The 70,360-nt window shown below is 48.7% G+C and overlaps 12 protein-coding genes across 12 annotated transcripts; 8 read left to right on the plus strand and 4 right to left on the minus strand.

Moving 5' to 3' along the window:
- Nucleotides 1-5,917: 5,917 nt before the first annotated feature.
- On the plus strand, nt 5,918-6,419 carry UCRPA7_7115 (putative aaa family atpase protein; the record flags this gene model as incomplete). The annotated part of the gene is made up of 2 exons (XM_007919661.1): nt 5,918-5,936; nt 6,019-6,419. The coding sequence occupies 2 exons, from the start codon at nt 5,918-5,920 to the stop codon at nt 6,417-6,419; spliced, it is 420 nt and encodes a 139-aa protein (XP_007917852.1).
- A 6,064-nt stretch (nt 6,420-12,483) lies between these two features.
- On the minus strand, nt 12,484-14,268 carry UCRPA7_7116 (putative allantoate permease protein; the record flags this gene model as incomplete). Its single annotated transcript, XM_007919664.1, has 4 exons — nt 12,484-12,830; nt 12,889-13,303; nt 13,893-13,979; nt 14,035-14,268. 4 exons carry the CDS (start codon nt 14,266-14,268, stop codon nt 12,484-12,486), a joined length of 1,083 nt encoding a protein of 360 aa, XP_007917855.1.
- A 779-nt stretch (nt 14,269-15,047) lies between these two features.
- Nucleotides 15,048-19,479, plus strand: UCRPA7_7117 (putative 5-oxoprolinase protein; the record flags this gene model as incomplete). Its single annotated transcript, XM_007919657.1, has 10 exons — nt 15,048-15,102; nt 15,166-15,387; nt 15,447-16,103; nt 16,157-16,392; nt 16,449-16,522; nt 16,576-17,168; nt 17,235-17,356; nt 17,406-17,808; nt 17,966-18,080; nt 18,132-19,479. The coding sequence occupies 10 exons, from the start codon at nt 15,048-15,050 to the stop codon at nt 19,477-19,479; spliced, it is 3,825 nt and encodes a 1,274-aa protein (XP_007917848.1).
- Nucleotides 19,480-20,413: 934 nt separating this feature from the next.
- On the plus strand, nt 20,414-20,995 carry UCRPA7_7118 (putative cupin domain protein; the record flags this gene model as incomplete). Its single annotated transcript, XM_007919655.1, has 1 exon — nt 20,414-20,995. The coding sequence occupies one exon, from the start codon at nt 20,414-20,416 to the stop codon at nt 20,993-20,995; it is 582 nt and encodes a 193-aa protein (XP_007917846.1).
- A 176-nt stretch (nt 20,996-21,171) lies between these two features.
- Nucleotides 21,172-22,512, minus strand: UCRPA7_7119 (putative peptidase m14 protein; the record flags this gene model as incomplete). The annotated part of the gene is made up of 1 exon (XM_007919654.1): nt 21,172-22,512. One exon carries the CDS (start codon nt 22,510-22,512, stop codon nt 21,172-21,174), a length of 1,341 nt encoding a protein of 446 aa, XP_007917845.1.
- A 4,434-nt stretch (nt 22,513-26,946) lies between these two features.
- On the plus strand, nt 26,947-28,913 carry UCRPA7_7120 (putative amino acid permease protein; the record flags this gene model as incomplete). The annotated part of the gene is made up of 6 exons (XM_007919659.1): nt 26,947-27,095; nt 27,149-28,260; nt 28,312-28,458; nt 28,510-28,563; nt 28,618-28,770; nt 28,837-28,913. The coding sequence occupies 6 exons, from the start codon at nt 26,947-26,949 to the stop codon at nt 28,911-28,913; spliced, it is 1,692 nt and encodes a 563-aa protein (XP_007917850.1).
- Nucleotides 28,914-43,360: 14,447 nt separating this feature from the next.
- On the plus strand, nt 43,361-44,374 carry UCRPA7_7121 (putative ncs1 allantoate transporter protein; the record flags this gene model as incomplete). Its single annotated transcript, XM_007919660.1, has 2 exons — nt 43,361-43,464; nt 43,537-44,374. The coding sequence occupies 2 exons, from the start codon at nt 43,361-43,363 to the stop codon at nt 44,372-44,374; spliced, it is 942 nt and encodes a 313-aa protein (XP_007917851.1).
- A 3,597-nt stretch (nt 44,375-47,971) lies between these two features.
- On the minus strand, nt 47,972-48,957 carry UCRPA7_7122 (putative c2h2 finger domain protein; the record flags this gene model as incomplete). The annotated part of the gene is made up of 2 exons (XM_007919663.1): nt 47,972-48,875; nt 48,929-48,957. 2 exons carry the CDS (start codon nt 48,955-48,957, stop codon nt 47,972-47,974), a joined length of 933 nt encoding a protein of 310 aa, XP_007917854.1.
- Nucleotides 48,958-53,553: 4,596 nt separating this feature from the next.
- Nucleotides 53,554-55,587, plus strand: UCRPA7_7123 (putative siderophore iron transporter mirb protein; the record flags this gene model as incomplete). The annotated part of the gene is made up of 5 exons (XM_007919651.1): nt 53,554-53,777; nt 53,855-54,396; nt 54,531-54,783; nt 54,841-54,963; nt 55,017-55,587. The coding sequence occupies 5 exons, from the start codon at nt 53,554-53,556 to the stop codon at nt 55,585-55,587; spliced, it is 1,713 nt and encodes a 570-aa protein (XP_007917842.1).
- A 2,710-nt stretch (nt 55,588-58,297) lies between these two features.
- Nucleotides 58,298-59,269, plus strand: UCRPA7_7124 (putative short-chain dehydrogenase protein; the record flags this gene model as incomplete). Its single annotated transcript, XM_007919652.1, has 1 exon — nt 58,298-59,269. The coding sequence occupies one exon, from the start codon at nt 58,298-58,300 to the stop codon at nt 59,267-59,269; it is 972 nt and encodes a 323-aa protein (XP_007917843.1).
- A 285-nt stretch (nt 59,270-59,554) lies between these two features.
- On the minus strand, nt 59,555-60,061 carry UCRPA7_7125 (putative major facilitator superfamily transporter protein; the record flags this gene model as incomplete). Its single annotated transcript, XM_007919658.1, has 1 exon — nt 59,555-60,061. The coding sequence occupies one exon, from the start codon at nt 60,059-60,061 to the stop codon at nt 59,555-59,557; it is 507 nt and encodes a 168-aa protein (XP_007917849.1).
- Nucleotides 60,062-64,095: 4,034 nt separating this feature from the next.
- On the plus strand, nt 64,096-66,719 carry UCRPA7_7126 (putative fumarylacetoacetase protein; the record flags this gene model as incomplete). Its single annotated transcript, XM_007919662.1, has 5 exons — nt 64,096-64,549; nt 64,605-64,760; nt 65,298-66,299; nt 66,351-66,571; nt 66,663-66,719. The coding sequence occupies 5 exons, from the start codon at nt 64,096-64,098 to the stop codon at nt 66,717-66,719; spliced, it is 1,890 nt and encodes a 629-aa protein (XP_007917853.1).
- Nucleotides 66,720-70,360: the final 3,641 nt, after the last annotated feature.

Below are 70,360 nucleotides of genomic sequence, written 5' to 3' on the forward strand. Positions count from 1 at the left end.
GTGTGTCTTTCTGTGTTAGGTGAGTTTTGTGTATCTTTGTGCTTTATAGTTGCCGATCAAAAGCAAGAGTTCATTAAAGTTTGAATTGTTAGTTTTCAAGAACTTGCTTTCTTTAAAAGGAACAATATGGCTGTTGCCTGTTGTCTGCCTGGCTATGGTGCCTTGTGGTGGGCGAGGCTCTACAAAGGCATGAAGTTGTTGGGGGCCAGACAAGGGCCAACATGAAATCTGGACCAATGCTTGTGCTGGTATATATTTAGGCCTTCCGGTGGACATGGGCACAAGCTGTGGAAGGGGTGTTTTATATGAAACAGGCTGTGCTCAGTATTTCTCTTCATGGCATCATACGAAGACAACAGTGAATTATTTGCCGCACGTTGCACAAGGAAGGAAGACCTGTTTCGCGCCAAAACAGCATCTCTTTGTGAAAATGTTCTGCATCACGCTGCGTGTTTACCTGATTGTTAACCCAGTGGTTAATGAATGTTGCAGTGCTAGTGGGGCTGATGTAGCATTTACAACGATACTGTATTCTAGGCGGTACTTGGTCATTTGGCCACCATTTGCCCAGAGTCGATCATCGCCAACACCAAAAATGCCATGTCGATTATCGAATGCCCCGAAATCAACAAAGCTTGCCCCTGAGTTTTCAGGCATATGGAAATAGCTACTGATGCTGCCTCACTCAGTGACCAAGGAAAATCAAACTAATATAACACGTGGATTCATAAAGCGCTTTATACACTTTCGAGTAACTCTTTGGAAGCCAAAACCTTTGTCATTGTTCTAAGATTGACGACGTTCAGCATTTTGTATAGTGATTTAAACCCGAAGACTGTTGTGGATTGCCACAGAGGCCGTTCGAGAACTGCGTAAGAACCAATGGTGTTTCCTGGAATGCTTTGTCAAGTACTACGTCCTGCTCACCTACACCTTACCTCTCGATTTTAATCAGGCTGAATAAATAAGTCTATATTTGCTTTAGATAGTCTATATTTGGGCATTCATCCTTTCCCAACATTAACAAACTGCAATACATATGGCTTGAACTCTTCGGGACCAGCAATTTGAAGCGATCGGTAGGTCTTTCTTCGTTGACTTAGGAATCGCGAATTGCCTCGGCCAGGCCTTGCCAAAGCGCCTGGTCCTCGAGCGAGTCTTGATGAACCCACCTTACTTGTTGTAGGAAGCAATGGGAATGATCCGAGTAGTTCGGGAGAAGCATCATATGTGAGAACTAGGATCTTAACAATAGTTTTTATGTTGTCACGGCTTGCGATATCCCAAAACTGGCTGATCATGCCAAGAATTTCGGTGACATCCTGATGGGCATCAACGACTATAGCAATCCTTTCTATCTGACTTAAGACGGATATGAAGACGCGTAGCCAGTCTCGATCGGATTTGCAATCTTGAAAGCGAGTTTCGTTGATGTCCCAGGTCTGGAGAACCTCCGTGTGCTGGTCAATGGTTTGTTGTATCAGTGACCGTAAGACGTCAGCTACTGGAACGCGCTTTGCAGGACCGCTTTCCACAGAGCAAGCGGTGCCTACATACCAGATGGCAGGAAGCTCAACGGATCTAAGCAATTGCACCAGGTCAAGGGCAATATCTCTTGTTTCTTCAGCGCGGAGCAATGATCCTCGCAGTTGTAAAAGTGCTGAGTCGGGTTTCGAGATCCATTCGCGCAGTTCGGCTGAAGTCCAGACTCCAGGGTGTCCAAATCCTCCGCGTGCTCGACGCCTATCCCTCATGGCAGCGCCTACCTCGAGAGTTTGATTTGGATCAGGGGTGCTGCATCTAAGATAAAGCGAAACTCTTTCTTGGATTAAAGGTAACATCTTTAGTATTGATGGATTGAGCCGTATGGTGGTCGCTTCTGATCCTGTGAGGCTGATTAGCATTCTGTCTGTATACGTTAGCGGAGTTTGACTTACCAAAAGCTTGCTGGATAGAGGACTTTTTGCTAAGCATTATACGGATATCACTAATTTTTCTATGGATATCCCGAGTTTCAGCTTGGTGAGCTACAGCTGATTGCTCTCGAAGCCGCCTAAAGTACCTATCAATGTTCAATCGAATGTCCTGGAATTCCAGTGGCCATGTCTTTGTAATTGCCGTCAAGACCTTTTTGATAGGATTGCTTTGAACTCGGTTGTACCATGCGGTCGCTCTAGTGCAAAATTCGAGAAGTTGCGCGTAAACGTGTGCCAATGTGACTTGAATGCTCTCGGTCGGGTACAGCTTCTGCGCAATGAAGTCTACCTCAGGTAGAACGCTACCAATCTCTGCGAAAGATTGTGCAATTTTGCTAGACAGCTCTTCGTGGTTGAGAGTCACCTGGCGCACTTAGAAACTGGCTTCCGGCGCACTCGGGCAGACGACACTTACTGTGAAGAGAAATCTCATTGCACCCCAGACAAGAGCTGAATACTCGGGATGTGATGAAACAAGCGTGTCAACAACTTTTTCGTACTGCATCATTTTCGATGAGACTGCCTTCCACCACGATGCCATAATAACTGATGATTTTCGCCGAGATAGTTTCTTCGCTGTATACTTATTCTGCGCTTCGGCAAGGACATTTAGCACCTCACAAATGGACGATCTAGGTGTGAGCCAGGTGTTTGTTTGATTTCGCCCAAATTGTTCTCCGTGGAATTTAAGAGCCTTGTTATATGCTGACTCTGTAATGTCGATTGATGATTCCCTTGTAAAAGTTCAGTTCTGGGACCGTCGTGAGAACTGGAAGATCAATATTACCGGTCATCGTGGTTACTAGGCATGTACCACTGCCACAGGCTGGCTTGTCCTGTCAATACATGCTTTGCAGCCAACAGTTGCGTCTGTCCAAAGGTGTTGGGATCTTGGCCGGTACTCTCTATGCCGATATGAGCCGGAATGAGGCCACCAGAATCAGGTGCCAGCATTTGCGACATCTCTCACAATGGGAGTTGATGCACGACACTCGGCGCTGGGAGGAAACGGATGAAGGAGGACGCGATGTCGTTTTGTATATCTTCCCCGCGCAGGCTCACTGTGCAGCAGCTGGACCGTTGGTGGCCTTGGCGCTGAAGCTGCCTTTCTCAACTTCCTTGGTGGCTGATTTATGACCCTGATTGGATTGCTAGCAGGCGAGCATTGCATGGTGGCGGTGCTATGCCCGGTAACAAAGCGGCAGTGCAAGATCCTGGAATGAAAGCTTAACTTGATAGGAAGCTGGTGGGCTGTTTTTCGCCCCCATTTCTTCAGCCGCCCTTCCCAGCCGACCCATGGCGGTGCCCTACAAGGGGGTTGTGACGAGGGTGCTGTCCTGCTGTGCAACCTTCGTATTTGTGTGGTAGTTAATGCTATGCCTCTGCCTCTCCCCTCGATTCCAGCTCGGCCTTTCATCTGCTTTGCAAATTCTAGCCACCTTGTTGACTGGACAATGGACGAAGATGCTCAATTCCCAATAATTCCTAGCATTCTAGACGATGACAGCGAAGAATCAGCAGCGCTGCTCAAGGGTGTGAATGATACTATTTCACAAGATTATAGCGACAAAACAGAAGCATTGGCACGCATGGCTGCGCAATTGGGCATTATTTACCGTACCGTCACCGATCTCAATTGTGAAATCTTTCACTAACGAGATCACCACCTAGCCGACAATGATGATCCTCAAGACGATAGTAGCGAGAAGGGTAGCGACGATGACGATGAAAAAAAGGAAAAAGACGATAATACGGAAAAGCCAGAGCAGGGCAAGATTGATGAGACAGCCGAGGACACAACCACGACAGGTAACGGACGAAAACCGGAGTTGGGAATACTGCCAAGCTGACGTACCCATAGCGATCCTGAATAACACCATGGATACCACGACTATTGATATGGGGAAACAAATTGAACAGAAATTGTCTACGATACCAGGTTTAGAGCTTTCTGGCGAAGGTTTTAATACGCAGCTGATTGACTACCTCATCAAATCTGTTGCAAGGCTATCTACAGAGAACGCAATGCTCAAGAAAGTGATACAGACGGCGCAGAAAGGCGACAGACGCCAATTGTTGAGCGACAAACACGAAAGCCAACCACAGAGCCAAGTTGGTGACGAAGATGCAACCAAACTCCCGGAAACACCAATATTCGAAGAGTATCATCTAGTTTGGTGCGCTGGTACCAAGCGAAACTACTTCAGGGACGTCCCCCGGATGTTCAAAGGGGATATGAAGTCTGATCATCTGCGAGGACTCAGGGGAATGGAGAATATGTCAAAACATTTAGAGAAACACAAACATATGGCTTTTGCCGTAGTCCACCAGTACAACTGTTCTTGTGCAGGAGGGCCAGACTATCACCGAAGAGTTGGGTACAAGGATGGTAAGATCATTGACGATTCGCCTCCGGCAGAAAGTGAGAAGAAGCATATTGTTGCTGGACAGGCCATTGAACGGGCAATGAAAGACATCATGCATGCTCATCATGGATGTTTCAAGGGATACAAGGAAAAGCCACCAAAAGTGTTTTATGAGCCGTTTCTCTTCTTTTACGCTCATAATAAGACACTTCTCGAACTTGCTGACAACAGTAAGCTGGACGACTTTGACTCCCAGAGTATCAAGTTGCTCTGTAGCTGGTTTGAGAAACATTGCCGGAAAGATTGGGATGAGGCCGATGAACTTTTCTCTCGTGGAAAGGTCACCACGAAACATTTCCCAAAGCTGTTTCGTCCCGGAGAGCTTATGCTAAACCCGAGAAGATTTGAGCAAAGCTTAATATGGGTTTACAAAGTGAAGGACTATCCCTGGAGAGATATACAAGATGGAGAAGCTGATGTCTACTGGTGGCTTTACAACGGGCTGTTTCAGAAAATAGACGGGGTCATAGATACATCTTTGATGGTGACACAAGATGGTTTCCAGATGTATGAACGGGATGGAGAAGTCGACATAACCACGCTTAGAGTATATCCTCTCCGATTTGCGAAGACTGGAATGCATGAGAAGTTGATAGCAAGGGGAAACAAGTTTTGGGGTTGCAGAAAAAAGAAATTGGTGTCCTATACTGAGCCAGCTTCGGAGGGCGATGGAATTTCGAAGCCTGTAAGTCGCAAACGATATTCCTGTTTTGACGTGTCTTGCTAATGATGGCCCCCACGTTAGGTCGAGCTCCGCGTTATGGTCGATTACAACATGTTTCGTAGGATACATCCCAAAAAGGCAATATTTTTGAGCCAGGCGGACGACCTTGGTACAGAGGCGATGAACAGAGCGGAACCGCCTAGTGACGAATTCCTGGCCATGCTGCCCCCGCAATTACATGCATTTGACTTTTCAGCGAAAGGATTTAGTATGAACACGAAATATCGTGTCGCTGACATTGCATCCAAGACTGACTTGTTATTATTAGGGCTTATCAGAGTCGACCATATCACCGACGTAACGTGGAACAAAGATGCATTCAAGCGTCTCGTTGTACCTGGAGAGACCAAAGAGCTCATTCAGGCCGCCGTCACTGCCCATGGGCATCATTTGAGCGTAGCTCCCGACATCATCGCCGACAAAGGCCAAGGACTTCTCATTCTTCTCCATGGAGGACCTGGGACAGGGAAGACTCTTACTGCCGAGAGTATCGCCGAAGCGCAAGAACGCCCACTCTACCGCGTTACATGTGGTGATATTGGTGTGGAGCCTTCTGCTGTTGAAAGGGTATGTGATTTGCGACTCCTTGAAACTCTCATTTTCTGACAAAACTAGTACCTACAATCGGTTCTCANNGCTCTTCCGATCTGAATTTAACACATTGACCTGGGAATGTGGTAAGCTTCACAGGTCAATGTGTTAAATTCCAAGCATTGACAAAAGCATAGTCGTCCTTTTAGACGAGGCAGATGTCTTTCTAGAAGAAAGAAACGTCGCAGATCAAAGACAAAATGCTATTGTTTCAGGTGAGTATACCTGCAGTTCAGCAGCTTTGATATCAATGAGCGAGTTTCTAACATATCTCACTTGCTAGTCTTTCTACGAGTCTTAGAGTACTATGATGGCATTCTAATTTTAACAACAAACCGGGTTGGTACATTTGACGAGGCTTTCAAGTCGCGAATTCATCTAGCATTGCGATACTCGAATCTCGACGAGGACCAGCGTGTTGAAATCTGGCGTAATTTTATCCGGATGCTCGCTAAAACCAAGGAACGGGTCGATATTGACGATCTAGAACTTAATGTCCACAAACTAGCACAGGTCGAGCTAAATGGCCGTCAGATTCGGAATGTCATCACTCTAGCAAGGTATTTGGCGAAGTTTCGCAAGCAAATGCTAGTGTACAAGCACGTCCAGGATGCCTTTGCCTCGGTCGTGAAGTTTGACGAGTATCTCAACAAACTTCGAGGTTCTGATGATCGGTGGGCCACCGAGTCGAGACTACGATAGGATAGAAAGTGGTAACGGCGCCATGCAAAAGAGACCTAAATAGAACGACTGAGGTTACTGTGTCACCCGCGACCCGAGACTGAGTACTCTCCTATGCGAGGCTTGTTTATAAAACATTTTACATATATAGATATCAATACTGCACGAAATCTAAGCTTAGTCTCAAACCTATTGGATCCACTAGTGTCGGCTAGTGAGATGGAAATTGATGTCGGGCGACAGTTAGCCGACGGGCAAGATAAGGGCGAACCGATCGCCGTTCCAGAGAACCGACCGAGAAGTGGTGTCCCATCCTTCACATGAATGATAGAGCTCACAGGATTGTGTGCTCAACGATGACCGATGACAGAAACGCGTCTCGCAAAAGGCGGTCCAAGCTTGGTAGGTCAGACGCACAAATAATGAAATCCTTGCTAACACAAGTGACTTAGGCTGCCTTGTGTGTCGTAAGCGAAAGGTGCGATGTGATGAAACTCATCCAGCATGCGGGGCTTGTCTTCGCCTGAAGTTGACCTGTACTTGGGGAGCCGATGGCAGCAATACTTCAAAGAGGGTTAGACGCGACCGCCAAGAGAAGACGCAGATTAATACATCTACTGTGACGATTCAAGATGTATCCTCGTTGGCTCCTTCGTTTGCCGATACTGACCTGATCGAACCAAGTAGCAGCTTATCAAAGGAACTCTCTCCGCCATGGTGGCCTTCCCTTGAGATGGTCGAAGGGTTTTTCGATGTTGATTGGTCTGAGACTCTCGGACCCGGGGATTACAATTATCACCATCAGTCTGCAACCATTACAGGCCAAAAGCCTAATCTATATCCTTCATTTGCATTGGACGATCTTCAGGAGTCTGACTCTGCTGTAAATTTATCGCCAACAAATGTCGGGCCTAGGAGATGTCGAGATGTTACGCTTGTGGCAGCCGATCGACCGCCCATGCACCATTTCACCACGACGATGGTGAGATTCTGCATCTTGCGCAATTGCGTTCATGACAATCTCTACAGCTATATTTTGACAAACATGGGCTTGTTTCATAGAAGCTTGTTCGACGCTATGATGGCATGGTCTGCCCTACATCTAGCCCACGTCACTCACCAGAGTGATGATGATGCAACGAAGCGATACGACGCCGCCTACACGGAACTGATTGAAGACCTTGCCGATGACATATCGCCTGCATTACTTCTTACAACAATATGGTTTTTGATGCAATACCAACTTATCCTCGCTGAAAGAGTGGAAAGCTTTTGCGAACTTATCAATCTTGCCGCAAATGTCGTCAAATGCGAACTAGACGACAGCAACCCGGAGGGTGCCATGAGTCGCATTGGTCCCATCGGATCTCTCGTTCTAGTCTGGATGAGTGCTAGAGATAACCAGGCATCGTACTTGGGCTATGGCGGCAAGCTTCTAGGTTGCTTGAAGATGTATCCGCACATTTACGAGCTCGTGGACAAGTCCTCAGTATCAGATGACGCACCAGCCGTAGTGAATTGGATTCCGCGACCCGGGTCAAAAAGTGATTGTCCTACAGATATGCAGGCATGCATGCGCCTCAGTCTTAGAAATGTGACGGTTGCCGGTCAGATCAAGATTCTTGGACGGGGAACAGGGCACATCACACCAGTCAGCAGCTTGGCATGGGAGTCAGTTCATTCGAGTCTCACGATCCTGCAAAAGGAAGTCGAACAAGATGATTCCCCTGCAGCAAAGGCGGCATTGGCTGTCGCTGAAGGAAGTCTGAACGCTATGCCAACAGTAACCGCAATATGCTACAACAGATTGCTTCTTCTTGGGAGTTATTACACGAGTTTAATACATTATAACATCTACCGACCTCGTCCAGCTTCCGACGAGGCGTGGCTTCTTTCTCCGGAAGAATGTGCTGATCGTATTATCAGGATGTGTCAGCGCGTGTCGCGCGAAAGATCGGGGTCACCTCAGGGCATCTGGCCGACACATGTATTCATCGCGGGAATCACCACTAAAGACCCAATATATCAAGCATGGGCTGTTCGTACTCTAGAATTGGCAGAGAAATGGGGCCAGAATATTGTGAAAACCCGAAAACTCCTTGAGGCCGTGATCCAAAAACAAAACCTCGCTGGAACAAGAGTCGACTTTCTCCAAGTGATGAAAGAAACAACGGGCCTATTCATAGTGTAAAATAGGAATGCAGTATAGTCTGTTCTCAACTCAAAGCCTGCTCCGCACGCCCGTAGCTTTCAGATCTACCACCTGTCCAGTTCTCCAGCTAACATTACCGCCGGCGTCCGTTCCAGCTTTCCACTTCCAACGCGGTATACTTTGTTCCCCCTTCTCAATTACATCCTTGATCCAGCTGCCAACAATAGGTAACATCTTGAACGCATGCCCCGAATCGCCAGTTGCAACAAGCAGGTTCTTCGTTCCGGGAACAAGGTCAATCACGTAATCTGAGTCCACGGTATCTGCACACCAGCATATGTGTTTATTGATAAGTGGCCGTTCCGCAAGCTCCGGCAAGGTCTCGCGTAGAAGCTTTCGGGCCAATATCTCGTCAGCTGGTGGAATGAAGTCATTCTGATCCGGAGGAACAGATAGACCAGTCTCAGAAACGTAATTTGTGTAACCAGCACCACTGGGGCAGAGCTTTAGCAAACCGGTTCCAGGCTCAGGTTCGAAGAAGAAGCCAAGGTCTCGTGCGTAGGTGACCGGGATGCCCTTCAACCGAGCTGCTTCCTCTTCACTGAGTTGAACATGCACAACACTCCACGCTTTTGCAGTAACTTGTTGACCGATAGCAGGAAAAACTTTGCCTAGTGACGCTCCCAATGTCAATATAATGATATCGGCGGTATAATGCTTCCCCCCCGCCGTGACAACACCAGTGCACTGTTCGCCAGCGTAAATCAACCTCGTAACGGCTTCGCCTGTGTAGATCGTGACGCCTAGCTTAATGATCGCATTGTGAACAGATTTTAATGCATTTGCAGAGTGTGCATATCCAGCGAACTTGTTAAAGTATCCCTCCCAGCCGTCCATCGGTCCGTTCAGCGCTGGTGCGGCCCGACGTATGTCTTCTCTATTGCGAACTGGTGTAATCTTGCCTGCCCATGCAGGGTGGGCTTTTATGCTTTCCAGCGATTTGGCTAGCGATCGCTTGCTCTTCTCCGGGGCAGCGGCAGAGTTTCCTAATAGATAGCCCGTTTGATGGTAATGTGGCGCGAATACGGGGTTCTTAGCCCATTCGGACATGGCCTCGAGCGCCAGCTCAGAGTAGAAAGGGTCCTCATATTCACCACGGATGATTTTGTTGATGTCATTTCCAGCGGACAGGGACGATGGAATTGAATCACCTTTGTCTAACACCGTGACCGATTTGTAACCAGATAGGGCGAGATGGTAGGCCGCCGAGAGACCGAAGGTGCCTCCACCAACTATGAGGACAGACTTTTGTTGAGCTGACATCGCGATATTCAAGATTGCCCTTCTGATTCACGAGCAGAAGATGCACTCTTTCGATGACTTTCTACATTAAATAAATGAAGCAACGATAGTCAGAAACTTGTTCTCATACCATAGGCTCCTGAGAATGATTAGAGTATCAGGCCATCGCCAAGTCTGAACTAAAGAGGATCCCCGACGTCGGTTACGCGCTCAGGATAGAATATTCTTGTCCCGTTTAACGGTTTACCTGGTGATAGTCTTTCCATCTCATGGCAACCCGAAGCGACTAAACTACAGCCCCTGTGCGTCGGGGCGTGACCGATGTGGGGGCCTTCGGCGCATTCCTCTAGTCAGAGGTGCTATTACTTGCCCGGAGCATGCATGCGCGCTACTGGTATGCCATGACCCCCTCTCTTCCCCTCTTGCCACTAAGTTAGTGCGCCTCTGTTGGTTGGCTTATCAGTGGAGCATTCTCCTGTGCTGATCTAGCTCAAGTCTCGTCGATTCGAACTGCCAACTCTCTCGTCTCCTAATTGTGGCATGTTAAGAGTAATTGCAATCCGTCATCAGCGCAACACGCCATAGGATACCATCGTCGCAAAGTTATTTATGCGCGTGGTGGGGAGATCCACCGGTCACATTCTCTAGATCCTAGTATCCGATCCCATGTCGGCGGTACGGCGGAAACGTCGATCGGGAGAGCTCCGCGTCCGGAGCGGCTGCTGGAAATGTCGTGGTGAGTGGACATCAACCTGTTACATTGTGCCTCCTAGCTGTCCATGCTGACTTACTACAGAGCGAAGAGTCAAGTGCCCAGGTTCGTGGGCAAGAGGTCACAATCATATCAGTTTGTTGAGCTAATAAAACCATCCAGAACAGCGACCAGTATGCCATCACTGTGAACGTCTCGGTCACGTTTGTCAGTACGAAGTCCGACTCACATGGCAGAAGGTGTCCAAAAGCGATGCTCATGGGGGTCGTCGCGTGTCCAGTTGGCAACATCACCGGCCTCCGCTTGATTTCACAGTTGAAAGATGGATGTTCCTAAACACGACATTTGACGACTTCAATGCTTCATCCGGGGATGATGAGCCTTGGATCGACGATTCAGCCTCGGACGCCCAATCCACTCTCTCATCGTCAACTCCATCTACGTCGATAGAAATCTTCGATCCACCAACTGTGACCTCGCCCAGATCGCTAGACTTTTTCAGTCTCTCGAAGGAGCACTCGCGCCTATGGGATTACTTCACGGCTTTTGTAGCACCGCGATGCGCCCTCAATCACGAAACAAACCCATATCGGAATGTGATACTAAGAATAGCTGCAGTCTCACCGCAAGGGCCTCTTTTCCAATGCATAATGGCTGTATCGGCAAGTCAGATGCAGATGCTTAAGCATGGAAACCCTCAAATCTCCATCTGGGACCATCGAAACCGAGCGCTCGCTGCATTGCGGAATCAGGTCGTCAACTACAATTCACAATCAAGAATGATCACGGAGGCCGCAATTGGAATCGAGCAAATTATATCGTCAACTTTAATGATGTGCTTTTACGAGGTCAGGTTGCTCCTTCATTGTGTCACCCGTGTCTAACCCAAACTGTAGATTTTGCATGACTGTTCTCAGTCGTGGGAAGTTCACGCTGATTTCGCACGATCCTTTCTACTGTCTGGTTCAACATTTAAATCAGACAATAACCTAGAGCATCGGGAGCTTTATGAGTTTGCGGTTGCCTATTTTCTGTCACACGATATTCTTGCTGCCACTGTCTGGACACCAAGGCATGCTCACGAGATAAAAGACTTTTTACAACATTCTACCAATAGCCCAGCGATTCACACTCTGACTGGATGCTCAAAAGAGCTGATGAGCCTCATAGCAGAGACCACAGATCTTGCATCCATCATAACTTACCTGGAAATGTCTGAGGCTCCTACTTCGCCCAAATCAGGCCCCATTGATCATCCACCAGACATCAAGCATCGTCGAGATGACATCGAGAGGCGCATACATCAATTAGAAATACCCGCCCATGGAGTCCAAACGTCTTCTGATAGCGATAACGGCCACATCATTGCCGAGTCCAAGCGGCTTGCGGCACTCATGTATCTATATGCTCGCATTGATAACGCGAACCCTTTTCACCCACACATGGTCCGACTCACAACACAGATTCTCAGCTTTCTTCCGAAAATATCACTACGAACAAACACCATTTTATGGCCACTATTTATTGTTGCGACGCTGGGTGTCAGGCCAGAATCAGATGAGGACCGCAAGCTCGTACTCGAGAGACTGGATGCTCTACAGCAAACGAGACAGCTGGGAAACGTCAAAAAGGCTAGGCGAATAATTGAAGATGTTTGGAAAGCTCGTGATTTAAGAGCGTCTGGAGCCTTAATGGGATGGTCAATTTTAGCGGGAAGACATGGAACGATCAGTTTAGCGTGAATATCATAACTGTACTGGCTACTCATTTCCTCCTGATTTCAAAACGTGTATGTTGCGACTTACTTAACTGCCTAAGCGTGTTTTAGAAGAGGCAATACTAATATAAAATGTTTTCCGCCTCAACAACTCTCGTCTGAACACAATGATTACCCTACTAAAGTGGCTAATTCCTTGCGCCTAAGTAGTGTAGCGGAAATCATGCTGCTTCTTGTCCGTAATGTCGACAAAGCCCTCCACGGTGCCCTCATGGACAGCTTCGGGCTTGCCATACTTTCGATCTCTCCGCTTGTTCTCGGCTGCTGCAATGAACCAGTATGACAACATCAACAGCATGCAGACGCAATAACTAGTAAGCATAGCAATAACAGCCCCAGTGTACTTTGGAGCTTGCTTCGCAATAAAGGTCTGTGGACCTATCAGATTCCCGGCTGCGTAACCGATCTGGACCAAGCTATAGCAAATGGCTTTCTTTGTCTGGCCAGCAGTGTTTGCTTGAGGAAGTGATATGCCAATGACGTATGGTGCTATCCATATTCATTAGTTCGGAGTTGGATTGAAGAGTGAAGGAAACGGATGACATACGCCAGTAGAAGTACATGAAGTACAGGCCGACCATCTGTCCAGCGATATTTGTTCTTGGAAGGCCGTACACAAGGGCTGTCCCGAGAATTGGAAGTAAGAGTGCAAAACAAGCGACAAGAGTCCGTCGGTTGTGCCATCTGGCAGCAATATAGCTGAAGAGCCATGCACTTGATGTAGCAAGGATGCCAAAAGGCATAGTGAGCAAACTGGCTTCGAGTGAGGTGTAACCAAGATCCTTGATGATGATAGAGCCAAAGTTGACAAGACCGCCGTTGGGGATATTGATAACGATATTAAAGAAGAAGATGATCCATATTTTGATATCAAGCAGCGCCTCCCACACTTGATCCCACTTCCAAGTCTTGCTCGCGATACCCGTACGATTTTCAGCCAGGCGCTGGGTAGCATGGTACTTCTGTTCCGGGGTGAAAAAGCGAGCGTTCATGGGGCTGTCGGGAAGTACAAAGAAGATGAATATGGAGTAAAGAATGTTGATTGAACCAGTCAGGATATATAGGTATTGCCATTTGAGGAGAGGTGCGTCGTCCGGGATTTTGCCTACTACCCAAGCGAAGAAGCCATTGAATACAGACGAAAAGTACGCGAAGATGACTAAGCCATCATGTCAACAAGTACATCTAGAGTATGAAGATTTTGTTTACTTACTAGCATTCCTCGGTGGTTGCTCACTCTTTTTGTAAAAGTTGGCAACAAGCATGGTAAGGCAAGGAGGGATAGCTGCCTCAATGAAACCCATCCAGAATCTCAATGCCATGAAGCCTGACCAGCTTCTGCATGGTGCATATAAAACTGTCAAGATAGACCAAACAACGGATGCTGAGCATAGAAGTTTCGCAGGCGGTAATCGATGAACGAGGAAGGACGTAAACACGAGACCAACGAGTTGCTGTACTCAAGTTAACTTGTAGCCCAATCTAATGAATCATGTCATGACATACCCCGAGTGGCAAGATGCTCCCTAGCCAGCTATATTCCTGTCCTACCATGTGGTTGTCCGTTTGGAAGCCATACAGGGACGCGGTACCCATCTGAACCTTATCAACAGCTCCGAGGGTTGCAGTGAAGAGACACTAATTCAAGATATTAGCTATGTTAATGAGGGCGTTTTTAGCTGGGATGTCTCACCAGTGGAATCATCCAAGCATCGATCTTCTTCACAATCTTCTTTTCTTGCTCTGGTGTCATTGGACCATAGTCATTCGTAGTCGCGAGATATTTGGCTGCCTCGTCAAGGACACGATCGTCCAATGACTTGCTGACTTCGGCATCACTTTGCTCCTGCACATTGCCAGCTTCAATCTCATCAGCATCTTGTGCTGCAGGAGCCATATCGGGCTGTGGAGTCTTCTTCTCGGTCATGATGTACTTGTTTTGTTGGCCACTCACTGACGGTGAACTGGTAGAATACGACTTGGTTGTGTGGTGGTGCTGTGCTGCATGACCCATCCGAAGCAGTCACACGGCTTTATACATCACTGCTCGACGGCACGACCCTTGTCCATAGCTCTGACAATCACTGATAGATTGTTATCTCCAAGATGCACCATTCAAGCCATATTCTCCGCAATCAATGGTCCCGCTTTGTTGAGATAAAACCTGGGAGCAGGATTACGGGGACCGAGTCATGGCCGCTCAGGGGTCCTCAACGTTCCGCATATGAGCCGGCCGAATTTTGTGGACACGCTATTGGTCACATGTGATAGTCAACTTATCTCGAGGCAGTTCGAATCGACGAGATTTGGGGAAAGTGGGTACCGTTGCCCAATTACATCTGTATCTATCCCGATCGCCGCTAGCGACCGACTTGTTAGTCCGAATGGCACTTTGATGCCCCCTTAGTGGCTCGTTCCCCCGCAGCTCCACCATGTTATCGCCATGTTTCAAGAAGCCCTGGCTCATCCCAATCCAGATAATGCTAGTTGGCAAGGCAAGTCGAATCGAAGACCATGAATATGATGCATCTATCTGGACGACGATCCAATGATATGCCCTAGAGGACCGAGAACGGAGCATGGACCGCCGCCGTTTCTGCTCTAGAAACATGTATATCAGACGAACCAAGTCGGTCTTATCAACATCTCTGGAGAACGAGCTCTTCACAGATAGCAGACTTGCGAGACTTCTCAAAGCACTGCAAGATGGCGGTGGACCCCCCTGTTCAAGTTCAAGCAAATAGCGTTAAATTCGCTATTGGTATGTTATCTTTGCCATACTTCATTGCCATCGTTCACGGCCACCTTGCTGACATACTCGCAGACCGTGGCGGTACATTCACAGATGTTTGGGCTTCAGTGCCCGGCCGACCTGATATTGTCCTAAAGTTGCTTTCTGTTGATCCGGGTAATTACGATGATGCTCCTGCCGAAGGCATCCGCCGTGTGTTGGAGATGGTCTCGGGCCAGTCCATACCTCGGGGATCGCCCATCCCCAAAGGACTAATTCACTCTATCAGGATGGGTACCACTGTAGCAACTAATGGTGAGACTCCTATATATTACGTCCTGATATGACCTTGCCCTAACAAATGAGCCACGTAGCCCTATTGGAGAGAAAAGGAACACGCCATGCCTTTGTTGTTACCCAAGGCTTTCGGGATCTTCTTGACATCGGTTACCAATCAAGACCAAGGTTGTTTGACTTGGGTATCAAGAAGCCCGAACTACTATATGATGAGGTTGTTGAGGTGTCCGAGAGACTGACAGTTGAGCAATTCGACGAAGATGTATTCAAGGATAGCCGGCCGCCACTAAAAGAGGTTCCTGGCCTCTTCGTAAAGGGTATCACCGGTGATATTTTGCGTGTTGTGCGACCGCTAGACGAGACCGAGGTACGGGAGAAGCTTGCTTATATCAAAGAGAAAGGCATAGAAACAATTGCGGTGTGCCTTGCCCACTCATATCTATATCCAAAACATGAGGAGCGAATTGCCGAAATAGCTGTCGAGCTCGGTTTCAGTCACGTCTCGATCTCGTCTAGCGTCGGTGCAAGTATGATCAAGATGATTTCTCGAGGAAGCTCTGCGTCAGCGGATGCTTATCTTACTCCTGAGATTGTTCGATATATCAACGGATTTGCCAAAGGATTCGCTGATGGAAACCTTGATGGTATTTCTTGCGAGTTCATGCAGAGTGATGGCGGTCTTGTCAGCCATAAAACATTTAGTGGATTGCGCGGTATTCTAAGTGGCCCAGCTGGTAAGAGACAGGGTAATTTCTCCTTCCTGAAAGCTACTAATGGGCATTTATAGGCGGTGTTGTTGGCCATGCGAAGACTTCTTATGATGGCAAATCACCTATTGTCGGCTTCGACATGGGTGGCACATCAACTGACGTCAGTCGCTACGGAGGATCACTCGAGCACGTATTCGAGACAACCACAGCCGGTGTTTCCATTCAGAACCCCCAACTTGATATTAATACCGTCGCGGCCGGAGGAGGTAGCATGCTATTCTGGCGTGATGGGTTATTCAAGGTCGGCCCGGAGGTTGGTCCCTGTTCCACTAGTCTCGTGAAATAACTCATCAACTAATGTACTAATAGAGCGCCGGAGCTCATCCCGGACCTGCTTCATACCGGAAAGGCGGTCCTTTGACAGTAACAGATGCCAATCTTTTGTAAGTACACTGAACCTTTTGTCCACTAGAGTATTCGCTTACTTTCATGGTAGCCTTGGCCGTCTTGTGCCAGACTATTTCCCCGCCATTTTTGGGCCTGAAGAAAACTTGCCTCTTGACTTTGAAATTGTTGCCAAGAAGTTTGAAGAGTTGACAGCTCAGATCAACGCCGATTCTGGCAGGTCAATGTCACCATTGGAAGTTGCCCACGGATTCATCGATGTTGCAAACGAATCTATGAGCCGTCCAATCCGAGCTTTGACTGAGGCTCGTGGCTTCGAGACGGCAGACCATAACCTTGCCACTTTCGGTGGCGCTGGTGGACAGCACGCTTGCGAAATTGCAGACAAGCTCGGAATTCAGCGAGTTGTTATCCACAAGTACTCCAGTATTCTATCTGCGTATGGCATGGCCTTAGCTGAAGTTGTTCAAGAGGCTCAGGAGCCGAGCTCTGAAACCCTAACAGAAGAGTCACTGCCTAGACTCACTGAGAAGTTCGACATATTGAAGAAGAAAGTAACAGACGGCCTTCTTATCCAAGGCATCAAAGAGTCATCCATCCAGCACGAACCATACCTAAATCTTAGGTATCATGGCACGGATACAAACTTCATGATTCTACAACCTGAGGATGGTGACTGGCTGAGTGCGTTGGAACGAGAGCATCTGCGCGAACTTTCATTCGTCTTTCCTAGAACCAGAAAGGTACTAGTGGATGATGTGCGAATTAGAGGTGTCGGAAAGAGCGCAGAGACTAGTCGTGACAATGACCAACTCGTTGAAGAGCTGAAAACTCTCGAGTTCAAGCTTACCTTCAAAGGCGAGGATAAAGTAGTAAGTGATTCAATCTCAACTATGCCTTTCATAACTGACCACGTAATAGACTCAGGCATACTTCTCCAGTGGTGGCCTCCAGCCTACAAAGATCTACCGCCTAAACACATTGAGTCCGGGCATGGCCATCTCTGGCCCAGCCATCATTATCGACAGCACTCAAACTATCGTCATTGTCCCTGAGGCCCAGGCAAAGATACTGACCTCGCATGTGGTCATTGACCTGGTCAACAAGAAGAATAAGAAGGAGGAGGGCGAGCTTGTCGTAGACCCTATCAAGTTAAGTATTTTCGGACACAGATTCATGAGCATCGCGGAGCAAATGGGACGCACGCTGCAAAAGACGAGTATCTCCTTGAACATCAAGGAGCGCTTGGACTTCTCATGTGCTATATTCAGTCCCGATGGCGATCTTGTTGCCAATGCACCGCATGTTCCAGTCCATCTTGGAAGTATGAGTTATGCCGTTAGATATCAGCATGAGTTGCATCGTGGCAAGCTGCGTCCAGGCGATGTGCTTCTTTCTAACCACCCTGAGTCTGGCGGGACTCATTTGCCTGGTAGGCACGGCTTTCAATACCAATAATCTTTCGCTGACGCCCAGAATAGACATTACTGTGATAACTCCGGTATTTGACGACGACGGCAAAACAATTTGCTTCTACACTGCATCTAGAGGCCACCACCTTGACATTGGCGGCTACAGGGGTAACTCTATGCCACCGTAAGTACTTTGTTCTGTCGCCTTTGCATATCAGCCAATTAACCCGCTCAGTGATTCTACGGAACTCTGGCAAGAAGGTGCTGCTATCAAGTCATTTTTCCTTGTCCGAGATAATAATTTCGACGAAGACGGCATTGTCGAGCTTCTTCTAGCTCCCGGCAAGTATCCCGGTTGCAGTGGATCTCGACGTCTTGGTGACAACCTTTCGGATCTTAAGGCTCAAGTTGCAGCCAACACTAAAGGCAGCACTCTCATCAAATCATTGATGGAGGAGTATGGAAAGAGCGTGGTTCATTTCTATATGTCCCAGATCCAATCTAATGCAGAGGTTGCTGTGAGGAACTACCTCAAGTCTGCTTACAAGAAATTCGGATCTAAGCCACTTAAGGCTACCGACTATCTGGATAACGGCTCGAGGATGCAGGTATCTATTACCATCGATGAAAATGGCTTTGGAACTTTCGACTTTACTGGCACATCATGTGAGATGTTATCGAACATGAACGCACCACCTGCCATCACATATTCTGCACTTATCTATGTCATGCGGCTACTAATCGGCTCCGACATCCCTCTCAACCAAGGATGTTTAGCACCAACTAAAGTGATCCTGCCCAAAAACACATTTCTCAATCCATCTTCTGGCCCAGCTGTGTGCTGTGGTAATACTCTCACCTCTCAGCGTCTAGTTGATCTCCTGCTCAAGGCCTTCCAGGCAGCGTCGGGTTCTCAAGGTTGCATGAACTGCTTCGGCTTCTTCGGCAATTGCATTGATCCGAACGCATTAACAACCGATAGCAGCGATGACAGTGCTGGTTTTGGCTTTGGTTATGGCGAAACTATTTGCGGCGGTGAAGGAGCCGGTCCAACCTGGCATGGTGCGTCTGGCGTGCAAATTCATATGACAAATACGCGTACTACAGACATGGAAATCATCGAAAAACGGTATCCCGTGCTCCTTCGCGAGTTCTCAATCCGGAAAGGTAGTGGCGGCAGAGGCAAGTTCAACGGCGGCTGCGGAATTATCCGAGACTTCGAATGCCGGGCACCGCTTACCTATGGAATCATCACGGAGCGCCGGGTTCATCAGCCATACGGAATGTTTGGCGGTGAGAACGGCGAATCCGGCGCAAACCTGTGGGTACAGAAACTAGATGACGGCAGCGAGCGATGGATCAATATTGGGTCAAGGGGGCAGGTAAACATGAAGGCAGGAGATCGGTGTGTAATTCATACGCCTGGTGGCGGCGGCTGGGGTGTCCCAGACGATGACGGATCTGATGACGGCGAGTCAAATCGTGTAAATGGAGTTGACGGACCGTGGCAGGGCAAGGTTGAGTATCCTCGAGCCACCGGCAGTTTCCATGCTTTTGCTGCTGCACAGCAAGCATCGTCATAGGAGACTCGAGCAGTAAGAAGCCATAAACACTTCACAAAATATGATGTTTCTTAGTCTAAGTAGTAAATCAGGTTACCGTACCCGAGATTTTGATCGAGGCTAAAACATTGGCCGCCATTACGTTCGATCTGGAAAGTATACTCATGTCTAAAACAGTTATATTGAGCTCGTGGAGGGCTGCGAACAAAATGAAAGGATTCGTGGCGCATGAAAAGCGTGGCATTTTAAGCTCCCGGCGTTGGTAAAGTAGCATAATTTGAGGCATCTTGGGCTGCCTCTGAATTGCTTTTTCCTGACCCTTGGCCTTGAGACAGGACTCAATTCGTTTGGCGCAAGACCATCGATGAGGCATAAGTCGGGGGTAGCCTGGGTAGGTGGCTTTTTAATAAGACAAGAATAATTGGCTATTATACCCACCATCTTTTGTCGCGTTTTCACCCGACAGGGCTCACTTGTGTCGTTCAGACATGAGGCTGCCAGGCTCCTTCGCAGGGCTCTCACTAATTAAATGCTCTGTGTTTTATGTCCTCCTCCCCAGCGACTACACACTCCCTCGGCTTCGTTTGGATTGGTTGCTAGTAATTCCCTTCTTCCTCGCAGGAGAATCGTATAAATTACTCCATTAATGATCCTCAATCTTACCGCTTGCTTAGTAGTATTCACGATGGCCAAACACTCGGGGCCCACAGTCAGCGCTGTTTGTCAAAATGGACGAGAATGGAAAGAGCTTCACTCAACCTGCAGCAGCGCGCCCCGCTCAGCAGCAAGAACCACCCAGCGGACAGGGAAGAATGCACAAACTACTTCTGAGGATTTTCTCCATCACTGAGCGCACACTTCAAGATCTATTTCACTTCAGCTTCACAGTCTAGGACATCGAGAGCCACTGAATTGGATCTTCGAAACCAGTTTCAGATTCCTCGGTAGATACACGATGGCAGAACACTCTGCCGCCCGCGACCAGCTCGCCACGTCTCTCCCGGAACCAACCACATTTCTAACAGGCCACAACGACGCCGGAGAGGCTGTCATTCACTCGAGCCGCCAGATCAAATGGGCCAAGTTCGCCGATGACAAACTTGAAATGTCTGTTGCGTATACTACATCCTTTCCAGCGGACCTGAACGACGATGCCGATGTTGCCGCCCACGATGCTAAGCTGGCTGCTGGTCCGATTGGTCTTGTGAAAGGAGGCGGCACGGTGCTGCGATACGTTGACTTCGCGCCCGGCTATGAGTGCCCGATGCACCGAACGCAGTCAGTCGATTACGGTATCGTGATCGAGGGCAGCGTAGTCAGCGTTCTGGACAGCGGAGAGACGACATTGATGAGGCGCGGCGATGTTATGGTGCAGAGGGCAACAATGCATGCTTGGCGCAACGCCAGCGATACCGAGTGGGCGAGAATGATATTTGTCCTGCAAGATTGCAAACCTCTTACCGTCGCTGGAAAGAGGCTAGGGGAAGATCTAGGGGAGGGTACGAAGGCAGTACCAGCTAGTGGAAATGATGTCTAGTCGACAAACAGCCATGAGTCCGAAGAAGAGCTAAATGGAATCTACGACTTCAATCATAGCCTGCGTTTCACTGCTACTAGGCCCAGGATGTCGAAATAGACACGCTACTATAGCTGTGCTTGTCTGAAATTTTTATTCATGCTAACAACATATTGTGATAGCTGACCTCAAGGGCCTCATGCTAAACAAGTAACTGGATCACCCAGGCCAATTTCTTGTGCTGAGAGGAGGAACTCCATGAAAGCAGACGACGTCTCCAACATATTGAGGCGGTATTGGTCTACAGTGGGGTAAAATGCACAAGTGGCCTGGTTATTTCCAAATCCAAACTCAATGGTGAAGCCATGGATCTTGTTCAGCCTAGGATCTGCAAAGTGACGCGAATATGAGTAGTCGTCACTTGCACCTGAAGTAGGGTAGAGGTACGCTGCCTGCTCTACCTCGTAGTGCCGGCCCGTAGAGGCGTCCATAGCATTTCCAACCCTCATCGCAGCGAAAACATTCTCGGACCAGTCCGTACTTGGCGTATACTCGCCGTAGACGAGACCCTCAGAAGGCGAATCTGGCATCAGCCCACGGGCTCCATCATAACTTGAGTTCAGGAAGTTCATGTACGGCTTGCGCGACTGATTCTCATCGCTCCCCCAGCTGTACAGAACTACACCTGCGTATGAGTGCAAATCCAAGAACCACCGCACTTTGCTGAATGTATCCATCACCCACTTGATGCTGCGAGCCTCCGCCTCAGAAAAAGGGCTTCCGCCGTGGTACGTTGAGCTTGCTGGATTGGTGGACGCCAAACTCGGCGCGACGCTGGGCGTGAATTGGTGCGTAAAGTCCCATAGAAAGTCGAAATTGCGGTTGAGGTCAATGCCAATCGAATTGGCATTGCCTGCGATTGCGTTTGTGGCATTGCGGTTCTTACGCCAGCAGCTGTTGGTCGATTGGTCCCACGCGACGCCATCCGGATTGCTGAGCGGCAAAAATACAATGCCAGTCGACAGAGCTCTCTTGATATCGCAATACGAATACTGCCGGCCACCGTACGTTAGTCCGATTTTGTGCTTGTCGGCATAGAGTAAGTCGGCGATGAAGTAGAGCAGGTTGTCGGCAGATCCACGTTCGCGGGCATGAATGTTCGCGTTTAGAAACACGCGGTATGCATCGTCACAGTCACCCTTGCCACCAATCTTGCCAAGCAGAAGGGACCTATTTTCGAACGTGGTATAAGGCGAAGTGAATGTCTCGAAGCCATATTCATTTGCAAGACCTAGCAAGCCACTTTCAATCTCATTTACGTTGAGCAATGTGGTGAGATTTGTTCCAGGTTCAAGCGTGCCAATTCCTCGAGGAAATGTTGCCCCGCCTTCAAACCTGTCGCCTGTTCCGACAGGAATGCCTGTGTTTCCGGTCTGTCGGCGGGCAATACCGAGTTCATGTGTAAGCTCATCATCAGTAAGACATGCTTGCGTGAAAGGCACCAGACAGAGGAGCCTCCAGCCTTTTGACAGCTTCATGGCTACAGTATGGAGGCGAGTGAAGATGCCCTGGCCGTCTCCAACCTATGCTAGCCATTGACCATGGCATTGCAACTTATAAATTTCTCGATGGCAGTCTACCTGATCCAAATGACAGGGGAAAGGTCTTATGACGTTACTAATGGGTTATCATCCTAGTATTTCGAGAAAGTCTTTCTCGTTTGGGCAGTTGCATTTGCTGAGCCCAGACGCCGTCAATCATAGAACCTGTGTTGCCAAAATCTAGCGCCTAGGGGGGCTGAGATCGCGCAGCGACGAGGCGTCGATACGGGCGCATCACAGTGCAATCTTCCATCTAATATGCTAGAGAATCCTGGGCATACTAGGTCCCCAGCACACTTCAGGCAGGTCACTAAGATACGCCAAGTTCTTTGCCTGGGGCCAAGAAAAGAAGTGTCTGGGCGCACCGCTGGGCAGCATGATAACGGTACCTTAATATCGCCTGCAAAGCTGCTCCAATGTTACCTCATGCTCCCACATAATCAGAACTCTATGGAAGGCGTGGAAGGCCGGGGAGGAAATAAAAGGCCGTACGAGATCTAGTCATCGAACAATCGGATCGAGTGAAACAATATATCCCTAAGCAAGGGACTCCAACTCAGGATACATGCATCGTTCGAAGGCATTCGTCCCGCCGATTGCGTCGTAACGCCTCTTAAAGTCGCGGCTTAGCGCAGCACCTAAAAGCACAAGCCGCAAGCAACATGACTGCTCATCGAGAGCCTCATGACTATCAGAATCTCAATTAACGAAATCTAGCCCCAACCCCTACCTTCGACGGCTTTCACTCATTTCGATGTTATTCTCAAGTCTTTCAGACTGAGAAAAGAAGGCACGTGCTCGTATTTTTGAACTGATATGCTTTCAGGCTCAAGCCATTCGACACAGGTTCTGTATCTCCAGTTTAGCTTGCTACGTCTCTCTTAGCTCCTAGACGTTGAAGCATATAGAGACTACAGAATAATTATTAACGTCATTATGCCTCACCTAGGCAATAGCCTCATAGTTAATTGGACAATGCCGACTTCCGGGCAGCAATTCGCCTGAAATTGAAATGTGTACAATGACCTAAGTTACTCTGCCCCAATTTAGCCATTGCTGCTCTCCCGGCAGAACCTGCTACTCCATTTACCATCCTATGTCCATACCCTATCGGGGCCCATTTATGGAGATGATGTGCAGCTTGCCGAGACTTTCAACATTGCAGCAGCCCCGCCATCCAAACAATTTGATTGACAATGTTGAGACCCGGAAGCAAGACTCCACGTACTATATTGATGCTGTAAATGAGATGCCATATCTTGGCCAGTTTTATAAATCCAATTACACTTCCATTACATTCGAGCTCGAAACTGCGTAGTAAATTCGGACCTCAAACACATACGAAAGACAGAACGCGCCTCCGCTTGACTTGGTAAAGTCTGTAGTCCGAACACTAATCACCTCCAAGACAACTCCGAATAAAAGCAAAAACAAAGATGCATTCACACGTAATCAGCATAATTCTGTCGGCGATAACTCTGGCCGCTGCGCAGAATATAACAACAGGGAAGCTAGGAGATGCAGCTCAGATCACGAATAACCCCCCAGGGTCCAGCTATATTGCTGTGTTTGAGGGTCCAGTCACCGGAGAAATCACGGCAACATCAGCTGCAACTGGAAAGGGTGTTGTTTTCAGCGTAACGGTGAATGGGTTGCCGACAGAGGGCGGCCCCTTTGGTAAAGATGTCCTGTAACCGCAAGGGACATCATGGTCTAACAAGTATCGCCCAGGCTACCACATCCACGATCAACCAGTCCCATCTGATGGCAACTGTAATGGCACACTTGCACATCTCGACCCGTATCAACGCGGCCAGACACCGGTGTGTGATGCGACGAAACCACAAACTTGCGAGGTTGGAGACTTGTCTGGAAAATACGGCAAGCTTGATGGACACACCAATACCGTTAGGTACAGTGCAGACTTGACATCCCGAAGAACATAGACCAACTGACAAATGCGCAGTTTCACCGACATGTATGCTGCTCTAGTACCGGGCATCGGAGCCTTTTTCGGCAATCGGAGTATAGTCCTTCACTTTGCGAACACAACTAGGCTTGCTTGTGCGAATTTCACTGCTACAGCAGACCTTGGAGAAAGTTGCGATGCTTGATCTCCGTCTTGTTTGTTTTCTCGCATTCTTAGTAGTTACGGGTTTATGCTGCGTGGTTGACGTATCTGTTGATGAAGACTTTCATTGTGTCATCGCAAGCCTTCAGCAGTATATGTAACTTAGATTCGGTGATATCGAATGCTGCATGCAAGAGTACTGATTGACTAAAGCCCATATCCGCATACTCACGAAGTGTAATTCTATAGGGTGTTGAGACATTTTCATATTGAGCAGTGTACTAAACTGGTAAGAATCGAAGAGGTGTATGGTTAACGAAGCCGAAAAGTTGGTACGAACACTAAGTTGATCTAGTCACTTCAGAATGCTATTTGTACACTTAGTATTTGGCTGCAATTTCTTGTTCTAGTTGGATCATCTCCTCAAACTGTGCCATCAGCCCTTGGCCCTCCTCTGTCTTCAGCGGCAAGAGCGGCTTTCGAGGTGCGTTACCGTATCCGTGTAACTGACCAAGAACGTATTCTGTATGCCTGTCAGCGGCCTAAAAGAAAATAATTCGACGTCAAGCCCAAAGCCATGATGAATTTTGACTTACTCATTCCACGAACACCTGCTGGAACCGCGGCGACATCGGCGTTGGATAATATACTCTGTATCCTCTCCCGCTCAGAGGTCTCCTCTGGGGTCAGGGAAGCTTGATTAAGAAGATGCCACAATCTCATTGTAGCTGCCGGCGCAAAATTTGGGATGCCACTCACGGTGCCATGACCACCGCACTGCATCCACGGAGTGAGATCGGCAATCAAGCCGTCTAAAAGCAAAAATGGGAAAGGACGGCATGTGTCAATTGACGGTTTGGAACGAATAGCGGCTTTCAGGCGGACGAGTTTACCAACACTTCCACCACACCTGAACAAATGTTAGTAAACCTTCTATCGAAAACTTTTCAGGCAACAGCAATCATACGTGAGTTTGACGCCGCACAAGTTGGGGGCTTGCCGAATTATTGTCTCTATGGTGCTTGAGGACATGTCTTGACCTGCGGCGTTGGCAGGGAAGTTGTACAAAAATAAAGGTATCTGCCAAATGAAATAAGTAGGAGTAATACTTAAAATTTTTCAAGCTTACTGGTGATGCTTGACAGATGTCAGTGTAATATTGAATGACTTGTTCTTGATCCTGATTGAGGCTTGCAGCATAATATGCAGGAAGTATCACGAGGCCGGCGTCACTATGATGAAAGCCGTGGCATCAGTAGCTTATCTAGTTTGCTTGACATTTTCATTGCTTACGCTCCAGCTTCAGCTGCGTCGCGGGCCAAACGGATTGTTTCTCTTGTGCATGAGCCCCCAACGCCGGCCACGATCGGCCTTGATGACAGTCCTGCCTCATCCAGGGTTGTCCTGATGAATCGAATGAGCTTCACGCGTTCATCATAGCCCTAGCTTATCTTAGCACTTTGCCGTTAGTCCGCAGTTGAACTCGTGCTTATCCTCACCAAGTGTACAGCCTCGCCTAGAGAACCTGCGCAGACAGGTACTGCAAAAAGAGTTAATCGTCTTAAATTGCCATTGATAGCAGACAGTGTTTACCAATTCCTTTATTTGCAAGGTCTGTTCAAAACGGTTACGAGTCAGTCATATTCTTTGTTGTAACTGGAATTGAGACCTTACTGAGTAAATGCTTTTTGTAGCTGGTATAGTCAATTTCTTGGTCGTCACCGAAGAATGTTGGCAAGGGGCCATAAACCCCTGGCTCCAGCTTTCGTCCCATCTTTGATTGACTGGTGTTTCGCTATCCTTGAGGTCTGTGTTTTTCAATCAATCTACCCCAAGCCAATCGGCCGTTTTACTCATCTTCTCTAGTGTAAAGTCAGTCGAAACAAGCATTGTCGGCAACGCGGCTCAGTAGCCGACACGTAGTAATATCTCGGCATCTCCGCCGTGGATCCGCATATTCTCGCCCTAACGTTATCTATGATACCCACTTCGAACAAAATGCTAATTTGCGTGAGCAATTATGAAGAGGGAAATGGTCATAGTCAAAAGCTCTTATCTCGAAAGCTGGGGGTACGAAGTTTCCAGATTCGGGAAGACCTAATCAGTCTCGGTCTGAATGCCGCCCAACCGACTGCAGCGAATATAGAAATGGGATGTCTGATCATGGACACGCTCTCATTCCTGTATATTGAGATAGTTGAAACGGGCCCTCGTTATCCTGCATATTGAATCTCTTCGTACTGAAGCCTGCTAAGAACTTCTGTGAAGCGTCTAATTGAACAAAATTTCCTGCAGCATACATGGCTTCAGAAGACACGGAGAAGGGGGTGTCGAAGGGTAACATCGATGGCGTTGATACTCCCCCGCCCCAACATAACAGCGAGTATGGCGTTGGCGAATTAGCTGGTGTTGAGCATGCGTTGCAGCGCGGTCTCCGACCTCGCCATCTGTGAGTTATCCGACCAATACCAACGTGATACAGCGATACTAAGTATGTTACAGGCAGATGATTGCAATTGGAGGTGTTATTGGAACAGGTCTGTTCCTGGGAACTGCTGGAAATCTTCAGGATGGTGGACCAGCAGGTCTGCTCCTCAGCTACTGCTTGATGGCATCTTTATTATTTGCTGTTATGGTCGCCCTTGGCGAGATGGTCTCCCAGTTCCCGATTCCTGGTGGTCAATTTGCCCTGGCCAGTCGCTTTGTCTCTCCAGAACTTGGATTCGCCATGGGTTGGTTATACTGGTACAACTACATCATAGTACTCCCAGCCGAACTCTCCGCCGCGGCGGTCCTTGTCTCGTACTGGACTCCAGCTGGCGTCGAGGATTCTATGTGCACATCTGGAATTTGCAACAACGCCATGTGGGTGGGTTTGATGCTAATTGTTGTTTATGCCGTCAACTTTGCCGGAACGAAAGTGTATGGAGAAATGGAGTTCTGGTTCTGTTCCATCAAGGTCATTACCATTATCGGCTTGATCATTACTGGCATTATTATCAGTGCTGGAGGTGGCCCGAACCATGAAGCTATCGGCTTTCGCTTTTGGAACGAGACCGGAGGATTTGTTCAATACCAGGGTATTGCCGGTGCGAAAGGCCGTTTCTTGGGGTTCTTTAGTGATCTGATAAGTGCTGCATTTGCATTCATCGGCACGGAAATCACGGCCATTGCGGCAGCCGAGACGGCGAACCCCCGGAAGGCTGTACCGAATGCCATCAAAGGCGTATGGATTCGGATTGTCTTGTTTTATCTCATTAGCGCCTTCATGATTGGCATCCTTGTCTCACCGACAGATCCATCGCTCGATTTGAACTCAACCGCTGCAAAGAGCCCGTTTGTCATTGCCATTAAGAACGCGGGAATCGATGTCCTGCCGTCTATCATTAACGCAGCTCTTCTCACCAGTGCGTGGTCAGCTGGGGTTGCCGATTTGTTTGTCTCATCTCGTGCGCTCTACGGGCTCTATACAAGAGGCCAAGCACCTTCATTCATTGGAAAGACACGCAAAGATGGTCTCCCCTGGGTCGCGGTTACGATTGGATCAGTCTTCGCTCTTCTATCATTTATGGCCGCCAGCCAAAATACGGAGGCGGGAACTGTCTTCGGCTATTGTAAGACAACCCTTCACACGCAGTCACGAGAGCTACTAACGGGTTGAACAGTCGCGAACATGACGGCTATTTGCGGCATCATCTCCTGGACTGGCATCTTGTGGACCAGCATCCGCTGGCATAAGGGTCTGAAGGTGCATGGTATTGACCGAAATACTCTAGCATACAAAGCGCCCTTTCAACCCTACTTGAGCTACTGTATGTTCCACACGCGCTTTCCATGGGTCTTCATCTAACAAACAATTACAGATGGACTAGTAGTTTGCATTATGGTTCTGATCTTCGGGGGCTTCACTTCTTTCAGTAAGTAGCGCTCCTCTAGAAATTATTGCTTTCCAGGTGACTGACCACATCTAGTTCACCATTTCAATACGTCTTCCTTCATCACCACCTATTTCCCTATTCCGTTCTTTGCTGTTCTGTTTTTTGGATACAAATTCTGGAACCGAAGCAAGATGGTTGGCTACCATGAAATGGACTTCACATCAGCGTCCTCTGCTGATTTGCCAAGTGAGGTAAGCATTTTTGAGCTGATAGAATGCTGGCTACTTTGAGTGCTAACACCGACATCGACAGCCATCGCCAAAGAATTGGTGGAGAAAGTTGGCGGACAATATCTGAACTGCACCGAGCTTGGACTGGTCATGATTTAAGATTGGAGGTTACTCTCGCGGGTTGCCCTTGTAGCTAGCTGCATGGTGCTATCAACTAGCACTTAGCGATTAGAAATAGCATTATGTGTGATATTACTGGCGTGCCGTGAGTGACGGCCCAGTGGATCATCACATCAGTATCAGGGTCCCCATCTGCATCCTTCATTCGGTTCCCATTGGGCCGGTGCCGTAGACCAGTAAGCTAATTTGCAGCGTTATCTTGGTGGGGAATGCACCCTGAGATAACCTGTAAGGTACCAGAATGGGACGATCACCACGCATTTACACGCTAATATTTGGCAAAAGAGCTTATCAAGAGCTTATCAAAAGCTTGTCCACTACCCTGATATAACGCCGTTCAAAGAGCTACAGTAAACACCCAGTCATTTGATCGAGTTCCTTCTGCATCATGGAGGTTGGTGACATAAGGCAAGTCAATGGGTTCAGTCATGTCATTGGCTCAACTGACCTGAGGCATTTTGGTCTACTACAGTACCAGCGAGCACCGGGCCGCAAAAGCTCGCCGTACTGTCCGCGCCTGCTTGCAGTGTCGGAGCCGGAAGCAGCGCTGTCTGCCAGCGTCACCAGCGGCAAGCTCGCAAACGCCTTGCCAGAGATGTGCAAGCCACGGGGCAACCTGTTCGTTTCAGACGGAAGAGCCTCAGCCTGCAGAGGCCGACCTGAGCCCTTCGCGATTAGCCCAATTAGTTGTTGATCTTCATCAAAAGTTGGGCGTCTCCATCCTACTTCTTAATGCAAGGGCTAACGATAAGCGTGCTTTCTCTTGATAGAATGCATCTTCACGAGGCTAGGATCATGCAACTTGAATCGGAACTCGCCAACGTTAGGCATAAACCTTCGAAGATCAGTGGAAGACCGCATCAACAATATGATCTTTCCCAAAGCCAAAGCCAAAACCAAAGAAGCCAGTTGTGAGTGCGACATTGCTCTTGATGTGATGAGGCCTCAGTTGGTATTAGAAAGGTTCTTAACATAGGTGATACTAGGCATAGGCCATTCAACGCCGGGCGTGAAGGAGACGCCACCCCCAGTCGTGGCCGACAGGACCTAGCGTCAGTGACACGGCATGATGTCTTCGATATGGAGAGCCTGGAACTAGAAGATCCAATTGCTACACTGCGGTCTTTGGGTGCGCTCTCGCCAGAGAGCATGAACGCGCAATCATGTAATGGGCAAGAGATACGCAGTACATCTTCATTCGCCTCCTATGATCCGATAAGTTGTGGCATAGTGACAATGCACGAGTGCGAGCGTGCATTCGCGATGTATGTTGAATGTCCCATATAATCAACTCATTATTCTAATGTTCTACAGTTACTTTGATTCTTGTCATGCATGGGCCCCAGTTTTGAGCGAAGCTATTCGACCCAGGGCAGCAAAACTCCGGGATTCAAGCCAATTGCTGTTTCTCGCAATTGTTTGTGTCGGTGCTCGATTTTGGAGCACAAGGGCTTCTCAGTAAGTCTCATAAGTGCAGCGTGTAGTGTGCGTCTTTGCTGATTAAATTCAGTCCCTGGGTTCTCCCCGGGCTTCACCCACGCTATTTTGAACTTATCGCGCTGTTTGATACCGCCATTTCGCGCCTGCTGATTCGAGCAGTTCCATCCAATGCAACAATTGACTCGGTCTGTGCTCTTTTACTATATGCCCAATGGATGCCCTACTTTCAGGAAGAGACATATGATAAATCTCCCATCGAGGGGGCAGCCGGGCCAAGCTTCAAAAGTCGTTACAATGACCTCAGTGCCTGGGCCGTTTTCGGCCTTGCCGTTCGGTACGCCAGCTTTCTTGGCCTCGATAGAACGGCTATGGCCCCTTTCCGGGGGCTAACGGAAGCAGTGGCCAGTCAAGAAGACCTGTCCCGAGCTAGAGTTTGGCTGAATCTTGTGACCTACGACTGTAACCTCACTTTAACTTCAGGCCTACCGGCCTCCGTAGACCCAGCATTGGCGGAAAAAACCGCGCGCTCGTTTTGTGCTCACCGTCTTGCTCAGTTTCCGGGAGATCTACGATATGCGGCTTTGGTTGAGCTTGCTTCCATCGTTCGGCGGGCGAAGCATAGTGATCGAGGCTATTCTATGCGTTACCCAAACGTAGACGCGCTGCGAAAAGCTAACATAGGCTTGGAAGATTGGGAGAGGTAAGCGAACGCACGGCTGCTGTGTTCATAACTAACCTGAGAACAGGCATTGGCTTCCTAAGCTTCGTACGCATTCCAACGCCTTTTGACACTGTCAGATGGGAGGTGACTGACTTTCGCGTAGGGCACACAGTCATGCAGTATAACCAACTTCCATTCACATCTGTTCGGGTGAGCATTCCAATATATCATGATCACTTTTACGTACTAATGTGTGATGCAGTGGTATCGCCTGGCCCTGAACAGCTCATTGCTGCGGCCTCTACTTTCGTCGAAGAGAACAGGAGAAGAGCAACAGCCAATGCAAGTTTGGCTTCTCAGTGCGCTTGAGACAAGCCTCACGGCTGCTTCGCAAATACTCTTCTCCCAAAGCAGGACTGCTGCAAGTGATGTATGGAGCATTACCTCACAGGATCCTACTTCCTTTCCAGACGGATCATTCGACGTGGATCCTGCGTCACTAATCAGCCTTCACCATGCGGTCGACTCGACTTGGATATCCCATGCCTTTGCGCTGACATTTATTGTTCTGTGTTACATAAGAGGCACTGTTGATGGTATTTGTACTCAGAAACTCTCACTGTTCATGATCTAATGCATTCTATTCAAGATGACCTCCAGATTTCGATCCTTGCATCCCTCGACGCAAACGTTAATCGGGCTCCATTGCGGCCACGTCCAACATCTGTCATTGCCCGCCTGGCAAAGCTTGCGATGGATATATTTGGCCACAGTCCAAAGGCTGCTGCACTCCGCCCTATTGATAAGATATCTCCTTTGGTTGCCAATGCTGCATCGTTGGTGCTGCCACTGGATGAAAGTGATTCCCAAGTGGCGGATGATTCGCTAGATCCAGCACTACAGGAGCTATTCAACCTGATGGATGACTCGGGATTGGACTGGCCTAGTACAGTGTTTGATGATGATCCTCGACTTTCTGAGCTGTGGGAAGTCTAGAAGGTAGATGGTTGATAGAGCTACGTCGATTGGTTGTCTCCATGTATGTTTACAGCTTGGCGTTTGGTATCTTAGAGAGGGCCTTAGATCGATCACGCCGGAATTGGTCAACCCTATTATGCCAGTCAGTAAGTTTTCGCGGATGTGGGATAAGACGAAGGAAGTGGCATACATTTCACTAGTTGCTTCTTCAAACACAATGTCTTGTGCTCCTTCCCAAAGGACCTTCTCCCCTAAAGGCCTAAGGTTCTCATTTCCCTCCACAATCGTCAAAAAGTGGTTCGCTGCTAATGGACCCATCTTGCTTGCAAACGCTACGCCTCCGTAACAGAAGAGCAACTCGGTTTCTGAGTAGCCTCCTGGGTACAAAAGGATCTGTCCTGATGACGGATGACTAGTATGATTTTCGAACGACAATCCGAAATCCGTATCCCCCAACGGAACCCATAATCCCTCGCCACTCCATCTCACGTGAATCAGCTTCTGTCGATAGGGAAGTAGCTTGCGAAACACGTCTACGGTTTTTGGAGCTGCTTCTTCAAGTCTCCCAACGAATTTGAAGGGTCCTGCGGTGATAATGACCCAGTCCGTCGTCATTTCCGTAACTCGTATTGTAAATGGTAAGCGGTAGTTTGACGCAGTGAGTTTACTTGACTCAATCGAAAGACACAACAGTTGGTCCGGGACCTAAAAGCCGGCGATAACAGCGGACCAGGTGCGGGTCGGGCGGTCGGGATAGTGCCCGCGCCAAGAGTCGGCTCGGTCGGCTTGAATGCCGCGCTGATCGTCATAGATGCGCCACTCATATGTACTGACTTATTGGATCTTATCGTTGAAATGCATTACATATAACTGAGAATATGAGGTATTGTCCTGTCGCCGTCGACTCGAAAAGTAGTTCTTCGGCTACCCATGCAAGGTAGACTCAAGATAGCGGACATGTTGACAAACATTACGACAGTATATCCTAACACTTGGCCTCCAGAGTCAAGTGACGGTGTTCTCCGTCTTCGCGGAGCGCCTGCGCAAATTCAAGACGGACAATTGACAGTTAGACCTATCCTTGTGTCAGAAAACTCGTCATTTGGAGCCGAAGTGTCTGGCGTGGACTGGAGCAAGCCCGTTCCAGATACGATTATCAAGCAGGTCGGTCTCTAATGTAGCCTAATAAGGCTTGTATGGGGCTGACAAATCCAAAGCTTGTTAAGCTTCAAGATAAATATGCGGTTTTGACATTCCGTGAAACGGGTCTTGATAACAAGAGACACATAGACTTTTCACAACAACTTGGAAAGGATCTAGAGGTGAATCCTTTCTTTTACGGACGAGAAAATGATCGTATTGGGGAGCCTGCTCTGTGGGACGTCGGCAAGTGTGTTTTAGCTTGACAAAATTCATTCACATATTAGACTGCGGCTGACTTGTGTTCTAGTATCAATCTTGACGGCACTCTTGTCCAACCCAACAGTCGAAGATGGCATCATAGTCTAGGAAACGCTTTATGGCATACTGTAAGCCATACACATCCCATCATGGTTGACTGTCGATTGTCTTAGTCACTAAAAAAGCCTGATTGAGTTAACCTTGAGTTAGGATTCGTCATATCACCAGCATCGCTCTAAATACTCTCTTCTATTGGCTCACGGCGACCCCGTCCGCGGCGGAAGTTGGACCCATTTCGCTGACACGCGACGGGCGTATGCAGACCTTCCCGATGAAAAGAAGAAGAAACTTGAAGATCTCATAATTGAGCATGATCTGTGGCATTCGCGACGTCTTGGCTCACCGGAGACTTTCCGGGAACCTTTGCCCCACGAGAGGGCCTCCAAACCTCCAGCCTATCACCGACTCGTCCAGATAGCACCAGATGGGAGGAGAACCCTGTATATTGCAGCTCATGCAAAATGCGTTCTGGGATGGAGCCTGGAAGAGAGCCAGAAGCTGATATGGGAACTGATCGAATGGTGCACACAGCCGAAGGTATGTCATAATTGCTGAACCCTTAAAGCCTGGGGCTCTCCTGAAACCAAATCAAAAGTCATGGATGAGCTGATATATAATTTCTAGTACGTATTTAGTATGGAATGGCTGTCTAGTGGAGATATGGTTTGGTGGGACAATCGGTAAGTTAATCTGATGCAGAATGGATCACAAGCCTTGCCCTTGAAAGCCTCAATTACTAAATTTCTAAGCAGGCAATCTATGCATCGAGCAAACCCTTACACAACAACCATGACAGCTCGCGACGTTCGACGAACCACAGTAATCGACGATGGTCCGCTGGCATTTGGAGTGACGGATGAGGAGAAACGAGCTCACGGATGGAAGTCTATAGAGGTAGTATAAAATCCAAACAAAGACAAAGGAGCAAATATTGGTGTATGATATAGTGCTTCATTCATAAGATCCTAATACACAAGGCATGCACTGATGCAGGCTCCAATCTTTGAAGATATTTGGCAAGTGCTTAGTTATGCCATAGCCGTTTTAAGTCCTTCAAAGCTGGGTTCTTCAATAAGTTTCCTTGTCCAGCAAATGACATATCCGTATATAGAGAACGATATAGCACCAGATACCTATGTCTGTCAATGATGAATGTTTGTTTTTAGTTGATTGATTCGACTCTCGCGGGGCAAACTTACACTTAGCCTAACCAGTCGAGGTACTGTACCGTTCCAGAGGGCTCGAACTCCTGCGGACTGGCATATTGCACGAAGCAATGGACTGATGCGTGATAGCGGGCTCGGCCATCAGTTGCTTGCAGTCTAGTCTTGATGTTATCAAATGGCATCGTTGCATAGACTGTCGTGCACCCCGCCAAAGCACCAGACATTGCCGGCGCAGCGGCCATGTCGAAGTGCCGCCTCCTTTGAAGAACCTCCTTTAAAGAATGAAGTTATACGGCGCGAAGCGTACCATGGCATTAGCTAACTACTTCAATGTCACAGGTGTAACACCAGCGTACAGGCCTTTGGGATCCTCGGCTTTCAAGATAGATGCCACTGCGTGGTTACGCCCCTTGTACCATATTCGAGATCGCTTCCAACCTCCCGTACCCGATGGTAGTGCCTGCGAAGTCAATATCAGTCCAACAGTGACAGACTACAGCTTCTCAAACCCTTTGCGCCGTGACCTCCCGGTCAAGCTTCTAATGTGCAAGTCTTGATCAAGGTCAAGGGCAAATGCACAACAGATCAAATATCTCCGGCTGGTCCCTGGTATAAGTACCGAGGACACCTTGAGAACATTAGCAATAGTATGTTACTAGGCGCCGCCAATGCCTTCCTTGGTGCTGGTGGCGCCGACTTGCTCGGGCACACACCAGACCCCATAGCAGGCAAAAGTCGACATGGTGCCCAAAGTGGCCAAGCGGCTGCGCGATGTTGGTCAAAGGTGGTGCATTGTCGGAGACTGGAATTATGGCGAGGGCAGTAGTCGTGAGCATGCTGCCTTGGAGCCGCGGTTCCTAGACGGGACGGCCGTGATACCGTGCAGCTTTGCACGTATTCATGAGACAAATCTCAAAAAGCAGGGTATGTTGCCCCTGACGTTTGCTGATCCGGCCGACTACGACCGCATTGAGCAAGGAGACGTCATCACCATTCTCGGTGTTGAGGAGGGCCAGTTACAGCCAGCGTACCCGCTACAAATGATGGTACGCAGAAGGGATGGCCGCCAGTGGACAGTGGGCCTGAACCACTCGTTCCACAAGTTGCAGCTTTCTTGGCTGCGTGCTGGGAGTGCTCTCAACTATATCAAGGCACAACAGATGAGGGTACGGTACAGTAAGCAAGCGGGAATTCTCTTCGGCGACGGCGCGTCGGCGCCTATGTAACAAATAGACTAGACTAAGAAGAAGAGCAATTTGGTCATGAGACAATAAGCTTCGGGAAACACCACACCGATGAGAACTGGATGATCGGCAATGGAATAAGCATATGTGGGGTAACCCTGCTCCGCGGGCATCTGCCGAGTCCACTGGTTCCACCTGCAGAGACAGTCATCCACGGCCATTCTCCTAGGGATGACGAGAAGGGAAAGCCGCTTTGCGGGGAGGCAGCGCGGGGGAAACAGAACAGCTCCATGGGTGACATCAAGTGGCTTGGCTCAGCGGAATCGGCCCAGTATACAAGGTTATCGCAGAGTATTAAACGAGGTGGCTGCATATCCCTGTGAACCAAGTAATCTACACCACACTTTGTAACAATCACTGGGGGACATTCTCATCAATAGAATCATCGCCCACCACAGCTATGGAGAAAATCGAGGCAAATCGACCGCCGAGTCCTCTAGCTGGGGGCGAAGAGAAAGGGTACGTTCAGCATTTCGAAAACCAAGATAATGCCTGGCGCAAAGACCGCGAGACAAAGCTATTGCGTAAAATCGATATTCACCTCCTGCCATTCCTTATAGTTATGTATCTTCTCAACTTCCTCGACCGGTCAAACCTCGCTCAAGCACGACAAGGGTCATTGGAAGAAGACCTGAAGATGTCTGGGACAGACTTCAACCTTGCCACGTCGATCCTCTTTGTTGGATATCTCTTGATGCAGCTCCCTTCTAACATGCTAATCACCCGTGTACGGCCATCTCTTTATCTCAGCTGTGCCATGACACTTTGGGGTGTTGTGTCGACCTGCAATGCTGCCGTACACAACTTTACTAGTTTAGTTCTCGTACGCTTCTTCCTCGGCTTCGTTGGTGGGTGCTATGTGACGTATCTTGAAATCCTATCGCTAATACCCAGCCAGAAGCACCATTCTTCCCAGGAGCCATCTTCTTGATGAGCTCTTGGTACACAAGAGCCGAGCTCACACGGAGAATCTCGTGGTTCTACTCTGGCAATGCTCTAGCCAACATGTTTGGAGGCTTGTTAGGTGCCGCAATTCTTGGGAATCTGGAGGGTGACAAAGGCATAGCTGGGTGGAGATGGCTATTCATCATCGTGAGTTCTCAGACTTGCATTCATAAACCACTAAGTTTGACTAAATCTCCTACAGGAAGGTGTCATCACTATTGCCGTGGCGATCCTCGCGGCCTTTGTGTTACCTGACTACCCACATACAACAAAGTGGCTGACAGAAGAGGAGAGAGCATTTGCGGCGTGGAGGTTGCTTTCAGATATCAACGAGGCGGACGAGCGTCATTCGAAATCCATCTGGGCTGGCGTCAAGCTTGCAGTCAGAGACTATCGTCTATATGTGTTTATTCTGTTGCAACACATCAGCTTGCTCAGTCAAACATTTCAATACTTCTTTCCTAGTATTGTGGGGACTCTTGGATACGGGCGGATTGAAACTTTGTGGCTTACAGCACCTGTCTGGGTAAGTGTCTTTGGCATACTGGATTTCTCCCGATTATATCATTAGCCAAGTCTTCTTCGCCATGCTAATCAATAAAACACAGTTTGCAACGTTCCTCGTCTCTGTTTGCGTTACTTGGACGTCAGCTAAGACTAAAGATCGATCACTCCATATTGTCTGCCTGATGTTGCTTGCAGCGGTAGGGAACGCGATTGCGACTGGGACACTGTCTGTCGGAGCGAGATTCTTCGCTATGTTCTTGATGCCTATGGGCGCTGTGTCTGCCTGTATGTGGCCCGCTTTCCCTGACAACAAGTACATGCTAAGTCTATGATAGACCAGATCATCGTGTCCTGGGTTGCAAATTCATTTCCACGTCCCCTCGTCAAACGATCAGCAGCTATTGCTATCGCGAATATGATTGGTAACTGTGCCAATATATACGGCGCCTATATGTATCCAGGTAGCGCAGCTCCGAGATTCATCCCCGGTGGTAGCGCAAACACGGCCATTTGTTTAGTTGTTGCTGGTCTAGCTTTATTACTCCGATTTCTTCACATTCGAGAAAATAAGAAATTGGAGCGTGCTGAGACGGAAGGCCACTCAGATGTACCTGATGAAGGTGGCTATGTTGATAGAAGGGCAGCTGGATTTAGATACATCTACTGATCTATCCCCATGGCTTTAACACAACAGTTAGCCGCTCTCTACAAGGCTTTCTGGTGAAGCATGGCTCTGAAGTCACTAGCTAGCTCTTTTGAAGTATCGCCGCCGCCGCCGCCAAAAAGAAAAAAAAACGGTGTAACAGATTGCTGTCGCCGCTAAACAACGAAAGTCGGTGCTTGACGTCATAAGAAGGCGAATTTGTCTAATAACTCGCACTCTTTTGGCTAAATAGACACGGGCCTGTGATCATTTTGTAGACGCTTTCAGCATCGAGGTAGAATATTTTGAGGACGAATTCAGTATAGTCTTTGATCGGAAGAGCCACGGTGAATGCAGGGGAGTTTCGACTGCACATAACCTAGGCAGTTATTCCAAGCTACACAGAAATCCTATCAGTATGCCTTCTGTGGAAGCATTTGAATTTGAAGATGCAGGTCGCATGACACAAGAATAATTAGCCAATTCTCTAACTGCTTATATATTTCTTTCATAGGCACGGTACACTATCGCATCATTGTCCTATCCCGAAATCGTCATCGGACTATCACCCAGCACAACAATGTCTATCCTAATGACATTATTCTTCTATCTATTCATTTCGCACTTTGAATGTGAAAATATTAAGTTTAGCACTGCCGGCTCAATTTACTAGATCCTTGTACGCAGGATTACCCGGGCTGTTACACCAAGACTAGCACAAGCCGCCGTGATCAATGAGATGATAATGTCAATTCTTATCGTGGCCATTCTTGGACAAAGGTTTTTTTTTTTTTTTTTGGAGAAATTGGAAATTGTGTTTCGAATCTGGCTGACTGTGAACATTCGCCTCACAAAAGGTCAGGCAAGAGGGCCATATAATGCAATGTCTCTCGACCAAATCAGTTCTATCATGTGGAGAAATGAGGTATCCCTCAAGGGACACCATCAGTGATCACTTCGAGGCACAAAACCTCAGACCTTGCAGCTACAAGGTACAAAACTCGAACCAACATTAACTTTGGAGCATCTCGTCAGGGTATATGGATTTCCATTCACTAGTCCAGCAACCTTGCAGACCATCTTTTGCTTGATCCTCATTCCAGGGAAGTCACGGTCTACGAACACAAAATCCGCTTGGTCAATCATTTTCGAGAGAATGACCCCATGATACCAAAGGCAGAATTAGAAGAAGCAATCGACACACTCAACCTATTGCTACCGTTTGAATACAAGTCGACAAGGTCATTCCTACAAAAGGAAAGAAAACATATATACGGGCTTGGTCGATGCAATCGAGACCTGAACTTGGAGCTCGACAAGTATGTCTATTGGCGCATTAGGATTGAAGCCCTTCTTGAAACTCTTGAGACTCCGCCTAGAGGAATTTCAGCAGCTGAGGTTTGATAGAACCAGGAAAGATCTCGTTCAGAATCTCAATTTTTGGATTGCTGTTATTGTTGTCTTCCTCACTGTCATGAGCTTTGTCTTTGGTGTCCTATCAACAATCTATGCGAGGAAGCAATACCAGGTCGGGATATTACAATTTGAATTGGCATTAGCCCAGGCATGCTCTGTGCCCGAGACTGCGAGTCTCTTACCTAGGTACTGTTTTTAGTAACGAAGCAATAGCAGTAGTGATGAATTGCTCATGGCGAAACTGCGTGCGTTGAACAAAATAAGAAAAGGACTCTTCGTACTAAAGCACCTCGTAGTACTTCAAAATAGGTGTCTGAAGATAGAGAGTGGTGCTCTTGGTGTTATTTAAGTTTCTTGGTCTTTCATGATGTCGTGCACCGTGATCAGACCGATCACTTCTAATCTGAAACGGGTCAATTTTCGTATCTAGGGCAGGGTAGAGCGGTCTCCAACAGACATATTGCGCAATTGATCCATCGTCAGTGAAATTACTGGGTAAGGAAGGATATTGTCTGACTTTCGATCGTGTCGAAGTCCATAGTGGTCTGCAATAAATCTGACTCGACCACCAACAGCCTCGCTGTAATGCTATCGATTCCTGAAAAAAAAAATTATTTAGAGAGGACTATGCACCTGGGGTTCAGTAGTATAATCACGTCTTGTGAGGAGTTGGGAGAATCCACGTTGCAAGAAGTCTGTCTTTTAAGGCACAGCGCAGAATCCGATGAGACAGCGCAAGTAATAACTCTCAATGAGATTGAACATAGAATCTCGCGTATGATCCGGCGAAGACTATCATATCTGAGACATGGCTGCACATCTTCGATCTTTAAAGTCTCAAGTGTCTTACTATCCAATTTCTGCAACACTCAGCATTGTCAAGCATGCTTGGCATGCTCATAATTTGGGCGACTTTCTTGCCCCAATCAGAGTTTCAACACCCTTTGCCAGTTGCAGTAGATATTTCTCCCTATACTCCCAACTCATCAGCTCCATTCCAACGGGCAGGCCATCTTCTGTAAACCCTGCCGGAACACTGATCGCCGGTAAGCGTGTTGAGCTCGCGAGCAGGGTGTTGATTGGGAAGTCCCAGCACGTTGGAAACCGCCCATTAGTAGCGTCCTCATGTCGAGGTGGTGGAACTTGTACATCAGGGAACATCAAAGCCTCTACATTATGCTGGGCCATGATACAAACCACTTGCCGCTGGAATGACTCTCGCGAGATGAGACGAGGAAGATACGTCTCATCGTCTCCCGGGCTTAGAGGGCCGTGGCTGATTGCGCTTGTAAAGTCCAGAGTCGGATGCGGTGGCTCAACAGGCACGATATCAGCGACGTCTTTGGGAAGATGGGGTTTTGTGGCTAGAAAGGCATTGATGTCACCGCGCGAGCGCTGTGCGTACATAGATGTGTAGCTCGTCATGTGTGCGCGGTCTGGTATCTCAATGTCCACGAATGTAGTTCCCTTTGCGGCAAGAGTTGTCATGGCATTGTGAATGACTCGGTTGACCGCAGCGCTTGCGGCGTCGGAGTCGGGGCCAAAAAGTGAACGGATGACACCGATACGAGTTCTAGTGATAGCCGTAGGATCGAGGTCGGTGGCATAACTTCCGCCTTGAGGCGTGCCCGCCGTCACTGCGACGGCAGTCCATTCGTCGTTAGGATCAAAGCCTACCAGACAGTCGAGCATGCGTGCGCAGTCATCGACATTTCGCGCCATAGGACCAGGCGTATCTTGAGGCTTGAGCAAAGGGCAAAATCCTGAACGGCTGATCAAACCTGGTGTACAGCGGATTCCGACAATATTATTGAAGGATGACGGACATCGAATTGACCCGCCTGTATCCTCAGCTATAGCAAGTAGTGCAAAATTGGCAGCCACTGCCGCGGCTGATCCGCCAGATGAGGCACCAACATCGAACCCAAGCTTGTAAGGGTTGTGAGTGAATTCCCAGTTGGTGACCGATGATGCGGAAAACCACGAACTGGCCCAGTCAGGCATACTCGTCTTGCCTAATATCACGGCACCCTCGGCCTTCAACTTTTCGACGATGAATGCGTCTTCTTCTGGGATGTTCTTGAGTGCTGCAGCAGAACCGTAAGTTGTGACCATGCCTTTCGTGTCAGCCTGATCTTTGACCAATACAGTGACTCCGTGAAGACGGCCCTTGAATTGACCTGTCTCTTTGAAATAACGATCCAATTCAGTGGCTTCATCAAGTGCGGTCTCAGATAGTGCCCAAGTTGCATTTATCCGGGGACCAGCCTTATCGAGGGCGTTGATTCGGTCCAGATAAGCAGAGGTCAGATCACGACATGTGTATTTACCCTTACGAAGGGCATCGTGCACGCCGCTGACAGTTAGCTCTTCCACATCAATCATGTCTTCGGGTTGGTCACTTTGTGATTGCTATGCAGTATCATGGACGGATTTAATTCTCAATCAGTGGGGTTCGGTGTGGGGTTTGGCTGAAACTCGGGGGTAGCCAATTGGTATTTGTCAAAAGAAACCATGCAATTGATAGTAGTAGTAGAGTATTGGCACGTGTTTAGACGCCCAGCTTTCGTTGATTATATGGTGTTCGGTGTTTGCTGCTAATGGAACTGTAAGATACGCCGGCGGCAGATGATGTTCGCCACGGGCAGCCGAAACCGCTATCCGGCCGATATTGGCGAAAGCCCTCGGTGCGGCTCCGATGTTTTAGTCGAGCGATAAGCTCCCACAGACAGGGGTACCCCAAGTAAAAATAGACTTTCTGCGCTGTTCTCCGGCATTTGAGAAGATAATGTAGAATACTTTGCATTCGCTCACGATTACATATAAGACATGATATCGACCATGCGTGACAATTAAATCGATCAAATATTTTTCGGTCTCGATCCTTGGCTTCCGTGAGTACCCTGATTAGAAGATGCATTGTATAGGATGCTGTTACCAGCGATCTAACACTCTACAAGTGCTAATAGCCCAGTTCCTGGGAAGCTAGCACTGGCGCTCATCTCCGATCAAAATGCGCGACACCACAAGTTCTTGTATCTTACCCACTTTCCAGAGAGATTCTTATCTTGGATCATGTTCTAGACATGCCTGCTTGACTCGAGTCAGTCTTAAATATACCTGATCCAGTAGAATTGAAATCAAACCATCCTAACTTGTTCTCGAGTGAAACTTGAACAAAGCTGCAAAATTTCCAGGGAATACAACATGAATCGAGTTCGTGAACGTGCTTCCCGAGCTAAGGAATCGCTCAAGGAGAAGAAGCACCTTGATGGGTGGGTGCTTCCAAAACAACAGACCAGCTTCGCTCCTGAAGGGATCTGGACAAATATCGATCTTGATGTTACACCTCCTGAGCGACGTATCTGGACAGCATGGTCGGTTTTTGGGTACTGGCTGAGTGACATAGTATGTCTACGATTACTTATCCTCGGCTTTGCTACAAGTTCTCCTGTTCCTGACAATCTGTTTAGCTTAGCGCCCAAAGCTGGGAAATCGGTGCATCTGTTCTTGCCATTGGTCTTACCTGGCGAGAAGCCGTTTACTGCGTCCTACTCGGCTCCTGTGTTATGGCTCTTCCGATCGCTTTCAACGGCGCCCCTGGTGCCTATCTTCGCGTACCATTTCCGGTGTGGATTCGTGCGTCATTCGGATATCATTTCGCCAAATTTGCTATCGTCTGTCGTATGGTTACGGCACTGTTTTGGCACTCGATCCAAACCTACACGGGTAGCACAGCGCTCACGGTAATGCTTACTGCCATCTGGCCTAGCTATCAGCGGATTCCGAATCATCTTCCCGCCTCAGCCGGGATCACAACACAAGGGCTGCTCAGTCATTTCCTATTTTGGTCGATTCAGTTGCCGTTCTTGCTCATTAGACCACACAAGCTCAAGTGGTTCTTCATTTTCAAAGCATTCGTGACTGTAACGGCGGCGACTGGAACCACAATCGCTATTTGTCGGATGGCAGGTGGATCAGGAGATATCTGGAAACAACAGCCTACAGTCAGCGGGTCAACAAAGGCCTGGTTGATTGTATCTACGCTGACCAGCCAGACTGGAAGTTGGTAAGTCATTCCAAAGCACAGGTAGCACCTATATGGTAGACTTAGTACATATCATGCTCACCATTATCCCAGGTCTACCGTTGGCACGAACATATCCGACTTCACAAGATATATCCGGAATCCCCGCACTATCTACACGCAAACCATCTTCTTCCCGCTTATTTGCTTCTGGCTTGCTATGCTTGGAATCATCAGTGCTTCTGCTTCAAAGGTTGTATACGGCGAATATATCTGGGACCCGCTGACGCTCGCCTCATACTGGACATCCCCGGGCGCAAGAGCAGGCGCCTTCTATTGCGGCCTTGCCTGGATGGTTGCGCAGATTGGTGTCAACGTCAGTGCCAACGTTATCAGCGTTAGCAACGATATGGCATCGCTATTTCCAAAATATGTAGACCTCCGACGCGCTGCCGTCATCGCAACCATTATTGGTGGCTGGGCAATGGTGCCGTGGAAGATCATCACCAGTGCAGAAAGTCTGCTTAACTTCATGGCTAGCTTGGGAATCTTCCTGGCGCCAATCATTGCCATCTCGATTGCCGACTATTGGATTGTGAAGAGGGGTAGGGTTGACATCCCGGCGCTCTATCAACCTCACTCGAGATATCGCTTCCGTGGAGGTGTTAATTGGCGGGCTGCAGTTGCGATGTTAGTCAGTGTTGGGCCGACTATGCCGTCCCTGGCAAAAAATATTGATGCAACTGTCAACATTGGTGGCGCAGAGTACATTGCGGATTTGGTATGGTATTACGGCTTTCTCAGCGCGTTCTTGACTTATGTACTACTGAGCAAAGTCTTCCCTGCCAAGGAATCACTAGTATCCCAGGAAGACCTACTGCCGATTGAGGCTCTAGAAGTGGATATGTATTCCGACAAGTTGAAGCGGGAGTCTAGTGTCAAGGATGCATGAGTAACTTGGCTAGGTTCATGTGCTTGGATGATAGGTAAGATGCAGCGCAGGTCTAGGAAAGGTTAATAATTGTATAGAACCCTCAATCTAGAATTATCGAAAGGACAATAATCTATACCGTGTCATTTATTCACCGTTAGCGAAACCCCGTGATCGTAAGCAGTCATTAGGCAGTGCTTGTCTCGTATGAATATAAGAAAGTTATTGATTACCGTGTTGCCCGTCCGCACACGATGGAAAGAGGGCTATGCCTTGACACCATCGTAAAGACTGTATTCAGCACCGGCAATTAAGTTATAACTGTCTGGAAGTGATCATTCCCTATGAAACTTATGTTGAGATGTAGAGAATATCTTGTCTCTAATCATCTACAGCAAGAGATATGAAATAATAGAAGTTGCTTTGTAAAGGTTACACAGCATTATATTACTTATATTCTATAGCCTAGTCTGGCTGATGTTTAAAGATATTTTAGCTCCTGGTTACAATGGTTTCCATATCGAGACATGATCTCTATTGTCTTCTATGGCTATTTATTCGCCTTGCGAATGCCACTTATGATTTCATTCTCTGCTTAGTGCGTTATCAAGGGTAACATTTTATGAATGATTTTCATAAATGAATCTGTTAAATGAGTTCGCTCCACGTCAAACTGTTTAATACAGACTTATCAATCTGCTGAATCTAGGTCTTTAGGATATAGTGACAATTCTAGTGAGAAAACTATGCGATAGCTCAGGGCAGAAAAAAATGCTACACGATGAATGCGTTGTAGTGCGCGTCGTAGTGACAAAATCTGATGGAAGTTTTCGAACGAGAGGGCCAATCCGCCAATCCGACAGACCTTCGCCAAGTTGACTTGAATTTTGAGTTCAGATGTGTTTCTCGCTCATCACCATCGCAATGTCATGATTGCCAAGTTTGGGGCGTCCAATCGCAACTTGATGTCCGTGCAGCCGCCCAGTCTCACCAGCTGGTCCAAACAACAAGAGGCGGGAAGGCGGTGAACTGCTGTTCTTGAGACAATCCAGGCTTATTTTGTGCAAAATTTCCGTAAACGCCACATGTGTAGTCAACCAGTTTGGGCGTACATTTCTCGGCTTTGCTGCGGCTCCTCTTAGACGGGGGGGGGCGATCTTCGGGACTGACCTACATCCACAGATCTTATCTGCTATAAGCCTACATCTGCACATGAACCTGAACAGAGTCACAATCACTATACATTGGTTCATTGCAGCTGAATGATCGTCCCGACCAGATCAATGTACGCGCAATGCCACCGATCTGGATCTGACCGCCTACACCGTCGAAAATGCACAGCAGAGCACATGTATAGTACTCTCGGAGGGCTCACCGCTGCAAATGCACTCTGCGAGGCTTGATCTTGATCTTCACCGTTGCCACATGCATGTTGCGCGCAAGATTGTCCTTTGAAGCAACCATAATTGTGGCTTTTGGGGCTACCGTGACTGAAGCAGCAGTGATCAACCCACTCTGAAGGCCAAGAGCCACTCTCCACAGGACGCACAGCCACCAATTCAGCGACAAGCCACCGCCATTTTTCAGCTCGGTTCATCTCCGCGGATCCTTGTTGCCCTATTTTTTGTTGTGGTTTGTTGAGCCCTCTATTGGCTCCAATGCGAGACGTCAAGCACTGGCGAAATCAAGATCGGAGATACGAATAATTTTACAGGCATTTCAAGTGCAATAGCCGCAAACCCAAAATGCCGTCACATTGATTGATTTCGCCGAATCAAGGTGAAAATCATCTCAGAACGTTATTTATTCTCGTACATGGACTCGTCTCACACTTGAACGTGACTCAATGTGGGTTTTCCGCAATATACCCGAATGAACCAAGGCTGCTGCTACAACAAAGTATCGACAGCACCAAATGTGAAGAACGTCGTCGGAGAGTCCTCCGAGCATTCTGGAGAGCCCTGCCCCGACTACGGTAACAACGGTGATCTAACGACTACTAGCACCGACCGACTGACAGGTACGCGGTAGAGATCTCCGGCGCAATTTATTCCGTCGTGATCCCGCTGGGCACGTTCTTACCCTGGCACGCCTGGCATGCGCAGGAACCGTTTCCTCAGTGAGTTGAGCTAGAGGTAGATCCGGCCCCACTGTGGCTGTTAGCGAGGGGCATCTCAGCTGAGGTTTGATGGGGCATCAGCGGTTTTTCACTCTTGGTGCCAGCTCTGGACCCCGACTGCCGGGTCGCCTTACTGCAGCGTAGCGCCCATCAATGCCAATCACGACAGAGGCACCATCTTATCTAGAGTTCGATGTCATTCAGGCCAATGTCGTAGTTTTGCTGCTAGCAGTCAGCGCTGAGCAGAGCAGGACAAGGAGAGCTGTATGATGACGACGTGTCCTGGGTATGCTTCCCGCGTCCCTTACCACTGTCACCCCCACGAGTCAAGCTGCCAGAGAGCTGTCAGCAGTCACTAAACGCCACCGTTGCAAACTAGGTCAGACTTGCAGAAGCGGCTTCTCCATTGTGGCGAGTAATCCCCATTGTTTCGAAGAAACAGACCAGGTCCAGGGTAGGGTCTCTCGGGGTCTTCCAACTTCAAGCAAAGACACCTGAAACTCAAAATTTGGTACGCTAGGCTCGCCCGCGTTCAACAAGGATCTTGCTTGAAACCAAGAAAAGAGAGTGAATACAACTACGCAGCGCTTCAGCTGCCATGACAAGGGTTGATTATCAAGACAAGTACGGTGTGTTTATTCGAGTCGATTCTATCGAGTAATCCGAGTTCCTCCTAGAAACGTTGCCTCGGTCCACGTTTTTTTTAGTGCTCTCTTTCAGGAAGCTGCATCTCGCTCATTAGACGCAATTTGCATCTCCGATTTGCAGCCACTAAGTGGCTCCTGGGTTCTCAAGCATCTCCTGCAAGACCCCTGGATTTCCGACCTGGGGCCACGCTTGCAACCCAGAGACAGTGACTGTGAGACTATGGATGCACGCCATTGGTTTCCAGTTTTGTCATTCAATTACATGCCCGGACTAACACCATCCCTCCTTTAACAGAAAGCCCAGCTGTAACGGCATTTTTCGAGTCGGAGGTGCCAGTAACGACAGACAATCAGCCACGAGAGCCACTGCAAATATGCTCCGAAACACGCCCATCAATGCTTCACAATCAAACGCATGTTATCCTTGATTCATAAAAGCTGACATCTCATACAGTCTATCTAGGTTCTATCATTTCCTTGTCCCGCAAAATAACCGTTCTCCTTCCCGGACCGAACAGCTAAAACCACACTCTCGTCGATTTCTCCGATAAACAAACTAGGAATATCACGCATGCGCAATGGAGAACACGTGTACACGACCTGGACATGGTTGTTAGGTCTGCATTCTTAAAGAGGAGGATCGAATTGTGGGGTTGGAAGCAGATCAAGTAGTCTACAACCCATATTTTCGTAACAATGTAGACACGTAATAAAGTATCTAGCGACAGTGTAAAGTGCAAGAAGTGACAGCAAGGAGGCAGCGCTCCTGTTGTTGATGATTTACTAGTCACAATGCTACTAGGCCAAACACCATGACACCATATGCACCAAACGCCCGGATAGCAACCTAAATCACATCGGCTCCTGCCCTCCTAATACATCACCAGTCCCAAAGGGTGGCGGTATGTTAATCTGTGTCTCGTGGAAATAACTGCCTTGATGAAGCGCAATAGCTCTGGTCAATGACATCCCGCTACTCCCAAGTAACATCGGATCATCTTCGAGGCCGATCTTGGCTGAGGGGTCCATCGTCATGTTGTTTCTCTGGTCGTCCATGGTGTTATGGAATACCTCGGCGCGCTTCATTGTCTGGACATCCAAGTCTGTCACGTAGGATTTCCCGTCGGATAGCTTGATTCGGACCTCGTGCTCCGTCGAGAGCATCATGTCGTCTTTTGCTAGCCGGCGAGGACCGTTAAACACCGACATAACTCTCCGCTTCATCGTAACCTGCCCTTTGTCGTAACCCCAGGACGAGGGGTAGTCTCGACGGCTTTTGCGGCCGCGTCCCTTACTTTCCTTTTGCAAACTCCCGGCGATACTAACCTTCCGCTTCTTGCTCGTGGGTGGAAAGCCAGTGGCAAATGCATCCGGTTCGTCATCGTCTTCGGAGCCCTGGCCCCCATCATCGTCGTCCAAAGTGAACATTGTCTGTGTTGGGGTAGAGACGTGATTCTTTCGTAGTGTTTGGTGGACATTCTCGTCGTCCTCAACCTCGGCGAGACGATCAGCGTTTATGGCCTCGGCAGGATCTTCTTGCTGTATGATCTGCAGCACACAGTCATCTAAGTGATCGTAGAAATCCTGGGCGTTCGAAAAGCTCCGCGGGCAGGTGCTGCAATTGCCAGTGGCATCAGGAGCGTAGGAGATTATCTTCGCCTCAGTGTCAATAACGTCGCCAGACCGTTGGCCGCTGTTAGGAAGTGTCTGCTCGACTTCGTGGACTGTGACCAAGTGTTTCTTGAATGCATCGGACCTGTTGAAGGATTGTTCTGCTGCTGTGCCTGACCCAGGACAGAAGCTACAAACCATGGTCCCTTTGTAGTGGGTGAGTGCATGGCGGTCCCTATCATATTTGCGAGCAAACCCTTTCGTGTGATACTCGCAAGACAAAACAGGACACTTTGCAGGACGCTTGTTCTTATGTGTGATCATATGAGTCTTAAGGTCCTTGAAGGCTTTGCCACAGTCGGGACAAATGCATCTCTTCCGCTCCTTTGACTCCTCGCCGCCTTGGTCCCCATCACCAGTTGTAGGGCTAGGCTGTTCCATGGTAGCGTAAGGAGAGGAAGAGCGTTTGCGTTTTAGGTTAATGGAATTCATCGAATGTGGGTTGTTCTTCGGAGAGTTGTGTTTAGACTCTCAACAAAGGCATGTTCGGCTGGAGGATCAATAAGTAGAAGACGCGGGATAATTCGCATATGGAAGATAGTCTAAAACCGCCCTGATTCGTCATATGAAGAGGCCGCCGCGAGAGCGAGGTCGATCTCTTGACGCATGGAAGGGCAGGGGAGCAAGTCGACTGCACAAGGACTAATAAGGTTGACAATGGCGTCGAGCTGCCATTGTGGCTGCTGGTGAAGGTTGTGAACGAATTCGGCAAGAAGAAGATCACTCATGTAGGGTACAAAGTGACCAATGCTTCCAAAAAGAAAAGAAGCAGTGCGTCAAGGAGGCCGGAGAGGGAGTGTGGCAGTGGAAAAGGCGAATGAATGTGTTGGTGGAGACACCCCACCACAGGGAAACAGTCTTTGGACTTGGGACGCCGAAGTGAGCTCCAGGTTCGCAGAGGGTACGGTGGGGGGAGAAGGTCCCGGAACGTGCTCGGACCATGAATCTCATTTTACCACTAATACCAATAAGTTCCAGTCAAAGGTGATCTCTTCCCAATACTGGCAGTAATAGGGAAGTTGTTCCTCAGGGTGCCCGCATTCATCTCACAAAAATACAGTTCGAGGGAGTACTCGCGCATCTGTCCATCTCCAGGAGTCGGGGAGCCGATATCACAAGCTCAACGCTTGTCTAATCTGAGTATAAGCTAAGCAGAATGGAATACCAGGTTTATCATAGTTCTGTCGAGGAGCGGCAATCAATCTCGAGTGTAACATGCCTCAATGAAGCACGGGAAGTCCAACATCAAATGTAACAGTAGACAATACAATGCCTCATGTTCCTTCCAAGCATTTGACCAGTCTAGCTGCGATAGGTAGGAGGGGTTTGAGGTCCTCGAAGCGGGGACTTGGTCATCCATCGCTGCCAGCAAGCAGTCGCTGCAAAGCATACGGCAATGGCGCTGAAAATGCGGTAGTCAGGGGACAAGGGGCGTTGACATGCCCGACTCATGGGGCCCTCCGGATGCAGCCGCAATTGCCGGACTCATAAGTATTCGCCTGGTAGACCAGCTCATTGAGAGCACGTTATAGGCTGTAAGGCTACGGTGGAGGAATTGTGTGGATAAACGCACTGACAGGCTTCAAGATGATCTGCAGGCGCGAATCCGGCTGTCTGGTTAGTAATTACACCGCCTTGCGACTGCCCAGCTGTCAAAGTAGCTATCCTGCACCCTTGTTGATGACGCTTTCCCTTTTAGAATGACCTCGATCCGATCATCTGGCACGAGGGATCCTCATAAGGGCTGGAATACCTTGGTGGTGATGAGCGTGCGAACTTCCTGATCCATCAACATGCCAAAAGCGTCCATCGCGGAGGTGTTTGGCCCTCAAGTGGATTACGCCACTTTTGGGGCCACACCATGGCCAGCTGAGGATTGATGAGCCACACACTATGGAGACCCCGACTTGCGCTTGTGCGTGCAAATCGTCGGCGACGGTCCTCATGTCCATAAAGAGGTTCCCTGTCGAGTATGCATTCAACTTGATATGCAGATTAAGTAACGTGTGGTGTCAGCGCCACATGCACCTACCATGCACTTGCGGGTAGCACAAATCGGCGGGACCGTTACGCAGGACCTCCCACATGGTCGGTGCATGATCTCCATAGCGCATGACAGCTTTCTTTAGACACGCAACGTCAACGCTATCCGGACTAACATATTGCTGATATGACTGGAAGGAAAACATGTGCGACTCTATCCAAGCAAGGTCTCAAACATGTGGTATCTCAGCCTCTCGATTGTAGGAATTGTTATTGGACATTGCTCAGCTAAATGCCAAAAAATTTCAGCTGCTTAGGTGCCTCAATGTGGGTCATCTTGTCACCAATGTCAATATAGATATCGACGGTTTTGCCTCTCATGATCTCACTTCAAAATCTATTGGGACGTCTCGAAGGCTTTGGCACTAACAACTGGATGATTAGCTGGCCAAGGTTCGAATTCATATTGCGGCTGGTTTCATCGTAAAGGATGCCAAGTAATAAAACGCACACAACTTAGCTATCACTCATCCGAGTTCTAAGCATTGGCGATCTGGCACAGAGTAAGATTCATCGCTTTTATTTAGCTTCAAGAAACGGATACTATTTAAAGTAACAAATGTTGGAAATTGAGTGCCCTTCATGTCGATATTCCCTGCAGGCGAAACCTCATTTGTTGAAGTCGGCGCATGATTCTTCCGCTTTGCTGTAAGCCTCCTGAGAAAGTTGGAAAGTCGGCGCTCCTCAAACACTTGGCCCGCGTCATGTTTTAGTCTTGAAGCATATAATAAGAAGCGCCGGCGTCTTGTTTTGCAAAGATTCTTCAATCAAATTGCTTCGACACATCAGATCGCTTCACTCGCGTACAATCAATAGATATAAGTCACATCACCCTACAGAAAATCATGTGGATCTGCACTCAATTTGTTGGAACTCTACTTCTAGCCACACGACTAGTATCAGGCCAGAGCTCCAAATTTCCCGAGTGTGTGCAGACTTGTATCACGGACAATCCCACGAGTTCATTTTGTGATGGCGACGAGACAGGCGCAGACCTCGATAACTGCACATGTCAATCTCTCTCTGGCAGTCTCCTAGTGCAGTGTATCCAAACCTGTCCGCAGTCAGATCAAGCGGCTTATGCAGCAGTCGTGCCAGAGTCATGCCGTGGTCAACTATTCCCCGGAGTGACGGTTACGTCAACACCATCCTCAACTAGAGGCCAAAGCCAATCTACCTCAAGCGAGAATACAGCGACAACACAGACCTCGGCCACCATCACCGGCCAACCAGGTTCAACCGCAACGCCAGACATTGCGCCAGGTCATCATGTCCCGGGATTCGTGGCAGCAGGTGGCATATTGGCGGCGTTCATACTCTAATCGGCAGGCACCACCAGGAGAACGGCATGAAATCATGAATGACAGGAGACCGTGGAGTTGTAGCTACGGGCCACCAGCAGCTCCGCGATACAAGTTTATTATCAACTAGCTAGGCAAATCAATAATGCAAATATAGTGGTAATGGTTTTAAATGCCGGTGTAATATGTGGCTTCGTCAAATTGAAACTAGCGGCAATCATACTCAACATGATTGAGAAGACTGTTTGGAGTTGTGCAGCGGCGATAAGCACTGCCAAGCCCACTAGAAGAAAGATTGCTCAAATTTTTCGCATTGTGCTTACTGGTTGTGACTGGCGACTCGTCGATACGCTGGATTGTCAAATCCATGACATATGGATACGACGTATAGATTACTAAAAGCAGCAGCCAGCCCGATTAATTCCCGTTCGATCGATGGAAATAGAGCATCTTACACTGTCGGTCCTATGAATAGTATTAATGATTAAGAGCCGCCCGTTGAACACCTTGTCTAATCTTCCAGCGCGCTCCAAAGCTCAGACCCTACCAACACGGTCTGATGAGGGGCCTGAATCTCGAGTCACTGTTGGCATCAGGCACAATTCATTTCATCAGGGTGTTTTGGTGTGGCATTCATGAGAGTCTTAGGCCCTTGGCATTGTTCCTTCGGATGTCGACATTGGGATATGCTTGCACCCTGGTTTCTTGCGAGTCAGTCATGCAAACAGTGGGTGTGCACAAGCATGAGCTGGTCGTCTTGGCCGCTGCATGCATCCTTCGAGAACCAAATTTAGAAGGGTGTTCATGAACACTGATTGATGGCCTCCGATTACAATCCGATCAACTTAACCAAGTCAAGTGAGCCTAATGAGCGTGTCAGATGCATTGGGACTAACGCCCGCCTCTCGATCGGATGCCGTTATGATGGTGTGCGGTTGCGCGATTGCCGGTGGCACAATTCTGTTGTAGAGTATGTCAGTGGCTTTTGCCCCCGCGCAGAGAATTGTTTATCAGATTATCTTGATGATCTGATAAGACCGAAAATTGGTGGGGAACAACGGCGATCGCAGCTCTTTTGGCTTCATCTCCGCCCAACTCCTGAGATCCCCCGGACTGGCGCCACTTGTTGTACCAATAGCATTTGAGTGGAATCCTCGGATTGCTAAAATGCGAGCGGAATCTGCGCTTTTTTCATCGATTTCGTACAAGGGTCTAGAATGCTGCCATGGGTTTGCCCCGAAAGTCGCAGCACCTCCCTTCATCACTACTAATTAGCTGCAGCCCGCCGCTGCTAATTGGTACCATCTCCCAAGTTTTGATTAACCTTAACTTTCAAGCTTATTTCCTTATTTACTTCGCCCTTTTCCTCTTACCTCTGTCGTATGATCATTTCTTTCAACCGACGCCTCAGTGTTCATTATGGCAGAGATAAACGCCCTCACACCGCAGCCAACGGCTGAAGTCCCTGCTGACATTAAAAAAGCTTTTGAGGAGCGACTAGGAGGAGGTGAAGAAACGCGCGAGGACAATGACGAGAAACCAGTCCATGACGATAATTCCGAGCACAAGCAGGAGGGTGTTAAGCGGGTTGAAGCTATCACTACTGTTTGGTCAAAGGAGTTGCTCATCGTCATGTTTGTTTTGTAAGTTATCTTTCCCAGCAGAATGCAACATGACTTGCGACTGCATTTTGTCGGGATATGAAGCTGACTGTCCTCAGACTATACCTTGTCGCATTCGTCGATCAGTTGTTGCAGTCTGTCCAAGGCACCCTCGTCCCTTACATCACATCGGCATTCAATCAGCACGGCTTGCTAGGCACAACGAGTATTGTGGCAACAATCTTAGGCGGAGTCTGCAATCTTCCTATTGCTAAAATTATCGACATATGGGGCCGATGCGAAGGTTTTGTCGCCATGGCTGTTCTGATTGTCATTGGTATGATCATGAAAGCCACCTGTACCAGTGTCGAAATGTACGCCGCGGCGCACACTCTGTATTGGGTCGGCCACCTGGGCATTGAGTACATCATCACCATTATCCTAGCCGATATCACCTCTTTGAGGAACCGGTTGATTTTGTTTGGCATCAACAATACCCCCCTCATCGCTACGACATTTGCCGGTCCTCGGATCGCGGAGCTGTTCTATGACAACGTTAACTTTCGGTGGGCTTTCGGAGCCTTCTTGATCATTCTAGTCTTTTTCTGCATACCCGTCATGCTTGTGTTTATCTTTAGCAAACGGAAGGCTGTTCGGCAAGGTATCTTTCCTCCAAGACCACATACTCGCAGTGCCTGGGAATCATTCAAGTACTATTTCGTTCAATTTGATGGTAGGTCAACCAGGGCTCCGAAGGACAGTAGGGAAATTCATGCTGATTACAATGCCAAATAGTCGTCGGCATGTTCCTCACAGTGGCAGGATGGTCTTTGCTGCTATTGCCTTTCAGCCTGGTGTCATATGCTCCCAACGGCTGGAAGACCGGATACATCATTGCGATGATCATTCTTGGATTTCTACTTCTCGTCGCTTTTGGATTCTGGGAGCGATACTTCGCCACCGTGCCTTTTATCCCTTTCAGGTTTCTTAAGGATCCCACCATTCTTGGATCATGTCTTGTCTACGGCATTATGTTCATTTCCATCTTGTGAGTTACGACCAAAATGTCTGATTCCTCCAGTCTATTAACAGAAGTTCCACGTAGCTGCTGGGACACATATTACGGATCTTATCTGCAGGTGGTTCATAACGAGAGTATCACCATCTCTGGATATGTGCTCAACTCTTTCTCACTCATGTCGTCGTTCATTAGCCCTTTCGTCGGACTGTAAGTCACATCTTTTCTAGTTCCTCAGACGGTTCTTAACATACTGCTCTTAGTATCGTCCGTTATACTGGCACATTCAAATGGCCATCAATTGCTGTTATTCCGTTTGCCGTTCTTGGCACAGCTCTCCTAATCCACTTTCGTACCCCTGAATCGAAAACTGGATATCTGGTCATGTGTCAGCTCTTCAATGGCATTTACAGCGGTGTCTGGGCTCTCACAGCGCAGCTTGCGATTATGGCTTCTGTCAGCCATCAGGAGATTGCTGTTGGCCTTGCCATGTGGGGTCTGTTTGGTTCTATTGGTGCCGCCATCGGCTTCGCGGTTTCTGGCGCGCTCTGGACCAATATATTTCCCGAACAGCTTTACAAGGCCCTCCCTGATGACAGCAAGAACCTTACAGCCACAATTTACGGAGACATCACTGTGCAGCTGTCATACCCCATGGGAAGCCCCATCCGTACCGCAATCATTGAAGCCTACCAAGATGTTCAGAGGAAAATGGTCATCACTGGTGTGGCGTTCATTCCTCTCTGCTTGGGTTGCCTGTTTTTGTGGCGGAACATCAACGTCAAGAAATTGGAGGAGAGAGAAGGCAAACAGACCAAGGGTACTGTTTTCTGAGCTTGCATAGTATTGAATAAGGACGTGTCACCACTCACCTGGTTTGGGGACACGGAGGATAGCCTGAAAGGCTTACAAGCCCTGTGGTATGATTCCACCTAATGCAATGCTTTTTGATAGGAGCATTAGCCACCGCAGATACGATAAGCATGGGGAGGCCAACAATTCTAGTGTGCTCTGAAGTAGAGGTCTATGTCGATTGACCGGGAATCTCAGTTGCCATATTTGAAATATGACCTGCCTTCGAAGCATAATACACTATCGATTAAAACGGTTCATTAGATATCTGCGTGTACCTACCCACAACTACCTCATTGAACAGCGTCTATCCCAGATAAGCGATTCAAGAAGAAGATGTTACCATCATTCGAAACGTTCTACAAAACTACCATAGGGGCAGAACGGTGCTTGATCTTGCCCTCATTGGCGTTGTCGCCTCCATCACAACCCGAAATACTCTTTAGCTGAGCTGGACATGTGATGTTCCTGACTTCAACTGGCCAGCCGTTAAGATCGCCACGAGCCCAATTGTATCTCCAATAGCAGCCACCTTGCAGCCTTGAAGGCAACTTTTCGCAGCCGTCTCGAGATTCGATACCGCCGTACTGGCGGCCCCTAATTATTGTGTTAGTATGCAGGTGATGGGCGAGCAAAACGTGGACATAAGCGTTAATTACCAGTCATAATTCGAAAAGCCATACTGGCTGTCACATCCCTTTATATTGGGGCCAATACCTCCTCCAGGAGTGACAATGATGATATCCGTTGGATCTCCACCTTCATTGATCATCTGCACTTGCATGTGTTTACCTGCCGCGGGGCCATCGAGCCAGGTAAGCTCAAAGCACTCACAGCAGTCCCGACCATCCTTCATGATCGCAAATCCTAGGGATAGATCATCGCTGAGGGGTTGCGGCTGATAGTTAGAGCATAGATATGCGTTTCCGGGGTTGCTGCTTGCACAGGAAGTTTGTGCAGTCCCCCCATTGCTGAGAGTGTTATCGTCCTTGTTACACACTCTAACACTTCCACTAGAATTGCTTCATTAGCGCCGTTTTTGACTCTGGTAAATCTAGAGGGAGTTAACGAACGTAGCACCGGCATTCTTGAGAATGTTTGACCATGCACAAGCTGGTTTGCAACTGTGATATTTGTTACTATTCATCGTCTCACGTGTCAACTGATAATATTTCCAGGAACTCGTACCAATCCCACGACGTTTTGGTCGTCCCTCGCCATGCCCGGATGCTGGGCAAGAAACTAGCCGTTAAGGCTAGTAGAGAAATCGGCACAATCATCGAATACAGAATCAAATCGAGAATGATCTATAACACTTACAATCGGTTGTAGGCAGACTCGTTACCAGATCAATTACCATACAAGAAGGACCTGACGTTCGCTACTGGACACCATCTTATACTTATTTATATATCTTCTGGTACGCCGCAATGCCGGCAGACTTAACCGATACCTGGATCACCCTGGCAGCTTGAAAAGTGAGCAATTATTTGGATGCTGGTATTAGTGTGACGTGATCCCAAGGCCGTGGGTAGATAAGGCAATATTATCGGAGAATATTTTAAGCCCGCCAGTGGCTGGTTATATAGGGGTTAATATCCGGACACCGAAGGGGGCAACACCTTATCTGCACTTAACCTTAAAATGGTTACATTATAGCCGCATTTTCCTAGAAGAGACGCACTATTGCTTTCGACTTGGGAAAACAGGATGCTGAGGGATTGCTGATATATTCTGGCGGGCGGCTCATGACCGCCCGTTACCGCGCGGTCCCATTCTGCCAAAAAGCGCTGGCGTTGATAGCAGCGGGACAACTTCCAATAGCCCAACCAGGATCAGGGGTGAAGAATAAACCATACAGGCAGTCATACTTTCAAGATTGGGCCAATATGGGTGCCGTACTCCTGTCGTCCGGGATATTGCCAGGATGTTGATTCTTACTGGAGTAGATACCAGAACCCCATGATCACTCCTACATACTTGTAACTCCTATAATAATTGGCAATAGATGACTTCAAAGTTCGATCGGTCCATGATTGTTCAATAACAGCACCGATATGGCTCATTCCGGGTTCACGGGCTGCAATCAAATTGCCCATGTTTACTGACGCGTCAGCCTAGATAGCTATCGACTTCTAGGATACCAGGCCATATAGATATCCAATAATAGTCTCCTGTGGTAGATAATCAGCCAAATGTTCCGTGGGGGTTGGCTTCTGGACTTCTGGCCGCGCTTCTCGGCCAAAATTCAACGATGCCCACTTATATCTGTCGGACTTTCAGGACATACTTATCTTTGGCCTTTAATGAGAAATTAGAGACGATCACTAGGCTGCATTCGGCGTGATTCAATCGTACCTCCAAAGTCCTCTCTTCATAAGAACCGAGACATTTGTTCTGTTGAGTAAGCTAATACATCCCATCTTTAAACGTATTGTAGGCGTTAGCAGTACGAGGATTATAGAACATGTCTAGTATGATTAGAAGTCGAGGCTCTCTCATGGTAGTGGTGAAGGAGGGGCGGGTGCCTGCATGTCTCACTTAAACCAATCAACAACCTCCAGGTCAAAGCACAAGGATTGTTTCTGTTGGGGCGAGCTACAGGCGCTAAAAATTTGCCACAACATTGCGAATGCTAACTGAGGCCTCATCACAACATGGCCGGATAAATTAGCAACTTCCCATGAATACAATGCTCCGCAGTCTCTTCGCGCAGTGGCTACCGCCCTCGCCGGCATTCACCGATAAAGATGTCCCGAATCAATCGGGGAAAGTGTTCATTGTTACTGGCGGGAACTCAGGCCTGGGTAAAGCTTTGATCGAGTTTCTCTACCCTACCGGGGCCACGATCTACATGGCCAGTCGGTCCAAGGAGCGTGCGGAGCAAGCCATTGAAGAGATCACATCCAAAGTTCCCGCACCTGCAACACCAGCAGTGCTGAAGTACTTGCACCTCGACCTTGATGACCTGGAAGCAGTCAAGACGTCGGCAGCTGCTTTTGCGGCCCAGGAAACCCGATTAGACGTCCTTTTCAACAATGCTGGGGTCGGCGGCGTGCCGGTTGGCTCGAAGACCAAGCAAGGTCTTGAATCACACATTGGTGTCAATTGCGTCGCGCCGTTGCTGTTCACACAGGAGCTTTTGGGCCATCTCAAGTCCGCGGCGGCAATTGCTCCGCCAAACTCAGTGCGGGTCGTTTGGAGCGCCTCTATTCTCGTCGAGACCAATGCACCCAAGGGCGGCATTGACTTCGACGTGATAGACTCTGGTGAAACGCAGAACTTTTTGCATGACTATTCGGCCTCGAAGTGCGGCAACTGGTTCCTGGCCATTGAAGGTGCCGCGCGTTATGGCAGTGATGGAGTCATCAGCGTTGCGCAAAACCCAGGTCAGCTCAACACTGAGGTCTTTCGATACCTAGGCCCTATCACTCGGGAGGTCCTCAGGCGCCTCGTGTTGTACGATGTCAGGTATGGAGTGTACACGATGCTGTACGCGGCTTTCTCGCCCGAGATTACAATGGAAACAAACGGAGCATACATCTTGCCCTGGGGACGCATCCGGACGACAAATCCACGGCCTGATATCCAAGAAGCTGTGGATATGGGTGCTGCGAAGAAATTTTGGGATTGGTGTGAGGGAAAGTGGAAGCCACACACATGATACTACTTATTTCGCGAAACGCTTTCTATGAATAACTTCTAGGGGGTAAGCCCATGACCATCAGTCACCCATCCCTAGATGGCGGAACAGTATCCGCCGTTTCTGGAACGGTTGCATCCCTAACAGCTGCTGAATCTGCCCTGTTCTGAGTTGAGTCCCTGGGTTGATCTACCAGTCCGACAACAGCAGCAGGATTGTGTCTACTAAGGGTATGGACGGCAATAAAACAGCCCGCAAATAAAGCTAGGGCTGCAAATGCAACATACTACTATCGAGTTAGAGATATTACCTAATTCGAGTAAGGTGAAGACTGACCATGATCCACATATCTCTGAGAGATCTATTGAGTGCCTGTTGCACGACCACCTTCTGTGAGGGAGAGAGTGTATCGATGAGGCCAATGCTCGCCGCCGCGTCTCCACCAGAGAGCTCACCAGCAAGCTCAGGGCCAATACTCGCTGCGAGCTCCGGCGCCTGATTTGCCATTTGGTTCTGAAAGACCACGCCGCCAATGACAACCGAGACTGCTGTAGACAAGGTCCGAAAGAATCCAAACGTGGCAGTCCCGGTGGCCATATCCTTGACGTCAATGGCGGCTTGCATGGCAAGCAGAGGCGCCTCGAAGTTCATGCCGATGCCAGTGCCGGCAATGATCTGAAAGGTCACAAGCTTGGCCCAATCAACGTGAACGTCGATGTCAATAAGCAGCCCTATCCCGAGTATCGTGATTGGCAGGCCAATGTACACTGTGAGGATGTACTTGCCGGTTTGCTGTATGTACACCCCCGTCATGGCAGCAACGATAGATATAGACAGAACATAAGGCAGCAGGTAAACACCAGATAGTAGAGGTCCGGCTCCCAATACCGCTTGGAAGTAGAGTGGGAGGTAATATGCAACTGCAACAAAGACATAACCATGGCAGAAGCACATGGCGAAGCAGGCAATATTAGATCGATTTCGAAACAGCCGAAGAGGAATGATTGCATGACTTGCGATTCTCCATTCGTTGAACAAGAACATAGCGAGTGTAATGACACCGAAGACGATTAAGCAGACTACTATTGCAGAATCCCACGGGTGCATTACACCGCCGAAGGTAAGCCCGAGCAACAGCATAACTGTTCCGCCAATAAGCAGGAAACTCCCAGACCAATCGATGGCCTTTATGCCTTTGGGGAATGGGGTACGAGGGCTGTCGAGATGAAGGGTGAAGAGTAATAGGACAAAGACGGCGCCAGTGATGGGCACTGTGTCTTGTTAGATTGATATATCCTATTCCAAGGTAGTGAGGACTCACAATTAATCCAAAAGCACCATCTCCAACTTTCAGAGAAGATTCCCATTAGCTTCTTACTACCGATTCTTGCAGTCACCAATACTCACGATAGCTTCTGGGTGAAGAGCCCACCGAGCACCGGGCCTACAGCTGAGGCGAAAGCCCACACGACAGAGGTCAACCCAAAGTACAAGCCCCTGTCCCGTAATGAGAACAAGTCGCTGATACATATGTTGACCATGGTCGCTAGACCTGCAGCGCCAGCTCCCTGGATAGCTCTTCCAGCGAGAAACGCTCCGATGCCATTTACGACCGCACACATCAAGCTCCCTGCAAAGAAGACGAGGACAGCCAGAAGCAGTACGGGTTTCCGTCCCCATATATCCGACACTTTGCCCCAGTTAGGGGTCATCGATGTATACGCGAGTGTGTAGGAGCTTCCCACCCATGTGTAAGCGGTCGCGGAACGGAAGTGGCCGGCGATACTAGGGAGAGATGTCGTAACAATGGTAATGTCGAGGGCGGAAACAAAGATGCTAGAGCAGAGACACGTCATGATGATGGCGATTTGGAGTGTGCTTCTTTTGCTCTCCACGGCTGATGGACTGTCGGTGCCGTCATCTAGGGTAGTGCGATTGTTGGTAGTCGTGTCGATGATAGCAGGGGTTGGTGGCAGAACAGGAATAGCAGCTGATAGAGGGGGCGACATCATGTCGTCGTTTTCCGTATTCTCAGTCATTCTCTTGTTGATGTCCTGGACTTCATGGAGTTCATGGTCTCCAGGAGTGGGAGCTGGAGCGTCACGAGTTGTGTGTTCTCCCATTTCGGTTACATATGTTAGTCCAGAATGATAAGACGAGACTCGACGAAGGGGGGAAACAGCTGGGGAGAAACCGCAATTTATAGCCTGCAAACGATTTCAAAGCAACTCATGCAAACGGCTCCAGCAGCGAATAGATTCGATTGAATATAAGTCCGCAAGTTCACACCAAAACGAATCATTTCATGATGGAACCTTCGAACGTCCCCAAACCGTGCAGCTTGACATCGAGTTCTAAGCCATTCTAGGCTAGTGTGGCGTGAAGCCACCCGCGATGCGACGAATCCGATGTAAGATGGAGCACAGGGTGTTCATGTACCACTGAATCTTCGACCACCAAGACTCAAGCAAAATTCAGTCCTCGACTTAAGGTCGCTGTGGAAAAGACTGATGTGCGCATGTGATCTCTTACCTTTTGTATATATGAACTTGAATACCAAATAATCAAAGCACTTCTTTGATTTTTCATCCATATCCAAAAGACTATGATGAAAATGCGTTACTTGATGAGAGCGCGGCGTTGTGTCATGTCGCTAAAGCAGTTTAGTGCCTGTCGTCCCCGGCCACCCGGGAGACAATCCTTCCAGCCGTGCACGGGCCACCGTCTCTGACCAGGCTGGGCCGGGCTCCCACTTCACATTTTCCTTGGGTTCTCTCTCTCTTCTCAGAAATCTGACTGACTCGCTTGTTGGGCAAGCAGTGACGCCTGCATTGTTAACGTTGCGGGTGGTGGCCACCCACATGGGGCCGGGTGACACCGCACCAAGATCGGCAGCCAATGAACGAACCACGCTACCAAAACGGGGGCCTCTTTGGCTGCCGCCGACTTAGACGTTGAAACTGGCAATATCTTCGAATCTTTCCAAGGCCATTCTGCTCGTCCCAGACTCGCAGGACCCGGAGCCGCGGCACGGCGCCTAGGCAGGCACACTCGCGTCAATCCCGCAAGAGTCTTTCACCCGGCCGATCCATCACTTACACCGGAGGCACACTTCCCGCTGCAGACTGTCACCGCCCTATCGTCCCACCCACGCCTCGTCAATCGCTACAACAGCCGTGAGATGCTGCTTGTAGTTGACGGATCTTGCATCAACAATGGCAGCCATGCCCCTTACGCAGGATCCCCTACTGCTGGAGCCAGTTTCTTGTACAAAGGTGCCTCGAGTCGTATGATAGGCTCCACCGGCACGACTATGCCATTTCTCAAGAAAAGTAAAGGTCCAACTTAGATCACGGGCAAGATTGCCTTCCGCCTCGAGCGGCAAGGTCCCCGTAATGACGGCCCCATTATGCACACAAGCAACCGTGCCAAGCTGCGGGCAGTAATCGCCGCCCTCGGATTTCGCAACTGCATACCGAAGGCTGGCGACGCGTGGTCGTGGTGACGCATCTGGAGTACATTGTGTTCGGAGCTACTCGATGGGTTCCAACCTGGGTTCGACGGCGGTGGCGGACGAAGAAGGGTCACGTCGCCAACCGTGACCTATGGGAAGAGCTACAGGGCCGCATAGATACCATGCGAGCCTAAAGGACGGAGGTGGCTTTCTGGCTGCTGCCGCCTCGCAGTGTTGTGCGTGCCCAGAGTGAACTGATGCGTGAGGCAAAGTTAGCGGTGCAGGACGCTGCTAAGATAGAGCCGGGCGCTCTAGAAAAGGAGTTTACTAAAATCTGCGGCGTTTTCGTTTGATTGGGCTCGGCCGTGTGCTTCCTTATTTGGAACTCAGAAGTCTTCATTTTTGACGGCCAGCCCAATTTGATGCCCTGGAGTTATTTCAACAGACGAGACTTTTTGGCTTTGAAAGTCGTGTAATAAAAACGTATCGTCAGAGATGTATAACATATAATTACTAGTGATAAGTATCGATACTGTATAATAACTCATATATGAGAGTGTACCAAAGAGTCTTCAAGCAAATGCAGACTTCACTCGGCATAGATCCGAGTGAGGGGCCATGAGAGGTGCAATATCTAGCATTGAAAAAGGGGGTTATGGTTGAGACTCCTTCAATGTTAAATTGGACTTAGGGACTGATAGAACATGACAGCACTAATCTAGCTAACAATGATGCACAAGGTTAATCATGCTCAAGGTTGTCAATAGTCTCACAATATTCCACGACCCCTTAATATCCACCAAATCTATCTTATCTTTCAATTATTACATTCAATGTTAGTATGCCTCTATGTTAATAGTTATATAGGCGCGTCACTATATCTCGTTTCATTGAACTGTGATTGCCCACACCCTGCAGTTGAGTAAACGACAAGCGCAACACTCTAGTCTTTGAGCGCTTGTTTTCGAAACTCTTCTTCAAGGATGACCAGATCAGGTTTCTGTATTATGGAAGACTCTATAGGTGTCAACCAATGATTGAGCCAATTCGAGTCATTGTTCCGCTTCCTTCGTCTCGAACAATGACCACCGTGTCTTCCCGGCTCAATAGCCAATGAGGGACCACATCTGCCTGCTTAGCGTTCTGCATCTTAAATCCAAACACTCGATAACCAAAGTTCAGGAAGCTATGGAATATTGGCCTATCTGTCTCAGAATGACGAACAATAGATTTCCAATCAGCTGCAAGGAAAGTGTGGTCTTTGAGGTTCGGTAAATAGAAGAGTGAGGTTTGAGATATTTGAATAGACCTCCTTCTTCAATCACCAACCTTTTCGTTTCCTGACCAACTCTACAATACTCGCGTAAATAGACTTCTAAACTTCTGTTTGACAATGTCTAGCCGTAAGATATGGAAGATTGAACCTGTCAATCTTGCCGATGCCCCAGCTATTGCCCGCAATAACTTGTCAGCCTTTTGGGAAGACAAAAATTGGCGTCTCTCTTGGGACGACAGCATTACGCTCGACTATCTCATTACACAGGAGGCGGATCGAGTCATGAATGATCTACTCCACAGACGAGACATTCTCCGCCACTTGAAAGCTGTCGATCCGGACACTGGCACCTTGGTGGGGTACCTTCGATTGGCTTTGCCCGTAGAACACATAACGGCTCCCGATGGCAAACCGGTCTGGCCTGAGATACAGACCCCAGGCGTGACTCCTGACGAGAAGAAACGCATCCAAGAGATCTCGGACAAGGCTTGGCACCAACCCAAAGACAATGACTCGGAGGATGAAGCATTTGAGATTCAGAAACGAATCCTGTCCGAGGGTGTATATATTAGTAAGTGCTAATGGCAGAGATAACGTTCACAAGAGTGTTGACGCACGATTCACAGGACTCCGGTATCTTGCTGTCCACCCAGAATACCAGAAAAAGGGCATTGGAAGAGCCCTGGTTACGGCAGTTGTCGGGAAAGCTGACGAGCTGGGAATTGATGTTTATATCATGGCTTATGAGGCTGGTCGCTTGCTTTATGAGCAGCTAGGATTTCGTGAGATCGAACGCACCACCGTGTACAGCTCCAAATATGGTGGTGAAGACCATCTTATTTATTTCATGATATATAATGCTAGAAAAGGCAACGGACATGAGTAAGCTACCTCTGGGAGCTGCTCTTTAGAACGTAAACCGGATAAAAGCAATGACACGGATTTCGGCCCCTTCAATGGCGCTCACGACCTAAGTCAAAGGTTTCGATGGCCAACCATAGATATATGACTGGTAGCATACGTTATAAGTGTGTTTGATGATCTGGACAGTATCAAGCAAATAGTCAAATCGCCAGTGGACATATGCCGTCATTTTACGATGTATTGAAGCACGACCACGGCAAAATATATCACATAGTATCACTAGATCAAATCACCTCCTATGACATAGTGCACGGACTGGCCCGACCGGCCGTGTAGAGGCGGAATCCAAGCGCTGGGCGGGACCGCTTCGGCTTCTGTCGGTGTTGCCCCACCAGCTCTGAACGTCAAGAGCCGACCGTTTTCTTCATTTGAGATATTCTACTCAATTTCCGTAGACACAACACTTGACTCCGGCAAGAATAGACTCGAGTCTCTATTCGATATGTCGTCAACTTGGGTTCCAGACGTGGACCCTTTGAGCGACTTTTCACTCGCCAACATTCCTTTCGGCATCATTACCACACAGTCGGACTCTTCTCGGCGTGTTGCCGTCGCCATCGGTTCCCATGTTCTAGACCTGAAGGCCCTCTCGTCGCATCCGGACTTCACAAATGTGTTTCCCGTACTCAACGGCCAAGAATATGTCTTCGCCGAGCCCACTCTGAATCATTTCGCGTCTCTTGGACGCGAGGTGCACCGTGAAGTCAGACGGACCATTCAGAAGCTGCTAGCGACTGATGCCGAATACCCCGAGTTCCTGAGGGACAATGCGGAGCTCCGAGAGGAGGCATTGTTGCCTCAACGAGCAGTTAAGTTGCATCTTCCCATGGCAATTGGCGATTACACCGACTTCTATGCGGGTTATCATCATGCCTACTCTGTCGGAGTAATGTTCCGTGGCCCTGAAAACGCTTTGCAGCCCAATTATACACATTTGCCTGTGGGGTATCATGGCCGCGCTTCCAGTATTGTGGTGTCACGAACCCCCATCTATCGACCTGTTGGGCAAATCCTGCTGGATCCGAAAGCCGAGCCCAAGCAACCGATCACAGCGCCGTCTCGTAGGCTTGACATTGAGCTGGAGCTGGGCTGCTTGATCTGCACACCAAACGACCTTGGTCAGTCCATCCCAGTCGATGAGGCTGAGGACCACATATTTGGCTATGTTCTGCTCAATGACTGGAGCGCGCGCGATATCCAGATGTGGGAATATGTTCCTCTTGGTCCGTTCAACGGGAAGAACTTTGCATCAACGATCAGTCCATGGGTTGTTCTAGCCGATGCGCTGGAGCCTTTCCGCACTGCAGCAATCGAGAACAAGACTCCATTACAAGATTATCTCAAAGAACAGAGAGCGGATAACGTTCTAGATATTAAATTAGCTGTTGATCTAACAAGTAAGCTCTCGAGCTCGTGGACATAGTCCGTCGCTAACATGATTGCTCTAGCCCCAGAAGGCGATACGACCACAATATCACAAACGAGCTCCAAGCATCTAATGTGGTCGTTTCCTCAGATGATCGCTCATCACAGCCTTGGTGGATGCCCGCTAAGGACTGGGGATATGCTAGGATCGGGCACCATCAGTGGGCCAGGAACCAACGACAAAGGGAGCTTTCTCGAGTTGAGCGAGAGTGGCAAGAAGGATATCATGCTGTACGGGATGGACGTAAGGACATTCTTGAAAGATGGAGACACAATCACTTTACGGGGCTCCTGTGGTGAGGATGGCAACAAGGTTGGGTTCGGTGAATGTATAGGTCGTATTTATAGCGCGACATTCTCATGAGAAACCCATCATTGTGCTCGACAAGTAACTATGATTTGTTCTGAGTGCTACACTGCTCTAAAGATGATCACCGATAGATTTACATCGGCGATTTTGGGGCGAGTGGTTTAGAGCATGGTTCATGGCGTCGGATTGTCGGTAAGGAAAGGATGGAAGTCGGTTTATAGCCCGCAAAGTTATCGGTCTTTTCTCACTTCTGAACAGCCAAATCAGGCATCTTATAGCCTATATTTATGATAACTTGATGTGGTTTAGGACCCATCGTTCGATCTTTTGTTGCTTGGATCCCCGATCCTCATCAAGCAAATGCTAAATGTTACAGATGTATCTACACATTGAAAACATCAAATATATCCAACGTCTAGGAAGAAACACAAACGCCATCTACTCCATGTACAGAGAAATATCTGATCAAAGTCACACCTCAAACGCCAACCATGGTTCTAGCCGATCACCCGAGAACAAAGGAATGCCCGTTCTCAACCTCCACAAAATTTGGGTTCCGACCTTCATTTTCTTGTGCCTTATCCGATGGCGGCTTCTTTTCACTCTCTCGCAGCTTTAGGCCATCCATGATTGTCCGGGAATAGTCTCTCGTTAGCCGACCAATTAGACCGGTATATTTCACGACGGCATCATGGGATTTGATCCAATACCGCGGTCGTAGAGCACTCTCTAACGCTAGACCTCCTGCAACACCTAATGTATTGCGACCAGCAGCCGTGAAACTTTCTTTAAGTCCATGGAGAATGGCTAGGACAGAGATGTGAGAGCTCTCTTGCAGACACAGTCTGGAGAAGGCATGCGCTGCAGGCTGATCATCTTTGATGCCGTGGGGCGAGTACATGATTGCCTCATGCACCAAAATATCGCCCTCACCAGGAGTCCAAAGTAAAATGTATGCAAAGTTATACTCATGGTGACCATTGAGTCGAAAGGCATTAAGCCATGAAGGTAGAGGCCCACCGGGATGAAGCGATGGCCAGTCTTGAGGAGCCGCCGGGTCGAGGTCGCCAGTCGTGGTGACAGATTCAAAATAGCCCCATGGCTTGATGATGTTAGCCGTCTCGGGCGAAGTGACGATCGGTATGCGCTTGTCAAAGGTACGTAGAGTCGGCTCATGCAGGTGATCGGCGAGGTAGATGCTCAAAAAGATAGCATCAACGCCAGGTTCGTCGTTGACAGGCTTTGGAGATTTGACAACACCGGCAGCCGCTGCCGCGTCCTCGATCTCACGGACAAGATGTTCCACTGCAGTGCCATTCTGTACTGCAGCTGATATTGTGCTGTTAATCGTCATTACCCAAGGATGGACTGCGACAGTCTCGCCGGCCAGCCAGGGATCTGTCACGATGTGGAAATAGGCCTTGCCGGAGCTCGCCCTTTCATTTGCTGGCCGGGGAAACGACATTAGCCAGGAAGTATCGCCATTGAGGCTCGTAAAGATAGGTCGTGCTGCACTACTTGACGAAGCAAAGTGTTGTTGAAGCACAGCCGTCCGCGGCGTAGACATCGTGCATTTGGGCCAACGGAACTACCTCGGTAGGATGAAGATTGCCGGTGAGATTCAAGTCTGGTATGACTCTCATACAACGAATATTTGAGGTTTGTGAAATGAGAGAAAGAAAATAGACAGTGAAGCAGTAGTCTTACGAGGTTGATATGGCTTGTATGAAGATCAGACACAGTCATCAGAACTCAGGAGCTGTCTTTGTGCCTTTCGAAGGATCGCCTCCGTCTAACCGTCCTAACGTCGTTAGCTGTTAGTGAGTTGATCTGCCGATTGGGTGCTATGGGGCGCTAAGCGGATCCTTCGCGCCCCATAACCTCGAAAATCACCAGTGATCAGCTCTGACGAATGGTCATGTAGGCTTTGTGATATTCAAAAAAGGTTATTACACCATAGAGGCTATCTCCAGAATGTAGACCCCAATGGATTAGCATGCATATCAAGGAACACGCGGTACGGTTTGTCAGGGACGGCCTCGATGGAAATCACATCGGATCTAGACGCCAACCAGACAGCTGCTTTATGTACATCTGAACCAGGCCCATCAAAACATTTCTTTCAGCTGTTGGTAGACCCCATCGGTCCCTGGGGTGAGCAGAGGTCTATCACCTGGGCTTGTCAGGCCATTTGCCCAAGGTGCATGTGACCCATGGCTATCCGGCGGCGCAGGTATATTGCCCATGCCCATGTATCCTTCGAATATCTTGCTCATTTCGCTTTGTAGCCTCAGGCCATTGTTCTCATCGTCCTGCAGTGACAGCTTATTTGGCGTGGGTGATGAGGAGCTGCTGGGAACTGGTGGTGGGGCCAGACTGCTGGTTCTCGAGGGTGGATTGTATGGCGACGGCATCGCCATTCCAGGGCTTGGTGTTGGAGTACCGTTGCTCTGGCGGCTATTTCCACCTGCCATGCCCGCCATCGCCATGGCAGCGTTCTCCCTCGAACGCGGATCATCCCTTTGAAGCCCCAAGCGCGGGGCATAGCTCTTCAAGCTCTTGATCGTTCGCCACAAACGCTGCGACACCCAACTTTTGGCGGACATATCCTTCACGAGCTCCAGGGCCATGTAGAACTCTTCGCGGCATGTTGCGCTAAATAGCAACGGTGCGTGCGTGCTGGCGAGAAATAGTACTGCGATAGCTGACGTCAAGAATTGATGGTAAAAGACCTGGATGCGCCGGTACATATTGCTCGTCTGGTTCAGTCTAGCCAAATAACGAATTGTTTCTTTGGCATGGTCCACAGCTCGTTGGGCTAGATTCTTGTTCAGAACAATACTGCTGGCCGAATGAAGGACCGGAGTTAAAAGCCAGATTCGAATCTTTCGGCAAAGCCAATGTTAGCATATCTTCGAGGGATACCCACAGCCTCTTGTAGTGGAACTTCGCATCTTACCTGATTCAGTCGCAGTCTCGTCCAGATCTGAAGGCGCTCAAGATTGTAAGATGGTGTAGACGGCAGAGGTATACCCGTGTTTAGATTGCTGATTCGGACCTCCTCAGGTACTGATTCGTACCATTCAGTTATCTCGCGATCTAGTGCCTCAAAATCTTCGGATTTGAGTTCCCTTATCACAGTAGGTTCGAAATAATCTACCAATTTCCAGATCTTTGCGCCCAGCTTCGAATAGGTGATCATGGCGATCAGGTACGGATGCCCATACTATCATGTGTTAGTGACAAGTGAATACAGCGTGCCGGAGACCATATGCTTACAGGATGAGGTAACTTGGGATCGATCTTGTCGTCATGGACGACAAACGGAAAACCTGTGCCGAAGCTCCATCGCCGGTCTAATACGTACGCCGACCAGAACGTATTCACCGCATTTCTCCGATCTCCTTCCTTGGGTATCTTGGCAAGTCCGTCCCGGCGATGCAATCCCAGCTCAAGACACAAACGCGCGACTTGGCCCATGACTCTCCAAGATAGAATTTCCTCGTTCGACAGGAACCTATAGCCTGCGACGAGAGCTAGGAACGGCAAATTGACAACGTCACTTGGATCACTCATCAACATTCGATTGGCAATCGGCTCAATGCTCTCCCAAAGACGAGTGGCCTTTGCACTATTGCCATGCTCTTCCACAACCAGGGCGCAGCACATGATGACCTTGAGTTCCAGTGTTTTGATGTCCGAAATGCCGTCCTCTTGTCCGCC

The sequence above is a fragment of the Phaeoacremonium minimum genome (assembly GCF_000392275.1).
Source record: "Phaeoacremonium minimum UCRPA7 unplaced genomic scaffold PA7_03_scaffold_499, whole genome shotgun sequence".
NCBI classification, from domain to species: domain Eukaryota; kingdom Fungi; phylum Ascomycota; class Sordariomycetes; order Togniniales; family Togniniaceae; genus Phaeoacremonium; species Phaeoacremonium minimum.